Here is a 72,089-nt window from a genome sequence, read left to right as displayed (position 1 = left end):
TGCATCCCTAAGTAGGGATGAGAAATACTGTCCCTCATCAGGGCATGGGCTTGCTCACCAGAGATGTTTGCAGGTCATGTCGTACTCCCCTTCCTTTTGGGAAAGGAAAGAACCTCCCCTCTCCCCACACTGCTCACCACAAGGGCCACCATACTGTTCCCTGCTGAAACCTTTCTCCTGACCACGGGCTTTCCCCTGAAAAGAGCAGATTTCCCCGTAGGCCTAGAAGCCAGCTCTGGCCTTTGCTCTGCCACATGCCTCCCTCCTGGCTGCAGCAACACTCTGGGACAGGCCAAGCTCTCTTCATGAGCTGCAGCGAGACCAAGGCTCCCCATGGCTGATGTAACACACCATGAAAATCGGTCTCTCCATGCTAGTGGCTGGCATTTTTCAGTACAAAGAAGGACAGGACTCAGGGGTCTCTTCCTTGCTCAAGTTCTGCTACCAGCAAGCAGACAGAAAAACTGGGAGAAACTTGGGGACTGCAGGAGAAAATACAACTTTAGTAACCAAGAGCAAGCCACAGGAGTCAAACTGACTCTGATATTAAACACAGCCAGCTTTAACATAGTTTGGTGGATGGCATATTGCAGATTATTTTGCGAGACCCTGTCCCTAACTTTCAGCTCTACTTTCTTGCTTCTAGGCCTGTGGCCTGTCCACAGAGATGGTCACCAGGAGGACTCTTTATGCTGCTGGTCAGCAGTAGCCAAATAATTTTATTTGGTCGGTGTGTATTGTTTGTCTCCTTTCACACCCAGCCCTTTCTTCTGCTGTAGAGTCCAGACTTGTGTTTTGTTATATTTAAGCTTAGCAGCACTAGATGTTTCTAAACTCCCAAGCTATGGTACATCTCAAAAGCTTCTTTACCCTTCAGAATGTGAAAAACACACAGCACAGCCAGAGGTTTTGTGTAGAGGTTTTGTGTCTGGCAGTTGTTTTTGTTTGTTTCCATTTTTTGTTTGTTTGTTAGTTTTTATTTGGGGAGGAGGGATGAGAAGGGTGTTGTTTGTTGGTTTTCTACTGCATCTTACATTCCTCACCTGTAGCATAAGGCTAAATCTTCATCTTTCAAGACTGTTGGGAAATTATTGCTATCTGTAAACCACCTTGAGATTCTTAGGCAGAAGATGCTATGGAAGAGTGACACTGAAGTTGAAAGAGGGAAACTCTCTGGATGAAAGTTTGGCTTCACTTGACAACCTTACATTGATGATGAATTCATTTGCCTCACAGAAAAACTCTCAAATATTTTCCAGAGGAGAATGCACTGATGTGTGTGAGTATTCAAAAGAGAGGAATTCCCTTTCAAGTGCATACGTCTGTTTACTAGCTAGCACTCCTTTAATGTTAGTATTAAAGGCTTTGAAGAACAAGTGCCTACAGACTGTATAGGTTGAAAAGCTGTGACAAGGGACTCAGTGATTTCTGAAGGCAAGTGAACACAGGAGAAGAGATGAGCAAGGGAAGGATCTGATTAAGGACACATGAATCAAACGTGGCAGTTCATCATTCTAATTATGTTAACAGGACTAATGTGCTTCAGCCTGCCGGTTATATTTAAAACTAGCAAAGCACAGTGCTTGTTCCCGAGGCGTGCGCGCCCTTTCCCTCTGAGCTGCAGGATGTTTCTGTTCACACGGCGGCAGTCACACAAAGAGCAGCAGGAAGCAGCAACGGGGAAATGAAGAACGTCTGGCTAAGACATAATTGCAAACTTATTTCTAGTGGTTTCCAGCCTATCATGCCTATGAACTGAGCAGCACTTATGCTGTGTTTGCAGTATAAGGCTGGTCTGTTTTCCATTTGACCAGGAAACAGAACGCCTTCAGGCAGACAGAGCAGCAAAAAGCTCAGCAGAGAGGCCACCTTCCTGTGTATGAGTAACAAAAAAGTACCACTGAGGGCCAGGAGACGTGAGGGCTGGCGGGGGCCTGGGGAGCACAGCCCTTGGTCTCTCTTTATGTGTTGGATCTAGAATTAATTGTGGTCACATTCTTGTGCCTTGTGACATTGCAGCTAAGGCACTTTCTACCACTCAAAGCAACACGTTGCAGACATAAAAGATATTTCTAGGGCCACCTCTTCAGTGCTCTCCTTTCTACACCTGGCCTTTCTGAGTAGAAAGGCCAGGGTGCCATGACAGAATAAGCGTCTAAGTGTGAGGAGTCCCACACTTCTCCTTGCTCCTTGGTAAGATGAGAGACCCTTCAGCAGAATAGTCTGAGGAAGGACTGCAAGAGAAGTTGAGGGGGTTGCTTGTGTCCCTGTCACTCACAAAACAGGACCAACTCTGCAGTGGAAAGGAAGGATGCCTGCTATATCCTACCCAGGCTAGAAGTGGACAACAACTTACCTGCTCTGTCTTTGGGGTCTTTTGGTGGTGTTCTTTTCTTTTCCAACATTATCAGCATGGTTTGGAGCAGAGATGGGAAAACTGACCTCAAAGTATTAATTAGATTAATGAGTTTGCAATGGCAAAAAACACAACACGGGGAGATTTCAGCAACTGTCAGACTAACTGAATAATATCAGACCACAACAGAAGAACTTCACACTTGACACCCTATATAACTGTTTTGAGAGCAAATATACAAATGGAACTGAATTTCATCACCCATCTATGATTCAAGGTGTTTTCTGGAAAGAAAAAAAAAAAAAAAAAAAAAAAAAAAAACAGATCCAACAGGGAATGCCAAGAGATTATCTAGCCCACCTTTCAGTCCCAAAGATCAATGTACTACTAGCAGGTGTTTTCCCAGCCTTCTTTTAAACACCTCCAGCAGTGAGGACTCTTAAGGAAAGTGCTCTCTGCTAATCTCTTTAAAAGTACTTTATAGCTCCAGTGTTTTTCCCTAACTTATACTCCAAACAGTTCTTGCTGCAAATTGGCTATTATCCTTTCTAGTTGGACATGAAGAGCAGATCCCTCTTTGCAGCAAACCTGTCTTTGATAGCTGTGTTATCACCTTGATTTCCTCTATAACTTCCTCTGTTGTGTTACAACACAAAACCTTTCTCCCCACAGGTCCTGTATTCCAGACCCCTGATTATCCCTTTTGCTTTTCCTTGAACTTTCCAGCATTAGTCCACACCTTTCTAGAACTGTAATACCAAAAACTGGACACAACATTCAAGCAGTGCATTATCAGTATTGAACAAAGTAGATGAATTTACTAACCTTTGACTTCCAACATGATGCTTTCCTTTTTCACAACACGTAACATAGTCGACCTGTGCTAAGGCTGACAGCCACTGCAATTCACAGGTTTTTCCTCTAAAGAACCATTGACTAGAGGTTTTCTATTCCTCACTGGAGTGTTTTCATCTTCCCTAAGTTTGCTGTTTTGAATTTCCTCCCAACCTGTATCTTAAATTTCACAGACCATTTGAATTTTTTAGATGACTTTAAATTCTAATCCTACTTGAAGTCTACTGATAATACAATTTCTTTAGAGGAATCAAAGCAGAAAGCAGCTGAGAAGAGTTGAAGACAGTTATCATCATCTCTAATGGATTGACTAGTAATAAAATGATGGGTGAAATTCTGTATCAGTAAATGTAAAATATCACATATAGGGAGAGGGAAGACTCTTAATGACACACGTATGTGATTACAAGCTTTAAGTTAGCCATTATCTCCCAGGAAGAATCTTAGAGCCATCTTAGACAGTTCTATGTAAACATAAGATCAATACTCAGCAGCAGTCAGAAAAGCAAATGGAACATTAAGAACTATTAGCAAAGAAGTCGAGAGCCAGCAGAAAATACCATTCTGCCACCACATAGCTCTTTTGTGCAGCTTCATGTAATTGCTGTGCACAGTTCTCAAGAATATCAGGAAAGTGATCTTTACTACTGAAGCCTATTCCAGAGCTTGAAGTGCTGCAAAGGGTAGCATGGGTGTTCAGAGATGCAGAATGGCTTCTAGAAGAAGGAGAGAGAAATAGATTGGGATTCCTTGAAACTAGAAGACAAATGAGGGGGGAGAGTGATACAGAAACAGCCACAGAACAGAGGAACCAGTAATTATCAACTGTTTTGACGAACATGCAGTTTGAAAGACACGAAATGAATCTTACAAGTAAAAGCTGTAGAAAAAGAGAAGAAAGCTCTTTTCTCCCAGAGTGTAACTGAAGAACAGGCTGTTAAGGTCATATACTGTCATAACTGTAAGAACAGAACTAACAGAGATAAACACAAATACAATGTTTTTTCCACACATTGGAACATCATACAACAATATGAATTATTTATATGAAACCATAAAATTTTAACAAAATTCAGACCCTGAAGAACAGCAACACTGGAACAGAAAGAATAATGTGGTAGCATTCTCAGAACTTAGTTGGGTTCCCAGAAGATAACACTTTTGTCTGTGCAGAGTTCCAGGAATATCACTTCTTCATTTTTACCATGTAAATAGTGCTAATAAGCCAAGCATTACCTGCTAAGCTGATAGCAACAACTGTACCCAAATCCAAGATGGTTTTCCCTTCACATGGTCGTTTGTTCTCATAGCATCTGCCTTGCAAGAAGACAGGATGAAAATGCGCCATCTCATTTGGGTTTCTGTTCTTCGCTGCAAATGGGTCAGCATTACCTGTGTCAGCATGCCAATGTTATGTTTTCTTGTATATGACTGGCTTTCTTGATAATGTTTAGCTGTGCCTTAGTCTTTACTCCTGTTGCAGTTCACATAAGGGGAAAGAGAAAAAAACTTTATGATCACATTTAGGAGAGAAAGAGTTGCAATGACCAGCTTGGCAGGTGCTTTGCATTTGGAGCAAGCCTTTACTGTCTTACACTCCTCCCCCAACTTTAACATGTTGCAGTTGCAAGGTGAGATGTAGATGTACCTGATTAATACTATAATCTGATGTTTATATCAGAAGTAGATGCAGCGTCTCTGAAATCCCTGCATATATAAAGGAACGCATTAAAAGGAATACTACTTCTTTTATCTACCCTTATGAGAAAGAGTGCAATGGATAAAAGGTATTTTCCTTTTCTTTGTCACTGCTGTGGGACAGGAGGTTCCTCAGCTGATGAAAGAAGTCATCGTGATGTCAGCTGACCTACTTAGACAAGAGAAAGACATGAAACAGAATTTCAGCCAGCCACTCTTCCTGCCTTCCACTCATCTGTCACATTAAAGCAAAGGCTCCTAGAAGCAGAAATGGAAATTAAAATGGAACAAGTCAGAAGGGCTTTGCAGAGCCATGCTTGCAGTGATTTCTTTCATCATTTGCTGAGTCATGAAACACAGGGTAATACAGGGCTACTGCTTCTGGGATATTTGTGTCACATGCAATAAGAAAGGCATGGACCATGGCAAATATCTGCACCATTCAGATGCAGAGTTACTGACAATGTCCATTTCCTTCTAACATGTAATCTGGGCAATCCCACGACCTGTGGAGTGTGTTAAAATACCATTGTAAATACAGAAACATTGGTCTCCGTTGGAGTAGTTCACTATTCATATTAACCAAAAGATATCAATGTAAGTTTAAATTCACAAAGCACAAGTGCAGCTGAGATTTCATGATCATAGCAAGTTACCTAGAGATGAGGTCTGCAACAAGACACCATCAACACACCCTAGGGGTTGCTTTTTTACTGAACATGGACATTCGAATCCTCCAGTCTACTGCTCTTCTCATCCTGATGTGTTGTTACGAATTTTGCCCTTAATTGCATATAATATTGAGCTGTTTCTGCCAAAGAATGCCAGATATCAGGTAAATCTCTCATATCTCAGATCCATTTAAGGGAACTCCAAACAATTTCAGGCTCCACCATGCACACAAAGCAGGAGGAGCCAAGCAGCTGCAGAGAACATGTTCTGGACAGGCTGAGGACTTCAGAGTGCCCAAATCTTGATAATTGCTTTATTGTGTGTCCCTAGAGAAACAGCAAATTTTGAGACAACCTGAATTACCATGTGCATTTTCAGGATCTTAGAGCAGCTGACCTTTCAAACAGACAGGAGTTCACCATCCAAACGGTAGCTGAGCTGGCACAGTACTGTAATTCTTTGAAAAAAAGAGAGTAGCTAAAGAATAGTGAGGCTTGACTGGTTTCGCGTTCAGCTGATAATAAAGGATGCTGGATCATTAATCTTCTGGGTGTCACAAATTGTTGCTGCAGACTAGCCTGTCCTTTAAGGTCCTCAGGCCCAGCAGCCCTTTGGAGAGAAAATTCTTGTTGAGAATGGAACGAATCACAGGTCACATCATCAAGGGCTGTGGATGAAAGAGAGGCCTGCAAAAATGTAAAGAGCATAAAGATGTAACGACAGGGGACAGTCAAAGAGATGAAAGCCAATCTCTACGGGAAAACTTGGACCAAAAAGGACAGGTGTCTCCTCAGCAGCAGTGTGAGAGCCCTGGTGGGCATATCTGCAGGAGAGGCATCCGAAAGCAGAGACATAAGGAAGAGACCTTTGGCAGGTTGCTCCTTGAAGAAGCTGTGACACTATCTGATCTGGATACAGAGAAAAAGACTCCTCCATTAGACTTTGGAGATCTGTTTGCCCATTTTCACTAATGCTGAACTGTGCTTGTGAGTGATGACAGGGGTAGGACAAGGGAACCTAAGAGATAAAAGATGGCAGCAGTCAGTTTGTACAGAGGCTTGATTAGATTTGTGACATTTCCATTACTACAAGTGCCCAAAGTTCAGCACAAAACACATCTGCAGGTGGAGGGGGTTACTAGATACCACTGCTTTTTAGGTGAGGTTAGATTTCTGGTGTCCCAAGAACTAGATCTTAAAAACAGATTGCCATAACCTAATTCTGTTTTAAATAGTAATATACTAGGTGGTGATATACTCAACTGGAAATACAATTGGAAAACTTAAGTACGTATATATACATTTTGCATTTGTATTTACAGACAAATGTGTGTACTGCATGGCTTGAGAAGTAAATACCTTAGCTTGAAGCTAACTACATCATTAAAGTACTTTCTAAATGCAATTTTTCTCTAATCTACAGAAAATGAGTAGTGTTTTTATGGGTTATACTACATGCCAGGCACCATTACTTTCTGAAGATTACAGAGTTTTCAACATCTTTGTTTTAACAGCATCAAGAAAATGTCACTTTCTGCCAGTTTTAAACATACCTTAAGAAAATAGTATTTCAGCTTTCATGCAGATTTCACACTTCCGGTTTTATGCTGTTGTACCAGTGCTAACTCCAAAGGTGACTTAAATGTCACAGATACATGACTGAATTTATTTATTAAAAAAAAAAAAAAAAGAGGGAGAGGAGAGGAGAGGAGAGGAGAGGAGAGGAGAGGAGAGGAGAGGAGAGGAGAGGAGAGGAGAGGAGAGGAGAGGAGAGGAGAGGAGAGGAGAGGAGAGGAGAGGAGAGGAGAGGAGAGGAGAGGAGAGGAGAGGAGAGGAGAGGAGAGGAGAGGAGAGGAGAGGAGAGGAGAGGAGAGGAGAGGAGAGGAGAGGAGAGGAGAGGAGAGGAGAGGAGAGGAGAGGAGAGGAGAGGAGAGGAGAGGAGAGGAGAGGAGAGAAAAAACAACTGTGCAGTAATTTAAATTTCGGAGTCAAGCCTTGAAAGCCTAACTCCTTAGTAACTTCTAAGTCTCATCTGTAACCCTTTTGTTTCTAATACATATTGTTATATCTGTTGGGTATTTAGTGTCTCACTTTGCCATCAGAATTAATAACCTCAATGCAGAGACAAGATTATTATGCACTATGATGTATTACTGGAGGTTGCCCTTATGATCTCATTGGCTTAGATAACATCAACTCAAGATTTACTCAATGTTCTCTATACATTACATTGACGTTCAGGTCTTGGACCCCCGACACGAAATGTGCACGGACCTATTTGAGCAGGTCCAAAAGAGAGCCATGAGGATGATCAAGGGGCTGGAGCACCTCTCCAGTGATGACAGGCTGAGTTGGGGCTGTTCAGCCTGGAGAAGAGAAGGCTCTGGAGAGGCCATATAGTGTGACCTTCCAGTACCTAAAGGGGGCCTACAGGAAAGATGGGGAGGTCAGAGGGTGTGGTAATAGGACAACAGGGAATGGCTTTAAACTAAAAGAGGGTAGATATACATGTAGATTAGATATTAGGAAGAAATTCTCCACTCAGAAGGTGGTGAGGCACTAGCACAGGCTGCCCAGAGAAGCTGTGGATGCCCCATCCCTGGAGGTGTTCAAGGCCAGGCTGGATGGGGCTTTGGGCAACCTGGTCTGGTGGGAGGTGTCCCTGCCCATGGCAGGGGGCTGGAACTGGATGGTCTTGAAGCTCCCTTCAAACCAAGCCATGATATGATGATTCTATAAGATAATACTGAAAAGAAGATATGACTATGTTTCCTCTGTACACAGTATCTTGAAAACACAAAGAGGAAAAGGGAACACAAGGAAGAACTGCTCAAGTAAAGCAAGTGGAGCAACAACAAGCATGCATCCATTGTTGCTGGGTAAAGTATTGCCAAGGTCAAGCTAGCATATCATAATTGAAGGAAATTGCTGCCAGTAAAAAAGACACAAGTTCCCAAGAGAAGCAGGAAAGGCAGCTTTTGCACTCCCAAGCACTGGCTGTGAGCAGCCCAAGCCACACAGCCATTTCTGCTGAATGGATTGAGAGCTGCTCTACACAGACAAAGGGAGTTTCATTGTTGTGAGGGGTTGGCCATGCCCTTCTTCCCCCCAGTTCCTCAGCTGATGTTCCCTAAGCCCCAGAACGGGTTTTAATGGTGACTTGGCAGCAAACACTGAACTCGCCTCTGCATCGTGATCAATTGTAATGGCTGTCTGGGGATGGCAGAATCACAGAGGGATGTCAAATGATCCTAAGACGTTTTGAATTATTATAGTTCCCATTAGTCTCTCACAGATGCTGAAAGAACTAGATTCAAGCTAAACACGCAAATACACTTGGCACAGGATAATTAGGAAGGGCTCCTTCTTAAAAAGTATCCTACAGCTTCTGTCTTCTTCATGAAAAACAGCACAGCAAATGACAGGTATGAGACTTAACAAGTGAGTGTGATCACTAGTGTAGAGTACAGGCATGAGAATTAAGAGATTTCTTTTTTGCCCAGTCACAGATCTGCTCTATGACCACAGTCAGCACAACTATGCTGTTCTGTTTCATTTAATCTTTCCATAAAAGAGAGAACTGCAGGCACAGCCTGCTCCATGGTCAAGCTAATTTGCTTAGTATTTGTGTAGCTGAGAAAGCAGAAGGAATATCAAACTGCAGTTTATATATCATGTGAACCAATTCAGCAGTTCTACAATAAATCTGTCTTACTAAATGAATTTCTGTGCTGAAGCAATGTTGCTAGCAATTTGCAATTCCCCAGAATATATAATATATTTACATGGAAACTAAATACTTGCATTACATCATTGCCTAGAAGATACAAAATGCACATTTATTGCAGAAAATGCATGTAAAAAAATGAACAAATAGAACTAATAGTTGTGTGCAAACAAGGACTTTAAACATCTTGAAATATCAATTCTTTCACTGAAGCAGTTGGAGCTGCATAACCTTGAATCTAAATTCATGCATAGCAACAGAAGTAAATTTGATATTCAGCTGTAAGTATTTACATTCTGTGGTATTAGCTTTTTAAGGCATAACAGTCTCACTTCTACCACCCATCTGGGATAAAAGCAACATTTAGAGGAGAAAATTTGGGTTTTGATCCTCGTTGTCCTTGTACAGCAAGGCAAGAAAGAAATGGAGCACAGACAGTGTCTGAAGGACAGAAGTCAGATTTTACAGGGAAAGAGAAATGGAGGAGAAAGAAAGACTGCCTGTTCTCCTCCTGACACCCTGCATGCCCCGGTGTGTGGTGTGACCCCGCTGGCGGGCTGTCTCTGCAGAGAGGACAAAGACAGCTGCCCTCGTTTCTGGAGCAGCCCCTCTGCTACGCGGCGCTGCAGCAGCTTTCAGCCACCGGGCTGGCCCCTGGTCACCTGGAGGTCTGAGTACCACTCCTCCTGCGTACGTGAACAGCAGCTAAGAAAAGCAGTTCGTTGCTCTGAATTCTCCTGACTGCTGTCCTCACCTCCGATGGAAAATTTTCAAGGTTGCGCAGGCAGAAGGATGCTGTATCGCAGCCCCGCCTGGCACCGGAGAGGATTGCAGTAGCAGGGCAGAGTGAGCAAGTGTGGGAACTTGCCGAAAAGAAACACTGCTCAGGCCTTGGCATCCCCCATGGCCATGCCCTGCAGCACCAAAACACCACGGGGCACCTTCCATCTGTAGCCACCCCAGCAGTCCTCCCATCTACAAGAATCAGGGAGACTCTGTGTGGGTCTTCCCTTCCACCACCACCACTTTGTCTTATTTGGGTCACAGGCTCCATTTCTGCCAAGGAAGAAGGATGCTGTGGCCATGATTAACGTTGCCCTTCCAAGGACACATCACCAGACCTCTCCTCTCTCAGACAGGCTGCGTTAGGATCCAGCACCTTCCAGGGGAGCCCCATCATGAAGGATGGAGACTGCTGAGAGCTGGGAAGGCTTGCTGAGATTTCATAATTCATACTTGGGTTTTAAGAGCCACCAAGAACCCGCTGCACGAAACTCAGCAGAATACTCCCCTATGCATACCCACATACAGCAAATTGCACACAGAATATTCAGAACACGAGGTTGGCTTTTCATTTATTTCTTTTTAAACACTCTAGCATCAAATCTTATACCACGAAAACACTCTGGGCACATGATGATTTGTTTTGGAAGCCCAGGTTACCAATTCAGATGGAACAAGCTAATCATGATTTTGTCTCTATATTTAACTCATAAGCCAAAGTTAAATAGTCAAACCTACTTTTTACTCCTACTTGTGGACAAAAAAAAAAAAAAAAAAAAAAAAGGAAACTGGAGATTGAAAGCTCCTATAAATCTCTGCAAGCCCATATGGATTTTCTTGTTAAAAAGGATAAAAATATATTTTTTTTTCCTTGAGAAGATAGTGTCAAGAACAAGCCAATCATTAAAAACACGAGCAGCAGACTGGGGATCTCCCCAGCCGGCACCATGTGTCTTCCATGCGAGAGGAAAACTCCCTGTAAGGCAGACAGGGAGTTTGAATTATTAAAGCTGAAGGAATAATACTCAGACTGATCAGAGCAGGGCTCTCTCGAGGGCTGCTGGGGTTTTTCCACTGGCAGGCAGACTACATCGTACGTGAGCTGCATTTAAAGCATTAACCAGAGTATTTCCATATTGCTTTCTGAAGCAGAATCTCTATTTGCTGCAAGTATTCCCCCCCCTGCCCCCACCAAAAAAAACTCTCCACCCCCACCTCCACTGTTAGAGATGATCAAAAAATCAAATGAGAAAATAGGATTAGATTCTCCAGAGAATATAATGTAATTTCCCCATCACTTCACCAGTTCCACGGGAGGACTTTTTTTAATTATGAATAATTGCACCTACAGGTGCATAATGCAGCAAAATGAAAATCTATGAGCACAGGGTTTCCCAGGCAACCTCTTATCAATTGTCTGTTTCTAGGTGATACCATTCACTACCCTATAAAACCTTGAACAGGCTCAACTGTCGCAGACTAAAAGAAGGGGGGGGAGGCAAAGGGAATCACCCCAACAGGAGGTTCCTTTGTTGGAATATATGAAAGCTCTGTAATTGTTTTGATTCCTAGGAATAATTTGTGAGCTATCTGCGTGCAAATACTCATTGTAAAGCAGTACACTTAAGAAAAGAAAAAAAAAGAAAAAAGAAAAAAAAAAAAAAAGAAAGAATTTATTATCCTAAAGACCAGAAAATAAATGTTTAATCTCCTATAGAAAAGGTATCTTACATAAAATAAAATTTAGAAAAATCTGGCATCTCTGTGAAATATTTCTGACTTATTTTGTATTTCAGTTGTGTCACTCACATTTAGTATGACTTTCACCTCCTGAGATTTCACAAAAAGAAATGCCAATCACACTACAGACATACCGCAAGTCTTTTCTCTCTGTGTCAGTTGCTTTGTTCCTAAATTCTCCAAGATGAAGAGCACAGAGAGAGGCTGGGGGCTGCTCTCCCACATGCCAGCATTGCGTGGTGTTATGACAGTGGGCTTCAGTAACAACAGCTAGTGTGGGAGCTGAAAGCCTGTGTTTTGGGAGAGTATTTATGTGTCACAGGGTTGCCTGCCCATGCTGAGAAAACAAATCAAGAGCCTCCAATTACTAAACCCAAAGGCTTTCCAGGTAGCAAGAACACTGCATGCAATAAGCTTTCCCTCCTCACTGTCAAACAACTTGCAGCAGAATCTCTCCTGCGAGTTCTTTCAGCAGTCACATTCCCCCCTCATCTTTCTCTCCAGCTCAGTTCCCTTGCTATGCCCTTTCCTTACCCTTTCCTTTTCAGTCGACTTGCCTACACAAAAATTAAAAAATAAAAAATCCTTTGTACCAGTCAGTCAAGGCAGGGAAAGGGGATGAGCTGGTAACCTCACTCACAACACTGCAGCACAGAGACCACCAGCATATTCCAGGAGCTAACCCCCATCCTGCTGCACCTTCCACTCCAGTCCCTCAGTGACCAAGAGGAGGAACACTGATTTTTCTTTTTTCCCTTTCATATTCCCTTGAGATGACAATGAAAAACCACCCGATATTTTGGCACATACACATGGAAGGAAACAGACGCTCTCTTTGCTTCGTCGGCCACCTGGCAGGGCAGAGGCTGTCATCATGGACAAGCTGCATCCCAGATTCTTTCCTGGGGTAACTCAGATGGGAAACACACGGTCAGGAATCTGCAGATCACTAACAGTTAGCAAGGGGCTAAAGAAAAAGATTGAAGCTAATAAAATGAAAAGGTCAAAAGCTGATCCTAACTTTGAATACTAAACAGACAAGCGCTGCCTGGACACATTCAATTACACTCCCCTATTTTTGCTGCAGCTTCATTCCAAATTTAACAATTAAGTCACAAGGATAAAACATGGAACAGAAAGAAATTAACACCTAATTTCGGTAACAGCAATAACAGACATACACTGAGTAAAACAGAACACCATCCAATGGTAGTTTACAATAACTTAGTAAGAGAGAGCATTTGAGACTGGCAAAGTAAAACATAGTAACAGTTATTAAAAATTACAATAGGAGATTGCTTTCATTTTGAGCCAGTCCCAAATGACATGATACAATTTAGTCCAATTGTTTGGGATGGTTCTTTGTGTAGTGAGGTTTTGGGTGATTTTTTTTTTTGTTGTTGTTGTTGTTTTTTGGCTGTAAGTAAACTTCAGAACACTTATACAGTTAGTGGATGTTTTGCAAATAAATTAAAGCAGAAGACAAAGAAAATCTATTATGCCCCATCTACAAGAGCTGGAGGGAATTACCCAGCATTATTGTATCATAAAAATTATTCTGGAACATGTAATCCACTTGGCAAGGCCAGCCCAGGCTCTGATGGATTTCTACTCCAGAGCAGCGCACATGGGTGGGGAAGTGCACTCTGATGGTGTCAGTACTGCTTGTTCTGTGACAGGTTGTCCGGCCAGCAAATTTTGGAGGTAAAGCTCTAGGCACAAGAGAAAGAACGTGAGCTGGTGTGAGCTTAATCACTGCAATATCACAGGCATTACAGAGGAAAGTCAACTGTAACCAAAAAAAACACTGTCTTCATGAAGTCTTTTGGTGCCAGAAGAAACCCCTAACTCCGCTCTGGTTTTATTTACATTTTTTTGACAGTAGCTGTAGTCAAGCAGACAGGCTGGAGCTCCCTTGGGCTGAAGTCCTTCACTGTTGACTTCCCCAGGGTTGCTGGGTCATACAGAGGCTGGAATGAATGAAATCCAGAACTGAGGATGTCAAAAGTAGAAATCTTTTTCTTCATGAAAATGGGAGGATGGGGTGAAATTAAGATGCAGCTCATGATCTTGCCAATGTCGGCCTCCTCTTGTAAAATGTTTTATTAGCTTATAAAAAAAAAAAAAAAAAAAAAAAACTTACAAAATATTTTCTCATTAGGGCTGAGTACTCTTAAATCTTCTTCAAATAGTTTTTCTGTATATACAGATGGCCATAATCCTTTAAAAGCCCTCTATTAATTACACCAATTAGATGCGCAAAATGTAATAGATGATTGAGAACTTCTAATGAGGAGAGAACAGCAGACAGAAGCAGCAGTGCTGGACATACATAGCCCTTTACCCCAGTACCACCAGTTCAAAGCTGGCCAATATCAAAGGAGACAGAAGCACTCTCATCTGACAGCAATTACATGGGCTGTATGAAATTAGTGGGGAGTTGCACCCCAGACATGGTGAGAGTGCCCTTTCCACACCCCAAATCCAGCAGCTGCACAGTGTAGCATGAGGTTTCTGCTCCCAGTGGGGAAGGAGCCTGTGCTACCCCTTCATTGAAGCCTTGATCTCTGCCCAGCTGAAGGCCATCCTGTTGTAGGCCAAGAGCTCTGCTGTCTCCTGAAAGGCGATGTGTGGGGACAGCTATGCTGTTCTAACAGCCCCACATCCTCCTTGTGCTGGGGCCCCAGCCCTGGACACAACACTCCAGGTGGGGTCTCACAAGGGCAGAGCAGAGGGGGACAGTCACCTTCCTCCCCTGCTGCCCACCCCTCTGTTGATGCAGCCCAGGATGCAGTTGGCCTTCTGGGCTCCAAGCACACCCTGCTGGCTCAAGTCGAGCTTTTTGTCCACCAGAACCCCCAAGTCCTTCTCTGCAGGGCTGCTCTCAGTGAGTTCTTCTCCCAGTCTGTGCTCATGTCTGGGATTGCCCCAACCCAGGTGCAGCACCTTGCACTTGGCCTTGCTGAACCTCCTTAGCTTCACATGTGCCCACCCATCCAGCTTCTCCAGGTACCTCTGGATGGCATCCCTTCCCTCCAGCGTATCAACTGCATCAACTCAGCTTGGTGTCATCGGCAAACTTGCTGAGGGTGCACTGAATTCCACTGTCTGTCACTTTAGGAATGTGAACTTCCAAATTAGAAAAAGTAAATAAAACAACTGTCACGGTAATCCCTTCATTTCAGCAGTAGCAGGAGAAAGAAAAGAAAAAAAAAAAAAAAAAAAAAAAAAAAAACTTTATGGCTGATTTCTTAATAGTAGTTTCACTCAGTATTGCCTGAAGAGACCTAACCAAAAGCTGTTCCCCATGCACAACTCTAGAGTGCTGTTAATAGCAGTAATTAGCTGAACAACCAAACATCCTTTCCCTATAAAATAGGATCAGTTAAATTTTGAGAGCTTGGATTCCATTCAGAATACATCACCAACACAGTTAACAGGCTTCAGCATTTTATTACCTTGCAATAAAACCCAAAGCAGTACCAGTATTATTGAGATGTACTCGGCTAGGGTGTGAGAGAAGCAGAGGAGCTTTACAGAGGTTAGGAGCAGGAGCCTCAAAGTTTAAATATTGTTGTTGTATTTGTGTTTTTTTTTTTTTTTTTTTTTGCTAATGCTTCACAATAAAGCAAAAAGTGTGGCGTAATTAAATATATTTAAAATTAGCTTTCCATCAAGGGTAAATAAAATGAACCTAAAATATTATCATAATTACAGCTGATCTGCATTCATTTTAGATGTAAAATCTGCAAGGTTACTAAGTGGTAGCATTAAAAAGCTGTAAAACTAAAAGTTATTATGGAATTCAGTCACAGAAAACACAAATGAATATCTGTTATTCTGAAAATATAACGGGCTTTCCCTTAAGAGGGCATTTCAAGGTTATTAGAGTTTTCAAAAGGACTTAATATTATCAGCCTGTGGATTGAAAATGTTTACTTGAAGGGGAATGTGCTAGAAAGTGCAGTTCCATTGTTAATAAATAAAGATTTCTAGTTAAATAAATAGATGAGCTAGATAGCCACAGAGCCCTGCCAAAGGCTTCACTCACCAGCAAAGCCAGGACCCTGTCTGCTGAAGGTGGTGGAACCAGGTTAGCTGGGACACGAGTTTCCACCTCTCCTGTTTGGTGCAAGCCTGTACCTGTAAAATGAGAGTGTGGAAATAGAAAGTGTAATAAACACAGGCATCTCTGTGTGAGTGCTAGGGTCACCCTGCAGCGTCCCACCAGTGCTGGTTTATACAAGTGCTGTGGCAGTTTCTCAAGATTTCAGTATCATGGTGATGGGAGGTTTTTTACTCCTTCACAGCACCTCTGCCTTCCAGATACAGTCATTAGCAGCCTCTTGGTTTTCTCCACTCAGAAATCTGCTTTTAACAGCATGGTATGATACAACACAAGCAACAAAGAAAAGCCTCTTTTCGGATGGGGCAGTAAGAGCTGCTGAGCTGCTCACAGGGTGCATGTTTCCTGCTGTGAAAAAGCAAACTAAAATGGTGCAGTTTCATTTTTTTGCCTTGGAGTCACCTCCGTATCAGGAGGCAGCACCAGTACCCACAGTGATGGTGACACAGTGATGCTGGAGCAGCCAGGACATTTAGAAGGGTCCACCACGAAACTTAAAAGTTCATCAGATGACAAACTGAAGTCATTGTTATCTCTCAGTTTTTTGATTGCTGCCAGTTTGTAAGCAAGAAGTTCCTCTCAAAAGCTGGTCCACAGCAGAGAAGGTTAACAAACCCTCACAGGACAGATACAGCTTACACAGCAGGACTGCTTGTGCTGACACAGCTTATTACTACTGCCACAAATGAAATAACCCGTATTGACTTGTTTGTCAAAATGAGTTGCATTTGCAGTGGGTATTTACTCTCCTAGTATGAAAATGCTGATCATTTCAGTTTTCACCCCACAGCTAGACTTGAAAACATTCCTTGCATTGACCTGTGCCAGTGCCTTTCCCTCTCCCTTCTTGATTGTCTGCATTTTTAAGGTTGGTGGGCAGCCATACTTCTGTATGCAGTCCTTAACCATTCTATGCTTACTGCCCTTATTGGTGCTTTCTTAGGAAGTATTTTTTAGGGGCAGTGGTGAGGAAGGAGAGTGACTTTTTTATTTTTATTTAACAATACCCCCAGAAATCAAATTTGGATTGTAATTTTCCAGAAAAAGCTCCATATGAAATATGTTGGTAGTACCATTTCACACAGGCACAATTCCCAAAAGACCCGTAGGATCTTCTAGACAGGTTGCTGTGGAACATGGGGAATATTTCTTTCCCCACTGTCTGCCTAGTCCAAAATCTTGTCTTCACAGATTAAGGTCTCTGATCACTCACAAGATCAAGGATGACTATCCAGAAACTTCTCATATCATTTCATTGCTTCCAGTGTATTTCTGCTCCCTCTCAATCTGTGTTAAGGAGATTGCAAAGACAAGTAACTTTGCAGATACAGGAACAGCAAGCACCCCAAGGAAAATTGTATTTACTGGAGAAAGAGAATCAGAGTACAGAAAAACACACATGCAAAGCATTTGATACTGTCCTGCATAACATCCTTGTCTCTCAGTTGGAGAGACGAGGATTTGATGGATGGACCACTCGGTGGGTAAGGAATTGGTTGGGTGACCACACTCAGACAGTTGCTGTGAATAGCTCAATGTCCAAGTGTAGATCAGTTGCAAGTGGTGTTCCTCAGGGTTCAGTACTGGGACCAGTGCTGTATAACACTTTTGTCAGTAACACAGACAGTGGGATGGTGTGCACCCTCAGCACATTTGCCAATGACATCCAGCTGAGTGGTGCAGTCGACAAGCTGAAGGGAAGGGATGTCATCCAGGGGGACCTGGACAGGCTGAGAGGTGGGCCTGTGAGAACCTCATGAAGTTCAGCAGCCCAGGTATAAGGTCCTGAAGCTACACCAGGGCAATCCTAAGCACCAATACAGGCTGGGCAGAGAATGCACTGAGATCAGCCCTGAGGAGAAGGACCCAGGGCTGTTGGTGGATGAGACATGAGCCAGAAATATGAGCTTGCAGCCCAGAAAGCCAACCATAACCTGGGCTGCACCAAAAGCAGCATGGCCAGCAGGGAGAGGGAGGGGATTCTCCCCCTCTGCTCTACTCTTGTGAGACCCCACCTGGAGCACTAGGGACCTGTTAGAACAAGCCCAGAGGAGGTCCATGAGGACGATCAGAGGGCTGTAGCATCTCTCCTACAAGAGAGCTGGAGTTGTTCAGCCTGGAGAAGAGAAGGCTGCAGGGCAGCCTTGCAGTACCTAAAGCAGGGCTACAGGAAAGCTTGGGAGGGAGTCTTTGTCAGGGAGTGGAGTGCTGGGACAAGGGGGAATGGCTTTAAACTAAACAAGGGCAGGTTTAGATTAGATGTTAGGAGGAAATGCTTTACTCACAGGGTGGTGAGACACTGTCACAGGCTGCCCAGAGAAGCTGTGGATGCCCCATCCCTGGAGGTGTTCAAGGCCAGGCTGGATGGGGCTTTGGGCAGCCTGGTCTAGTGAGAGATCTCCCTGCACCTGGCGGGGAGGTTTGAAAAAGATGGTCTTTAGGATCCCTTCCAACCCAAACTATTCTGTGATTCTATGCCAAAGGGAAAAACAGAACTAATTCACTTATTTTAACACACAGGTGCTCTGCATTCCCTTGGAAGTTTCATAAGATAAGCTGAAAACAGCAACTGCCAGAGAGAAAAAGAGTGACAATGTCTCCTCAGCTTTTTAAATACAAAGACCAAGAGCAAGATTTGTGTTATACTTTGGAAATGCAAAATTTGGAAATGCAAATCCTACCTGTCTGATCAATTAGAAATGCAGTAATTCTAGACAAAACTGACAGATTTTAACAAATGCTTGTTAATTAAGCTTCATAAACACTATGAAGAGATGGTTCTTCTGAAAGTCCCAACCCCACACAGTTACCTGTGAAATAAACAATGTTTAAGGGTATATATCCTGTTATTTAAGGGTGAAGACTTTCTTGTTTTTTAAGAACATTTTTTTACCTCCTTATAGATAGAGGAAGCATAAGACAGGGCAAATACGATTACCAAAACAGAAATTTAGAATAAACATACAATAGTTCAGTGCTTTCTTTATTCCCTTCTGTAAACTGCCTCCAACCAGATTTTTAAACATTAGCTTTGAAAATGCTAATGTTTATTATATTTAACATTAAAATATCAGATGTCACCAACCTTCCCAAGGTCTTTACTGCCTGACGTTGGAAGATGTAATTGTTCACATACATGCTCTTCTCACTCCCAGTTAATTAAGATCCATAAGGAACGGTTCATTAGCTGAATGAAATCAACCAGCAAGAGTTTTGTTTTTTTTTTTTTTTTTTTTTTTTTTTTTACAAACATTTTGTTTCTGATAAGGATGTAAACAAAAAGCTACAACAATTAAAGAATATTCATTTCTATGTTCTGTGGTATAGGTTTTTCATCCTCTATTTGTGAAGCTGTAGTTCCTACATTTTAAGCCTTTCTCGACAGAACATCGCCACCTTGTGACTGTGGCTGCTTATGGGAGCGTCCAGAAACCAGATTAGAGGACCTTGACACGGGAAAAAATAGGCAGGAAAAAAAGCAAATGAGGAGGAAAGACTCTTTTTGTTATTTTCATTTGGAACAGTTTCCTAAGTAATTTGAAATGCAAAAAGATATTTACAAGTTGATTAAATAATTAACAATTAAGTAACAGTATTTACCATCTCAGATAAGAGAAGCCAAGCTTTTAGCTCACACTGTATCAGATCAGTTTAGTTCAGTAATATCAGACATAATTTGAATTCGATTAAAATGTAAAAGATTAAGACGGAAGAAATTCAGACAGTGTCAGCAAAACCTTCCCAGCAGTGAGATCTATTCACTGGAGATACAGACTCTTGATTCCTCTTGGGATTTTAAGTCTAGGCTATACATAAGCCTACCTTGCAGAGTTCCAGACCACAGTTACTAGATTAAAGCAACTCCGTCTAGTCCAATGGATATTTTTTTTCTCAGACTCTTTTTTTTTTTTCTCCAAGATATCTAATAGTCAAGACAGAGATCTCATTTTCAGGTAAGGTCCCCACAATAGACCACACACTATTGCAACTATTATCGAAGTGTTTCTTTCTTCAAGACCATACTACCACTCCAGCTGCACTCTGTTCACTGACTTCAAAGTAATTTTATGAGACAGGAATCTAAAATAAAGACTAACTCAATACAATCTTTTTTTTCCTAAATTCTCCAAAATTAAGGATCACTACTATCTTGTGCTGAATGTGCACAAGACAATGCACATGGCAAAAATGTGTAAAATCATGTTGGAAAAAGTGGTCACGCCTGGAGTTTTCAGCTTGACCAGAGAGTGAACACAGCTGCACCCAACACTGAGCAGTCTCGCAGGTCTCTGCCAAAAGCAAGGGAGTATCCATGCCAACACATTACCACTCGGTCAGTTGCGCCTGGGAATAATGGCCTTTACAGCAGCAATTTTAGGGAAGTTTTAGGGGAGCATACTGGTAAAGTGCTTTCCCTTTTAAAATGCTTGCTAAGGCATTTTCTCCCTGGTTCTTTCATTGCTCAGTACATTGGAAGGACCATATTTATGCTTTTCCTGCCAGTAAAGTGCCGTTCCTGGCCCTGTTCCGAAGTTTCATGAAAGCTTTTTCTCACAGCTGCCAAGGGGAATCCTTTCAGGGGTATTGCACGTACATCACTGTGATTAAAAATAGAAGCAGCAGAAGTTATCAAGAGACTAAGCAGGGTAAGAAATAAAGGTGCCGTTTGGAGGCTCTACGGAGAAAGTTGCATTGAAAATCCTGCATTGAACCAACACCTGTTTTGCTATAGATGTCAGTTAAAACAGTGTCAAATCCAAGTTATGATAGCCAGTCTTATTCTCATCTTTCTTAATTTATTAAAGATGAGATAAATTCAAAACTGAGCCTCTTTTTTACTGCTTCCAAGAATACAGTCTTCACTGTGAATTAGGCTCAGAACAGTAACTCACCTTTGTATACTTTGAATTATGTCACTGACAACCTATATTAGCAATGATCAACAGAAGTAAAATGTACGCATCTCATACTGTGTTTTTTTAGAGCAAGCTGGCAAGACAAAATAGCATGCATCATTAATCATTAAAAACAATCTTGATAGTATTGAATGGTACTTGGTTCCAAACCTACATATAAAGATACTGCTAATAGAAAAGATTTTCCAAAAATGTTAATCATTGGAAATTGAAAAGATTTTGTTTAATGGTCAGCTACAGACTCATTTCATTTTAAAGATAAGATTAGGTGTTAGTCTTCTCCTGTGATCATGCTGTATATTTCAGCAGTTAAGCAAAATATGGGCTTTGTTCACTAAACCAAACTGCCCAGTGATGTTCTAATCCACTTAGTACAGCAAATTATTTCATTTGACTTCCCTTGCACTGAGCACTAGCTTTAAAGTCATATTTACAAAATTAATGAACATAAATGAATCTAAATGTCATGTCTTCTCTGAAAGAAATCCCATTCAATGGCCTTATTAATTTGAAATTAACTTCTATTGTTTATTAGTTTTGTTTAGCTTCAAATTTTTCCAGTTTCTCTTGTGCAACAGAAATGTAAGTCTTCTTCTCATAAACATATGTAACATTAAATATATATGTATTAAAGCTGAGACTGATACTCTTCTAAGCTCTACAGAAAGTGACTTAATGCATGATGCAGAAAGAAGCATTTTCCCCCAGTCTTAATAAAAATAAGAAAAAAAAAATAATGCTCCTTAGTTCTCTATGTTTTTTAGAAAATGGTTCGTGTGACAGAAGTTGATAAAAAGCTATTACTTGATTGGCCCAAATATTTCAAAACCCAATAATAATTTATCTTGGAACACATAGGGTTTTATGCCTGGAGTAGCACATACCTGGATATTTTGTGCATTAAAAATAAATCAGCTGTTAAACCTCCACTTTATGTATATCCTGGATCTCTAAGCATATCACAAATCTCATTATGTTGTTCGAGGCAATGTCACCCTGCACATCTAGCAGCATCTGGGAAAGTGCAAGAATGCAAGCACAAAGTCCTCAAGTCTCTTTCATTTGATTACAGGCTAACAGACAGACATTCAGGTTAGTAGTCACTCCAGGGACCCTGGCAGCATTCTTCCTCCCTCTTTACAAACGGCAGCAGAGCCCAGAAGCAGAACAGACAAAACCAAGCTTCACAAAGAAATACAACCAGCTGTGCACTTTGGAGTTGTTACTCAAGAACAGACCACAGGAAAAGGGGACAAACCCTGCTTCAGGACAGCACAGGACATTACTCACTTCAACGTTTAAAAAGTTTCCACACTGTCAAACCAAAAGGAATTTCTTCATGAGGCATGTCTCCATCTCCACGTCCTTTAAATAGACCTTAATATAACAGGATAGCATCTACCTAACCTGGAGACACGTAACAGCAGAAATGCTCTTAATTTGCAGCACACTGCATTCCAGGTTTTTTCTAGCATATCTGTTGAGTTCTCGCTAAACATCATATCACACACAAGTTAAAGTCTAGTGGCAAGAGACTCAAGTTGCTAAGAAATATTACTATTACATCAGACTGCAGGTCAAAACATTGGTAACATCACAGCTGTCTGTGCTAGCATTGTATTTTAATATGCATGCACTATGAGAGTTTGCAATTAGAAGAGCAATTCGAGCTATATGAGATTAAACATGACATGTATGAATTAAGAAATGAGCACAACTATACACACTGGGTTATAACTTAGCAGTTTCAGCTCCCAGTTCAGGAGTTTCCACAAAAAAAAATAAAATAAAATAAAATAAAATAAAATAAAATAAAATAAAATAAAATAAAATAAAATAAAATAAAATAAAATAAAATAAAATAAAATAAAATAAAATAAAATAAAATAAAATAAAATAAAATAAAATAAAAACATGTATAGTACAAATTAATTCCAGAATAAGTCAATCCTTTATGGCTTCCTGATCACAATACCATCAGCAACATTCACCATACTTCTTTACAATATCCCATTATACTGTGGCTTCATATCACTTCCATGGTACAAACAGAGTTCTTGTCCAATTCTAGTCCATGCCTATGATCAATGTGAATTATGAAAGAACTATTATTGCTTCATACCTATAAATCCTTAAAATTGTTTACTGGCCTGGGGATGTTGGGTCTTGCGTGTTGATAGATAAACATGGAGCACAAGTACAGAAAAACAGGGAAACTAGAAAATAAATTTGGATTAAACCAATCATGTTTTATACGGTAAGAGAAAGGAAGAAGAAAAGTTTCATTTAGAAACAACCCAAAATATCATTCAATCCAAAATACAACGATTTCTCTACAGCCCCCTTAACCTTCTTGACTCTTTTCTGTGATCAGCTTCCAAATAAAGCTACCATTTTCAACTAAAAGAATAAAGATTCAGTTTTCAAAGGATTTCCAAAATTTCTGACTCAAAAACTTCACTAAATACAAGCTGACTCAGCAATACTTGTATTTGCTTCAAAACTATTAGGTTTACTTTTAGACATTAACATTTTGCATACTTACATTCAAAACAAAACCTTAAAATACATGTAGCAATTTTTTTATTAATAACGACTTGGTAGTTTTAATGCATACTTTGATGATTCACCAGCAGCCACTTTATGGTATTCTTAAATATCAGTAACCTGTAAATCAGGGGAACAGTGATGTGACATAGGCTGGGAGCAGATCGTGTGCTATGCAGAGCACCCAGCAGTAACCACGTCCCCTTTTCCCTCTGCAAACCTGGTTCAGAGCTGCCTGAGCAATTACTGTGTCTGCAGAGCGTGCCCTGCAGAAGCACAGATCTGCCTCCCACTGTGCCTTGTGCTGCCCAATACCTAGCACAGGATGAAGGGGCATATTTTATTATCTCTTGCCTGGAACTTAAAAAAAAAAAAAAAAAAAAAAAAAAAAAAAATTACTGAAAATTGACTCCAGTTTCCAAACCATAGTCCTGAGGAAAAGAGGCTATTACTGGCATTGAGAGGAAACCCAACTACAGAGAATGCCTGGTGGTCTCTAACAGCATGATAAGCCTCCAGGTCCCACGTAGGCTTATGCACATCTTCTGTGCTAGGTCAGATTTAATGGGCTACGTTGTGAAGCAGGTCAAACTACACAATTTAATGGCCATTTCTGTCTTTAAAGATTGCATAAAGTCTGGGAACATCCTAAGCAGAACACACTGGCAGTCTCCAATCAGAAAGAGCAGAGAAGAACCAAGAGGTATTTGAGTCTCAGCTGAAATCCAGAGAAAGAAAGAGGGTCAGTCAGAGGTAATAGTGGATGACTGCCTCTCCTTTCCCTACCTCAACAACATTTTTTTTACCTGCTTTAAAAGCTCTGCCTCCTCACCTTCCTCAAGATGTGCATGACCAGGAATGATTTAATTGCCTTTTGAAGTTTTTGGATTATGGTAAAAGCATGCAATACCTGTCACAGGAAGAACAAATAAAGCAAAAAGCTAGAAGCAGCCCTCAGCACATTCCCAAAAGCAGAGTTTTGGCATGGCAATAGAATCTCTGGCAATAAAAAAGTCACTTCTTTGCAAAAGTAAAAAGCAATGCACAAGATTTATACCCAAATGTTCAAATAAAGTATGTGGAAGACACAAAACAATCCTGGCATAACACAGACAGCACCTAGCTAGTTGGACTGACTTCTAGAAGTCAGTCACCGGTTGCATCTTGGCATATATTTTCTTCCCCTGGCACAAGCCGGGGGAATGTGTAAAGTCCACCAGATACTCTCTAAGCTTTCACCACACCTCTCTAGGAAGGCCTGTTTTTTTCTCTTGCTGTGATGGCCTTCCTCCCACCTCACACTGCAGGTAGGCCTAGAATCACCACCAGGGCAGCCAGGTTAGGCATTTGGATTTTTCCCTCTGGTTTTGGCACCTCCAGAGGTGATGCATCAGCCAGAATGGCCACTGCCTCAGTATGTTACTAATTACCTGCCATTCAGACAACCAGGATTCCCCTGCTGGGCATGGAAGAGGCCCAGCTCCAGCAGAGTTCACAGTCAACCGTTTTAATGAACACAGAAAAACAGAAAGCACTGTGAAGCCCCCCTACCTCTCCAGCACAGGGCTGGGGCTTATCTCCATGCTGTACTTGCTTTCACCCAGCATTTAATTAAGTATAGGTGATGGGCAGCCTTCTGGTGGAGCCTCCAAGTTCAAAGATACCGTCTTGCACTACACAGCAACTTTCCCCTCCCTCCTGCCAGCAAACACAAAGCAGACCTGCACTTTTCAGGTCCCCTTAAACAAGGCCTAGGTGGGTGCCAGGAGCCCCACAGGCCACTGAGACAGTGTTCAGGACACTGCAGAACCTCTTGCTGAAGAGCAATCTCAGGACAGATAAATACAAAAGCTTTTATCTATTGTTTCATTACACAGTGCTTCATACAGCCTCCACTCTGACAGCATTAAGACGACTAATAATAATAATAATAATAATAATAATAAGGCTGGATGTTACAGAAAGATACTAATCCACAAAATCTGCAGTTTGTGCCAGGTGCAGAGTACATTGAGCAATGGGAACACTTAGTGGCTTAGCACTCGGTGTAGCTTTTCTCTCCCTTCAGCACATCAGCCAATTTCAGACCGAGGAAGAAAAAAGCACACTCTAACTCCTAAAAAGAAAAAAAGAAAAAAAGAAAAAAAAAAATCTCTAATGCACAGGGAGCCTTCAATGCAGTCCTCTTCCTAATGCTGTGTTAAGGTTTGTTCCCATGCACACAGAGGGAAACAGTTGCACCCCAAGGCAACACGACTAGCACCTTAATTTTTCACAGCCAACTATATATCCAGATAAGCTGTGTCCTGGTTTACAGTGAACACAGCTCATGTTTATAAGATGGCTACCAATGGCACCTTCTAATTTCAATACGAAAGCTGACACATTTCAGTAAAAATGTGGTGAAAAGAGTTACCACACTCAAGCTCCACTTCAAGGTGAAGATTCTCCTCAGTACATTCCTAAAGTCAGATCCAGACAAAATTCCAAGCTATCTAAGATACAGAAGTGATGGAGACAAATCCCATATTAGTATAAATAGTACTAACAGCACAGCCCATTTCAGAGTAAAAGCCAAAAAACTTCATGCAATAAACATTTGTTTCTTTCCCATCCCAATCCAAGGAACAAGAAAGCCCCTGAAAAGCTAGTCAGAAAGACATCCATTGCTTCCTCTCCATCCCACTATGTTCTGATGTCTTTTCCCTTCACTACACTTTTTTTTTTTTCTGTAGCTGCAAAGAAAAACTTGACTACTGTCTATCATGGAATACTGTCCATGCAAGGAAACCTTGCAAAGACATCTAAGTCCTTTCTTGATCAGTCCTTTCTGATCTTTTAAAACACAGTTCATGAGAACATTCTGTGCTTAGAAACCAAAATTTGCAATAATTTCATAAAAGGTACACCATCATGTATCCTCTTGCTCCCATTAAATAACACTCAACACAACAGAGGGGTTATAAGCATTCCTGACAAGATTACAGTGAAGAACCCATATTTTCATCCCAAGTTCAAAAATAGTTCATATGGTAAATTGCAGAAAATGAGTTCAGATGATTTGTTGCTATTTTTTCAGCAAATTCATCACAATGTACTCTCACTTGTGGTTAATAATAATAATAATAATAATAATAAATGATGTAGTTACTACTTACTGCAAAATTTGGGGGAAGAACCAAAGTTTGGTCAGGTACCAAACACAGCTAGTTTGTTTTTATTTTTCCTGCTGACATTTTGTATGCAACCATTTAAAACTTATTTATTTTGTCTTAGCCAGCCACATCTGAGTTCTCTGCTAAGTAAATGTATTCTTTTTCCCTTCTTGATCTGGGGACTGTCCTGTTTGTTTCTCATTCCCTGCATAAAAACATCTGTCATAAAATAAGCAGAACACTGAGAGAGCCAGTTTTCCTATGTCTGATTTCAAGAGAGAAGTGTTGCAGTGCTGCAGAAAAACAGCCTTTGACTTTCAAAGAACTTGCTGCCTGAAATAAGCAGTAAATTTGAGCAGAACCTGCAGGGCAGAGACTCCTTATTGGTGCATATTGCTTTTGAAAGGATTAAGCTTTGACTAGCAGAGAGAAGTAGCAATATGCCAAGATATTGTTGTCCAAATACAGCTAGGGCTCTTGTAGGCTATCTACACCATTATTATATAAATTAGAGTGCTAAAGTAGTGATAAATCTATCTCCAGAGGAATAAAACAGGACACACGGATGGATTTCATACAGCACTACTTGATGCTACTGAGTGTTTCGTTTTGGATTAAAGATTCAAATACTTATAAACTCCTTTTCTTTCTCTACTTTTTTTTTTTTTTTTTTTTTTTTAACTTTTTCTTTACTGTGTAAAGCTGACAATTCTTTCAAAACTTTAAATATCTTTTTCCTCACCTACTTTCAGATCCAGTGAGCCACTTATATCTCTGGTAGCCTTTTTAGTGACTGCACCAGGTCCTGCAGTAGAGAATTTTAGGTCTTGCCTAAATTTGTAATGACACTGCACTAAAGTTTAAGTCCCAAAAGTATCCAGTGACATCGGTCTGGAGCCTTTAGAGTTGCACATTTTACTTTTTTTGTTGTCCTTTTTGTAATGTTACTACTAATAATACCATGCAAAGTCTCAAGCAAATACAAAGCTATAGAACTTACTCGGCTCCGTGAGTGAGAGAAAATGCTTCCCAAGTTTACAACTCAAGTGGAGTACAAAAGTGCTCCAGACAAATTCTCTCGGACAAAGAAATAGCCCAGAGCAGGGCTCAAAGAGTTATGCAGAAGGCTGCTGATGTCTGCACTTCAGCTGGGCAAGGAGTTTGATTTTCCATGTGCTGCGTGACCAAGAGCTGATCTAGGTCAAATAAACAAATGTTAAACTGCTTTTATACACAGCATTGCAGTAAGAAGCACTTCACAAGCATTCTCTAGAAAACTCTCAACAAGTAAGGCAGATAAATACCTCTCTAGACAGCTGGGAAGCTATAAGCAAGTTAAACAAGATTGTGGAGAGGAGTCGCGCCAGAGCTGGGACCTGGATCCTGAACCCTGTCCTGAGCTGTTCTTTTGGCTTAAGAAACCATCCTGATATTAGGTGTTTCTTGCAGTTAAGTTGTGTTCCACAGCAGTAATGTTGACACAAGAACAGTATTATTTAACGGCTTTAGCACATCCTTATTGCACTCACCTCTTACCATCTGCTTTCCACAACTCAGAAAAAAAAAACTTAAAGATAACTTTTAAGACATGTCTTTTAATATCTACCTACAGAAGTCATTCCCTTTAGGGAAGTGAAAATTCACAGATGAGTATATATATATATAAAGCAACAGCCTTATAAGTAATATAAGCAGATATGAAGCAACAAGTTACTGCATAAATTCCTTGCCATAATTCATTGCTTTTCCTGGGGAGAGGCCATTTCATTTGCATGTGCTGATAAATCTAGGTTTTGTTTTAAAATAAAATCCTCAGCAGACAAGAGATGATATGCTAGCCAACTGCACCACCTAGCTTCACCCTGAAGGATCTCCATAGCCCTATTTTTCATGACATTGGTGTTTATATTCCTTCAAAGTAAATTCCAGTATAACTACTATCTGTCCAGTATCTAATCACCAATTTTACAAACAATTTGTCATCTGTGACATTTTCAAAGGTGAAGAAACCACTCATGGAAAAAAATAAATAAATAAATGCAGTGTTGGTGTTCATAGGAGAGTAAAAGATATGTTATTTACCCTCACATTCTTTTATCCTACGCAGACTGATGTGACCTTTCAGATGGAGGTTGTTTCCTTTAATTCTCATCTCCACGTTTACCAGAGCCTCACAACATCTGTTGTTAGTTTTAATCACTAAGGAGTGAAAGAAGCATCATAAATTAAAACAAACAGAACATGTGAGCTCCACCACTTGTTACTTGTTCTGTGCCTGCAAAGTTAAGGCTCCCTCAAACTGAGCTCCACCAATATTTTCTTTTCTAAGAGTATTAAAACAGGGTGCCTGCGTTTAAAATAAAAGCTGATACTTTCCCACTAAGTATCAATCCCAATAAAAGCACGATTTTCACAGTTTTTCAGCTTGAGTATTGGGAAAAGAAAAAGAAAAGAAGAAAAAAAAGAAAAGAAGAAAAAAAAAAGAAAAAAGAAAAAAAGAAAAAAGAAAAAAAAAGAAAAAGAAAAAAAAAGCCTCCATGTATCTCCTCTGGGTAAATGAATCACGACCCAAGTCTTTCATTATTTTCTGAAATTATCCTTCTTCGATGGTTTAAAAGTAAAAGAAGCAGAACACAGTAACCAAGCTATGGTTCAACATCACACTAAAGAGCAATATAGATATGGCTACAGTGCTCTCACATCCAAGCTGGGCCCTGGTCCACCATAGCATGCTTGCACAGTGCCTCTACAGACATAAGACAAAGAAATTCACACATAAAAAATCTGCTGTTTGCCATATATACATTAGCTTAAACAGCCCAGTCCAACTAATGAAGGTAACAAGAAGAATAAGGTTAGAGCACCGGTCTGTGGGTCTCTTGGAAGCTTCCCAGCTTGTTTGTAAGACTTTATAAAGTGTTCTGTGCCCCTTTTGTTTTTCTCTTGTCAAGTGCTTTAGGCTTGTCCTAGAACAAAAGAAAGGAGTATTCCTCTTTCATATAAATGCTGCAGATAGCACACAGTAATTCACTTGCACCTCAACTAGTATAGTATTAGGGCATTTAAAACATAGCAGTGTCTAAGCTGATGAAAGCAGCAGCTGCTGAAATAACTTTGAAGTCCACTTTAAAAATAAATTTGATCTTGATGTTTAACTCCCTCTCCTACTAAAAGCAATTCTGGACCTCAATTTCTGTTGATTTATTTGAGTTATTTCCCTGAATCAAATCTGAGACACATAGTCACTCACTTCTTAAAATGGAAATTCAGGAAAAAAAAATCCCACTAAATTTATAGTTCAGCCTTGGGGCAGCATTATACAATCTACCAGTGAGGCTTATGATAAGGGTAGTTTGCTGTTTTGTTGTTGTTGTTTGTTTTGTTTTTTACATGTGAAAGTGGTAATGATTATAAAGCAGACTACACAATTTCTCTTGAAAATGCAATTTATTATTAAGATGAAAGATCACGTCATCAAGAGGTTTTTGTACAACTGAAGCCAAGCAGTTACATTTACCCAAACTCCACTAAATCAAGTGATAAACAATAACTGGTGTTCATGCTAGTGAAATTTAACCAAGTCTACAAAAGTTTCTGAACTATTGTGAACTACATGTACCAACTATTTCACAGGCATGTGCTACCCCTGGAAAAAAAAAAAAAGTAAAAAAAAAAAAAAAAAAAAGAAGAAAAAAAAGAAAAAAAGCAAAAAAAAAAAAAAGAGCAGCACAATGCAGAATTACCTTTTTTTTAAAAAAAAAAAAAAAAAAAAGATTATTTAAATAATGTGTTACAAAGACAGTGTCAACATACCACATTGAGATTAGTCTTTGGCATGAGCGAACTGGTGCATGAATATCACACTAAATCTCACTGGGGACTGAATTTATTGCCTAAGAAGATAGATCTCCGGTTGGAAGACTTCAAATGCTGCACATTTGAAAAGCTGCTGCACATTTCTTCATGCCTATAGATAAGAAGGCTCAGGAAAGCTAGAGATTTTCAGACAGCTTCTTCTGTAAAATTTGTAAGAATTTATGTGAAGCCACTACCTTTTCCTAAATAGCTTAGTTAAAATCAGCGAAGTGCATCAAAACCTGCTGCAGAAGACAGCATTGCTTCTGCAAAGAAAGAACAAAGTGAAAGAAAACTGTTAAAAAGTAAGGTTTGTGTTCATATTTTGACAGTTACAAAGAGGACACACTGTAAGCTAAAAGGTCACAGAAATTATGTACCTTTTCCACACACTGTGCTTTTAAGAAGATTATCGGGATGTTTCACAGGAGCTGAAGATATTAAATTTATTTTACGTGTCACACAATTTTCCTCTCAGTTTCTACCCATGTCCAGAACATCCTCATATAGAAGCAATTTTGACAATTGTGTTTTGTTCCTTAATCTTATTTGATTTCTGGTAGGTTTCGCCAGATATTCTCTACATATAGAACAAAGTGTTACATTCTTTAAGAGCCCTGGGCTACAACCTTTGCTCATACACCAACAGCACCAAATGCAATATGCGCACTCACATGGGCAGAGTCACAAGGTCGAGTTGTTAATCTCAAAGCCACACAGCAAGAGGCAAAAAATAATAATTATTTCATACATATGAGCTGGAGGTGGCTTTAAAACTCCGTATGGGTGTGACACATAAAAATACAACCTCCTTTCTGAATTACCTGGGACAGTAATGTACCAATGTTTTTTTCATATTTTCAGGGCTCTAACTTTATATCCTGTAACACAATGTAAGGTGTTGCCTCAGCCTGCTTTCCTGAGAACTGATTTGTCTTTAAAAATCAGACTTTTGCTTTCACTTTAGGTGACAAACAACACCAAATTCCTTTCAAGAACTGTAAAAAGAATCACATCAAATAAACCTTTTAACCTAAAGAAGCATCACCTACTTCCTGTAATGTGGTGCCCATCAGAAGATACAGTAAAGATCACAGCAAGAGAACAGCAATGATGGCTTGAAAGCAAAATGGCATAGTCCAGGGGGAAGGAACAAGTGCAGCTGACTGTGAGCAAAAAGATGTAGGGCAATAGGAGACAAACTGACAATATTCAGCTAGAGAAACCCAAAAGTGAATACATCCTGAAAGTGGCAGCTTTGGAACAATCACTACAGCTCCATATGAAAGAGAGGAAGAGAGAGAGTGAAGCTGCAGAAACGACTGTAATTCACTTTAAAGACAAAGTCCCTAGGGGAAACTACGAATGGATCCAACTACAAGCCAGAGAAATTGGCCTGCCAGGTATGAGCTGTGATTTAATTTTGACAGCAGCCAGGATCAAGCATTGAAAAAGCAAGTTGAAAATAAATAAATAATCCTACAGTGGAAATTTAACACACAAGCATTGTCAGAAATGGTCTTTGTAGATTTTGTGGCAATGGAGCAGAAATGGTAACCATTCAAGAGTATCAAAAAGCTACAAAAAAGTAAATATTTAAAGAAATAATTGCTGCAAATGCACAAGTTTAGGCTTCCAAATATTTAACAAATAAAAATATTTTAGAGAAAGGAGCTAAATTCTGTCTGTAGCTAAACAGCTCACCACCTTTACCTTGTTTTCAGAAATATTTTATTGAGGAGGTGCTGTGCCTCATAATTTTCTTACATGAGCCACTGCTAAAGCTCTGACCTACTGTCTCAAGGAACTGTTAAGCAATGCCTTAATCAAAACTTCTTAAATAAGCTTTGCTCATGTATGAGCAGGGTTTGCAAACTTGTGGCTGTCATCCATAACCCTGTTTCTTTCCCCTTCCTCCTCACTCTAATAGTTACAGTGAATGGTCTACTTTGGAAGCACTTGATATTCTCTGTTTCAGAGTACATGTATGTCAAATCCTGGCTGACAAGCACCAAGCTAGCATTTTTACTACTGCCCTAGTAGTGCCCTTTACATCACTGATAGTGATGGGCCATTTTTCCCATTTGTCATAATAGGTGCAAGGCTTCAGTAAACTGCCCGTTGTTGCCACCCTGGTTTATTTTAGGAGATTCACTTCTTTGCCCTGTTTTCTGCTTTAGTTTTCACTGCACACATTCTCACATTCAGTCAATACCAGATAGACTGGGTGTCTCTAAGAATCCGCAGTACAGAGCTTGTCACACTGGAGGCCTTCCACAAACTGATGATCCTGCTAGCAAGCCACATGACAACCAAGATAATATCTTCAGAGACCAGAAATATATGAAGAGCAGAGTGAAAACAAAGAAGTGTCTATACACAGGCTGATGAAACTGGAATGTGCTTGATACCTCAAAATAGCACTTTTCCAAAACGCTCCATGGGGCTGTTTGCAGATATAACATGTAAAGAAAAAATAATAATAATAGTCAAAGTTCATTGTTGCACAGTGAAATAACTGCACAGACATTTTGCATGGATCGCACTGAAGTTTTGTTTATCCATACACCATTATTTCCACTGGATGAAACCTAGCAAAATTTGCATGGATGACGATAGAGAAAATAAAAGTAGTTTACCCAAGAAAACAAGGCCACTTTCCTCTACGTTTCAGAAGTGGAATCATTTAATGTAGATATTCAGCAAGATTCACTCATAAATAATTTAAGCTGACTTCTTGACAATTACAATTCAGAAATGTCTGACTATGGTACTACTAAGAAATGGCTGAACAATTCAGATGACAATGGGACTGAAAATGCACAAATGTAATATATTTCCTTTGTATTTTTTATTCAGACATATGTCAGCAAATGACTTTGCACAGCAAAACATGCATCGTATTTTCTCAGTATTCCTTTGTTTGAAATGACCTCTTCTAGTAGTTTACTTCAAAAAAAAAAATTAAAATATTTAAATCTACTAAAGATTTAACTAGTCTGAACATTTAAAGCTACCACATGATGCTCCTTACAGGTTTAACATAGGCAAATTGCTGTGTTGCCATTTACAGAAATAGCATTTATATTCAGTTTTACAGACCATATGTTATTATTGCTGAATTTCAAAAGTTCCAATGATGAGCTGCAACTACTGCTTGGTTGTCTCTTGTAAAGGCAGTCTCAGAAGTCACTGATTCACTGACATGCTGTGGCATTGAGCTTATAATTACAGAGATCAGAAGTAAACTTTATTTAGAATCACACTTCAAAAACTAATGTACATATTTCCACATAGAGGACTTTTCAATGCCTCGGTAGCTTCAAGACAAGTCTCTTAGATTTGCTTTCTTATCTCTGATATGTCTTTCCTGAGTTGAGATTTTATTCAGACACTAACAACACTCACAAATACATATAAGGTTATGTGCAACTTCACAGGAAAAGGAGAGAAAGAAGAAAATATAAATGAGCAAGATAGAGAACAATTAGGGAAGAAAATAAAAATTAAAATAAAGAGGTTTTCATACTAATAGAACCAAAAATATCACATTAAGTAAAAATCCTCACCATGAGTATGGAGTTATGAGAGTTTTGTCATTACTAAAATTATTAAAGATATGGAAAAAGCAAAGCCCTGTAAATCTTAGTTTAAAACATTTGCTTACCAGTAAAACGAAACCAACTGTGTTAAGTTTGATCATCATGAAAACATTGACAAATCATGGAAGGAAAGTAGTTCCAAGTGTGCTTTTAAGACCACCTCTCAATATGTAGTTAGCTCCTGTGTACCCTCCTAGAGCTTGAATTACTTTTACGTAAAATGTTTGATTCTACGGACATTGCTGCCAGCTACAGTCAGAGCAATGAATTCAATGAACATGTTTTGAAATGCTCATTTCAAAACGCTGTCACATTGTGCTGTGATAAAACTGTGTGGCATCCACCACCATACTCTCACACTCACTTTCCTCGCCAGGACAAGTGCAGAAAAACATGATGGAAAAAAACTCTTGAGGTAAGTACAGAGAGAACACTCACCGATCACCATCACAGGTAAGACATACTCAGTTTGAAGATTAATGTAATTTATTGTCAAATGATAACAGTGTAGAGCAGTGAAGAAAAAAATAATAAAAAAATAATGAAAACACCTTCCTCCCAGCCCTCCTCCTTCCCAGGTTCAACATCATTCCTGACTTCCCCAACTCTTCACTCTTACTCTCTTCACCCCAAGCAGCTCAAGGGAATGGGGGCTGCAGTCAGTCCCTGACGCTTCGTCTCCTCCGCTACCTCACGGTCCCTCTCTGCCCCTGCTCCCTGTGGGGTCCTTCCCAGGGATGCCGTCCTTCCCCAACTGAGCCTGCGGGGGCTGCCCACAGGCAGCAGCTCTCCAAGCACTGCTCCCACACGGCTCTGGGTCCCCCACGGGTGGGCGGCAGCTCCCCCCAGACCCCCTGCTCCTGCGTGGGCTCCTCTCCACCGGCTGGGGCCTGCTCCTGCGGGGGCTCTCCATGGGCCGCAGCCTCCTCCAGGCCACATCCACCTGCTCCACCGGGGGCTCCTCCACCCATGGGGGGGCTGCAGCGTGGAGATCTGCTCCATGTGGGACCCATGGGCTGCAGGGGGACAGCCTGCTCCACCAGGGGCCTCTCCCTGCACAGCCCACAGGGGAACTGCTGCTGTCTGCAAGCAGCACCTCCTGCTGCACTCACCTGGGGGGCTGCAGAGCTGCTTCTCTCACGTTCTCACTGCTCTCTCCTCTGTCTGCTGCTGCATGGTGTTTTGTTTTTATCCCTTCTTAAATATGTAAACATATTGACACTACCACTGTCACTGATGGGCTCAGCTTTAGTCCCTTTTGGAGCTGGCTGGAACTGGCTTATCTGTCTCTTCTACAGAGGACACCTTTACAGCCTCACCTGGCTACCCAACCATTCCACATAAACCTATACACACATGCAGGGTAAAAATAAATAAATAAATAAAATCATCGGACATCCCAAAAGTTTTAGTTGATATAGGTTATCAACAAAGTTTTGCTGGAAAAAGTACAAGGATATTTCCATTACTAAAGAATACTTACCTTATTATTTCTTCTTCCCCTTCTCTTAAAAGCCAAGCATGATTTTTTTGTTTGTTTGAATGAAAAAATTGCTGTCCATTCTAGAATTTAAGTTCTCTCTTTCTCTAAACAGTAATTATTAAAAGAGAGGATACTATCAGTCACGTTTAAAGCTCGAAAAGAGCTATGAATTCCTATTCTTACACATGAAGAAACTTGAAAGAAGTTTCCCACGTGTACCCTTGAAACCTATACGCTGCAGCAGGGAGTCCAATGCACATGGGAGAATGTGAGGCAGAAAGAACAAATGAAGAGGTACCATCACTTGCTGGTAAACAAGGTTTAGGCCGGGATAGCAATGTTTTAAGGAAGCTACCATATTGCTGCCAAGCCCTGGGATATAGTAACATATACAACAATCTTTAGAAATGAACAATTTTTCTCCAAATAATGGTACAGGAATAAATACAGATGAGTAGTATAATTAGCTACATCATAAAGACAGCAAGTCCAATAATTAACTAAGACTGGGCTAGACCTAGTATCTGGGCTCCTGAGGACTGACTTACACAACCACAGCTGTCAGACAGGCAAGAAGCAGGAGGCAGCCTCTTCTCTGGACAAGACTTTGCTGGTGCAGCCAAAGACCTCAAGGAACGCCAAACTCCCTAGCCACGCTTTTTTTTTCTTTTTTTTTTTTTTTATTGTCAAGCCAGAGAAGCACCACTTGGGCTTGTTAACTGATCACACACCACCCCTGCTGCCCATGTGCTCCACTTCTATCCCTGGTGTGCATGGGGCCCTGAACAAGACAATACTACCTGTCCTTCTTTTGTGTGCACAGGCCCAAAAGTACTGGAGAAAGCAATACTAGCCTCACACCTCCATTGCATCCATGGTCTCCCACAACACCATATTAGACAATACCAGCTTTACAAAAGCTCAGTCTTGGAAACACAAAACCAATTGTTTATGCATGGCAGTCCCTACACAGTATGCAAGTGAGTACACTGGGTATTCTGAACTCTGTATGAATATTTTTATTAGACACTGAGAACATAAGAACAGGCTCAGAAGCAGAAAAAGCTCTCAGCTTATTTTAGAGTGACTACAAACATCGTGCTGACAGTGAACAGACTGAATTTATACCAGCCTTATAAAACAGTAAGTTAACTTTTAAGGAGAAGCTCAAAATGAAGAAAGCTTTTTTTTTTTTTTTTTTTTTGAAAGACAGCAAAATCACCTTGTAATAATAATGCCCACATTAGTGCCCTCTTAAGACTTCCACTTGGCACCAGGCCATTGGAAGATTATTTCAGCTTGCCAAAGTGCAAATACCTTTAGAAAGTCTAAAACAATTGAAACTGGAAGTACACAAAGGTAGAGAACAATTGAAACTGGAAGTGCGCATTGGACCAATCTACTCTCAAAGAAGTTTCACACTCCTTTTATTTCTGTATTTAAACAAACTGACATTCACCAGCTGCCCAGTTGTTTGTCTGAATACTGCTCTCTCACACTGCGCATATAGAATTTGAACCAATACACAGAATCTTAAAGTGTATTAGGAGACAACAACTCTCAATTCATTCACTTTAAGGAAACTGCAAAACTAATTAATATTACACTGTTTTCTCTTCCACTTTGTACTGTGTTGAGAAAGTTTCAAATGTAAACTGTGCATTTAAACTACTTGCTGTGCTACTTAAAGCCCACTAACTTAACATGGTCAATTGTTTCAAACTTGGTTCCAAATTAAACCTTTTTTCTAAATTTTCACCACATACAAAATAACCTCATTAAAAAATACAATTCTGTCAAAACCAGGCTGGTGAGTAACATTATTGTTACAATACAGAAATAAAGAAAACAACATAATTTCTTCTTTTTTTTTTTTCTCCCCGCCACTGCTAGCAGCACAGCATTACTAACAACTTCAGGAGCTTCTTGCACCACCTTCTTCCTCTTCTTTATGTTGTAGGCACAGTGCTGGTTTTACCACTTTTAAGTGATGTTTTGACAACCACAGCTGAAAAAAGCAAGAAGAAAAGAACATTTATTACTAACTGTAGCTGTTAATCAATAAACTGCAAAACTAAACACCGTAAGGATATATTGCATATAGATAGCTTTTCCTCTATCATAAAAAGCAAATAATACATGAAATCACCTACCTCTACTATATTACTTTACATCCTCAACTCAGTTGAGTTTTTTCTGCCAAAGGAATACGATCCCAAAGTTGTAGCAACTGCTCTCCAACTTGTGGTTCCAGCTCCTAGAAACAAGCAGGAAATGTGAGAAGTTATTTCTACTGCTACTATTAAACATACAATTTATATCTGACAATTTAGTTTCTGTAACTAGTAAATTTGGAGTATGAAGGAATAATGTACTTCTACAGAAGACTTTCCACGTGAAGTATATAGTTTTGTTGAAAGCATAAATACAATACATATTAAAGCAACGAGTCAGTTTCTACAACTTGACCTATTACTTCAAAGGTGTAGTGCAAAATTCTGCCAAGTAATGCTTCTTCTACCACATGAACTTTCTCTTGTTCCACAACAAAGCTTCCATTAGTTCAACAGTACCGCATTAGCGGAATATGCAGAGTGCCTCAATGAACTGTGATTCAGATTAACAAATACATCAAGACAGCTGATAGATGTCAAGCCTAAAGGAAGTAAAAATAAAACCAACATAGTTCCATCAAGTAATGGAGATGCTATGAGACAGTAATATTACCTGGCCATCTCTGCTTATTTGTACTTTCTTATTGTCATTCCAAGGGTTGAGCAAATGGTGTGCAAACTGAAAAGGAATGCTTTCTTTTCGGATCCACTCCACCTTAAATATACCTCCTAAACCGGCAGATCCCCAGTCTTGACTTTTTTCACTCCCTATCTCAGAAGACATTCTGGCAAATCCCTGGAGCAAGAATTGAAATGTGAAAGGAAAAACACAGTTAGATTAGATCTATTTGCTTTGGAATTAAGTAATGATTGGACTGGAGACTAAACTTTCAAATTACTTTGAGTGATTCTCACTCTCTCCCAAGAAGCTGGATATTTAAAAAAGTTTACATCTGGAAATTAAAAGTATCTTTCATTTTTTCCTTTTCAAATATGCCTTCTAGAATTTGACCATTGAGAACGCCTCTCAATCACTCATGACTACCGCTAAAAGGCTCTAAACTTTTTACAAAGTTTAAAGTATGTTGTAAAAGCATTTAAGTGTAAGGGATCAAGATGAGTGTTCTACTACAAAACAGTCAGTTATTATTTGCTAGCTGTAGGTATTTCTTACAGAAAATATATTCCTTCATTCTCATTCCCTCTGTTCTACTGACTCTATGTGAAATTTTAACATAGCTGTTCATCAAAGAAAGAAGTCACAGTGTGTTTGGTTTTCTTATTCAAAAAATTGGAAAGAAATTCCAGAAAGACAAGTATACAGATAGGAAATTAGAGAAATTCTAAACCCAAAATTTCTTCTCAGTTCTTTAAGCAGGCCACCCCTACTTGCCTCCTACGAGCCCCTCCCCCCCCAAAAAAAGAAAAAAAAATTACAAGCGCTCCTAATGCAATCATTCAGGCAAATTTGTGTCAGCTATGACATATATAGGGCACTGCTCTTCTTGGACTCCTGAGTTCCCAGCACACACTACTGCTTTAAGACGCTGTATTGGACTTAACATGCCAAGGTTTTGGTAACAGCTGGGAGACTGCAGGGGTGACCTCTGTGAGCAGAGCCCAGCAGCTACCTCATGTCAGAGCAGAGCCAGCTCCAGCTGCTCCAAAAGGGACCTGCTGCTGGCCAGAGCTGAGCCAGGGAGTGATGCTGGGTGGGCCTCTGGGAGAGCAGAGGTAAGAAAGGGGAAAAAATGCTATGGAACAACAGCTGGGAGAGCAAGGAGTAAAACATCCCTGCAGACCCCATGTGAGTGCAGCAGGAGAGCAGGAGGTGCTGCAGGCAGGCAGCAGCAGTTCCCCTGCAGCCTGTGCAGGGAGAGGCCCCTGGTGGAGCAGGCTGTCCCCCTGCAGCCCATGGGTCCCACGTGGAGCAGATCTCCACGCTGCAGCCCCCCCATGGGTGGAGGAGCCCCCGGTGGAGCAGGTGGATGTGGCCTGGAGGAGGCTGTGGCGCCCATGGAGAGCCCCCGGGCCTAAGAACTGACCACAACCTCCATTTGTCATTTGCCTGCTCTGCTTCAGGAGAAGAGACAATAGGATAGATGGGGTTGAAGGGATCGTGCTTTTAGTTCAAGCTGTTCTAGTCTGTTATTAGGAAGCAACAAATTACATGAATCTCCCTTAGGCTGTCTGTTTTGCCTATGATGGTAACTGGCAAATGAGCTCCTATCCTTATGTCAGTCCATGAGCTCTTTTTCCACCATAATTTCTCCTTGTCTTTTTGAGGAGGGGGAATGAGAGAGCAGTATGGTGGAGCTTGTCTGTCTACTGGTGTTAAACCACCACAGTCCTAGATAGCTCAAGACAAACTTAAATGGAAATTAATAGAAGGAATGGAGGTTTAAAAAAAAGAAGTGGAAAGCAAAGACAGACTTGGTGCAAGAGAACAGTAATAGTAATGGAAGTCTCACATTTTCATGAACATTCATTGTATTGTCAAAACTGGAGGGCAAGGCAACATCAACTACTCACACTCCAGATTTCAGCATGTATTTCCTAGCCTGTTTCCTTCTCCAAGAGCCCCAGTACAACAGACCATTTTCGTAACCAACCGGCATGCCAAAAATTTCTTTCCAGTAGCACATCTGCATTTGCCAAATTATCACATGGTATTATCAATACAGATGTATTTTGACTAGGTCATTATGTTTTTACATTTAGCTGACTTATAAGTAGATTTATATAAAAAAGATAAACTTCCTTTACCCATAACAACTGAGTTCACCCTCCTCTACAACAGTAAACATGCAACTTTGTGCCACCAGGTCAGATCTTTAACTTCAAATTGGACAACTTTTGATGACGAATATCTTGCTAAGCTAGAATTTTTAAAGTAAAGCATTATAGTACATTTTACATAGGTCACACTGATCACACCCTCTGACCTAAACATTTGACAAGTCAAGACAAAGCTCTGCAAGTATCATAGTATGACTTCCCCCCCTCACAGATTTTAGAAAATACTGTTCAAGCAAAACAGCTATTATTCAAGTTAGTCAGAGACATCTATGAGTTTCCTAAATTTAGAAAGCTGCCATTGGATTTTAGCTGCTTAGCCATTTACTAACATTTACAGTGTTAGTTTTGGCATGCAAAGAAAAAGGTAGCAAGCCCTTGCCTTTTTTTTGTGTGTGTGTCTGCTTTTAACAGATTAATGTAGGCCGTAAGCATTCTGACAGATGTTTGAAGGCAATTCACTACTAGCCTTTGAGCAAAAGGTTGAGTTACCTGAAAAGTCTTTTTTATTCTAAGTAAAAGGTCAGAAGTCCTTTTTGAAGCAAAAACCTCTGCACCAAACGTATTCATCTACTAAACCATCAATCAGAGCTAACATTTAGCATTAACTACAGACTCACCTGAAAGTGTCCAGATCCTTGAACAGAAAATATTAAGTAAACCATGCTGCTGTCCCAGAAAGCTCTATTTAGTTTTCGTTCATTGTTTGGCATTGTAGACCATATACCTTTCTGCTGAGAAATATCAAGGTTTTGCAAGTTGCTACTTTTCATTATGAAGTACCTAACTGGCATATTTGATCTTGGTGAAGGAGATTGGGAAGCCTGGAAAAAATAAATTTAAATTAACAAAGTAAGTCAGGTTCTATGGTTTTACTTTTAAAGCATTTTAGTACATGAAGATAAAACTTTCAACTGCATTCCTGCCCTCCATTCCCATATTCTGCTAGAAGAACAGAACTTCTGTGGTGGTTCTGCCTGGGTTGTTTTTTAAATGAATTTCAGGTCTGTTTTTTACATTTTTGAAGCATTTTCCAAAGCAATCACTCATGAGGAAAAGCAATCAAGTATGGCAGAATATGCCTAAATTGTCCAGTGATTAAATAAACTTCTTTGAAGTTTGACACATCTTCAGGTGAAACTAACCTGCAGTCTAGAAGAATTAACTTTAAGTACACTACTTGTAATTCTGCCTTCAGGAAACACTCTTTTACACTGGCTGAATTTAAAAATTGAAAGACCTAAGACAAATTATTAAATCTTCCAATAAGTCACTGCCTATGGGAACAGCAGGTTTTCTTCTTAGTTATTGGTTTAATATTACTTTGGCTTATTAAGTACACAGGGAGAATTACACCAGTGACTTCAATAAAAATGCATGCTTTGTTAAAATAATTGTCATTAGATAAGTAAGGCAGGTAACACAAAAAAAAAAGAGAATCAGTATCTCAGCATATGCTATTATGAAAACAGAGGTGCGAAAACACAAGAAGCAAATTCAAAAGTGTACTAATTCTTTCAGATCTGTATTATAAACAGTAATTCAGAGTAGAAATGAGAACACCTTATCTGCCTATTATATGTAGTTTTTAAAAAATCATTTTTATTTAGATAGCTTTACTTCAGCTTTTATATTTTGGATAGCTTTTAACTCAGCACTGTACAAAGAAGAACATTTTTTGCTTACTAAACTAGCATAATGAGGATATTTAGTCTAGGTTTTAGGTTCTAAAAGTTAATGTTACACAGCTGTTAAAAAATGAAAATCTAAGTTCTACAATGTTGTTGAAAAGTATCGGGGAATTTATTTTTGAAGTTCTGCTGGTACCAGAGGGGGATAATTTATGAGAACTCTACCTTTCCAGATGTTGTTGAAGAAGGACTAGCACATGGGCTAGGATAGCTACTACTGTCTGTAGACCTCGCTGATGATTGATCTGACCTGTCATCTGATGTTCGTTTGGAGTGCGAAGTAGTTTTTTTGTTGTATTTCTTTGGCTGGAACACTGGAGGCATAGATTTCATTAAAATTCTAAAAAGTAAAGGAAGGTACAGGATGTTTTAAGATACAAGAGTTTGATACAGAAAAATTTACATGTACATATCAGTGTTTTCCATGAATATGCAATTACTGTAATTCCAAACAATATCAAACACTTTAATAATAATTAATATATATATTTATGCATTTGTTTTGCATGCTAGGGTCAAACCTTCTCTTCTGATACTTCTTCCCAGAGAACACAGTTCATGAACGACATTCCTGAATGTCCTCTCAAACAGCATGCATACATACCAAATACTTACCAGTGAAATCAGCTACAGTATACTACAGGAAAGTGCCAGTTCTTCCATCTATACTGCCATTTTTTTCTTCCTTTATGTGACTAGCAGAAATTCAAGTGATGCTTTTACAGATTAAAAAAAATATTGCTTATGTTCTCTAGAAGATCTCAATAGCTTACTTTTCAGCATTAGAGGAGTCATCAGGCAATTCAGTTTCTGCCGAGCTATTTCTACTGCTGGTTGACCTCCATGCAGATGCTAAAGGAAGTTCTTCAGAAGACATAGGCCTTGGCCTCTGACCAATTCCTGAAGGCTGCTGCAAACCTGCAGCCTGTTCTTCAGTACTTAAAACAGTTATGATTGCTTTTATTATCGTTTCATCAATTTGAGACCACGGTTTAGAAGGAGCTCGCATACGACGCAGAAATAAGCTATGCCACTTCTGTCTGAGTTGCAACAGCAAACAAGCAACCTGCAATGAATTTCAATTCTGTTAAAGACTAACGAAAGTTAAATCAGACAAGTACATTCAGACTTATTAGTCAGCATCTGGCATTCTAGAACAAGTAGAGTCCAAGCCAAAGGGCAAGACTAAACTGTAGGGGAAGCCGGAGAAAAACAAACATTTAAAGAAAGCTGCTAAGTGCTTTAAGGTCATTATTAGAACCTTTTATTTCAACTAGCTCTGCACCAAATTCAAGTTATTATACAGTAAACTTACAGGACTTATTTTTCACTTTAAGTCATGAAATGCTTTATGCCTTTTCTCTCCACCCAGTCTGAATGTATGCATGCTTCATATAAGAGGGAGAAGAGCTTAGTTCTAGGGGACATCACTTTCTTATGCAAACTTTAGCTCAAAGGAGGTTAACTGAGCTTAGAAGACTCTAATCCAACTTCCATGTTATCAAAGTTTTGAACATCTCTACAAGAGACAGCATTATTGTTGGATCTGATTACTCAGTGTTTCATAAACAACTCTGCTTCCTAAAACAGCCAGAGCTTCTCTACACATTACTTACCTCAGAGTCCAGTTTGAGATGAAGCCATTCATCTAGCTTCAGTAACGCTGAATTAGAATTTGCTTCATCCTCCAGCTCACTATCACTGTTCTCATTGGATACCCCATTCCCTGGATTAAATATATGTATATAGGAATGTTAATGTACCTTATATATTTTCTACTTACAAAAAATACTCACTATTGTATTACCTGAAATAAACCTACCTTCCTTCTAAGTTTTACTCCACTTGATACTATTTCACCTACTTTTCAAAGAAACATTTTATGATCACTCATTTCATGCAAATACATCGCCGTAACAAGTCTGTTGGGCTACTTTTGTTTCAGTAGCAGAACTCCAGCATCCAGACCTGCTGAGGGTCCTGCTATATAAGCAGCTGTATTGACATAATTTGACTCAACCCACATAATGATTCGTTGATGTTGATAATGGTTACCACACAAACCTTTGCTGGAAGCTGTTTGCAAAACTGCACATCACTCTATGCATTACTTTCTAGTGAAACAGCAGATTAAAGACCCAAATAAAAAAAATAGTTATATAGATATTACGAATTATTATTATTCCTTGGGGAAAAACATTGCAGTTCAATCAGGATAAATATCTTTTTTTTAAATAAAAAAAAAAAAAACAGGTAACAGTTAAAGAGCAAGACAAGAAAACTTCTAACAAACTCTTATTTTGATTCAAACTAGTATTTATAGAGAACAGACAGCAGGACAGATTATTTCTGCTTCTATCCCTACAGCATTCCACTTAAATTTAAAAAAAAAAAAAATAATGAAACTTCTTTGTATTCCCAATTACTTCTAGCTACTAGGATAGCCAATTGTTTTTAAAAGTTATCAGTAGAATAAAATTGATAATGTTTAAAATGCATGTTTCAGCTAGAAGCCATATATATTTTGCCATACCAATAGTTTCTAAATTGTTTGAGTTTGAATAATCTGGTTTACACTGTCAGAGAAAGTGATCTGTAGGAGAAAAAACGTATATACTATACTTTTCAGTACTAATACTGCCATTACACATTTCATAATATTAGTTGCATTTTTTATTTCATTACTAACTATAATTTGTGATTCTTCAGAACTATGTGAGTATAATTTATGGATATGAACCATTAATATTCATATACATTAATTTAAGTGATGTAATATTGGTTGCATCTTCCTTGGGGAGAAAATATAAAAGTTGCTACTGGTTGCTCTAGAAATATTACGTAAAAAGTTCTAAGTTATTCTGAAAATTTGACACCTATCTTCAAACTAAGTACTAGCACATCAAAGCACCCTCTGTGGAAATTACAGCCTTTCCCAACACCTCATACAATTTTGTTCCAGTCAAAAAATGCTTAACATCACCTTAAGGATAAGCCTCGTGTTGGTCCTGCCTTCAGAGTGACCAGACTTCTACGATTGGCCTTGCCACCTAGACTTTAAGTACTGTAGGGGGACCTTGAGGAGCAAATAGCAAAGGAACTGCTAGCAACTCCTACAAATCTATGTTGAAGTACTACAGATGTAGTTCAGAGCAGCTTTCAGTCACTTTTAAAGCTTGTTATACAACTTGATTTAGGGAAAAAGTAGGATATACTAAATGAGAATCTCTGTTTGGCTGTGTCCATTATCCTAGTGTTTACAGAGAGGTTAATTCCATACTATACCAGGTCTACAGTCACCCAGTTACTGTCGTAAAAACACCTATCCTGATTAGGATAGTTCATGCCTCAAGGAGACAGTAGTCATTCTGACCTACCCTCAGTGTTTCTTCTAAATTTATTTCAGAGATTTTTTGGCAGATTCTCAAGTTATATTCTACAGAATCTACCCTTCTTTTTAATTTCAAGAACTGCAAAACTGAAAGTAGTTTAGAATTAATTATAAATTCTGCTATTACAAATTAGTTAAAACAGAATTATAATCTTATTCATCAAGTTGTAAGTCAGAAGGGATTTCCTCAACTTTAAAATAAGGTCATTTCAGTCCAGACAACATTCAGTGGTATAGCCTTTTCTCCCTCATTTAAGTTCTCTAATATTTGAAGGCTTGTGACAATCTTCTATAAATCTAGTTCTCTACTTCTCCTAACACAATAAGATGCTGAAGTGCTCTTAGATTAGTATAAAATACAAGTACTTATTCAAATACTTTCTGGGACTTCAACAATTCCTTTGCTCACAACCCCTTTTTCTGGTTAACACCTTTTTCTGGTTCTGTCCTGTAAGGACACAGGTATTTTGTATGGTATGTTTTCACAAACAGATAAAACAGTAAGAGGAGAAGGGAACCTCTGTTATTCTTCAATTGCCTTATGCCAGGGAAGCCTGAAACTTCTGCCTTAATGCACAGACAGTATCCAAATCACCCAGCTATGGCTCACATTATAAACATAGGGAAAAAGAAAACAATACTTGATAAAGTAATTTTTCAGGAATGATGGCTGTTGATGGAACGTAGGTATAACATGGAACTGGAGTTTTCCTAGCATGATCAATTAACAGCTGCTAAAAAAAACAACTCTTTACAGAGAATAGCTCTTACTGTAGATTAAGAATGTAGATCACAATCTCTGCAACAAATTTCATAATCCTTATGTATAGCAGAATATTAGAATACAAGGTAGGGATGGTGATCATTTCTGACAGTACAATGAAGAATGAAGTTCCTTATCTTCTATTTTTTCATTACTTATTATACCAACAGTAAAAAGTTGCATTTAATGAAATCAAAATGTAGCACTTCATAAACGTTTGTTTTGTTTTTGTTTTTTTTTAGAAGAAGAACATTAAGCTAGAACATTTCTTGTGCATAACTAAGCCATTATTTACAGAGCCAGTAAGCTATTCTGGAACAGCTATAGGAACCACAGCTCTGTAGCTTAAAGAATTAGCCAATACATGTACTAAATACCCTTGTGAAATGAGCCTTCCATATCACATTCTAATATGTATTAAATTGAAACATTACAAATCTGAAATCCGATATACCTCGAAGAGATGAAGGCTCCTGCAAAGCGTTACGTGGTAACCTAGCTGGTCCACAGAAGAGTGCCACAGTGACAGACGTTACAACTGAACAACATCTGATATTTGCTATCCTGTGAGCTCTTGTCATTTCATCATATATAAGCCAGTCTGTGGGGAGTGCCTGAACAGCTGCAGCTTGCCCATTCGCTGGTGGAATCTGCACAGAAGCAATCAAGACTAGGCTGTTTTACCCTCTGTTTGTAATTGAAATAAGTTTTAACATTTCTCATTTGATAGATATATATATATGTAAAAATACAAACAGATATACACACACACGAAATTCAATTTTACTTAGAAAGAACATCCACCTTTAAAGCCAAATATTTTGCTTCAAGCATCTAAAAACTCAAGTTTCAGAGCAGAACTGCTTACTACTATGAGCAGAGATCACTGTCTTTTACACGAGTTCATAACTAGGGCTTTAGTCTTTTTTTTTCATATTGTCTTGTTCCACCTAGAAGGATTATTCCTTCTGAATTAATTTTGGATGAAATATTGTAAAACTGAACCAACTCTAATTCTTTGTTTCATCAACAAGCAGGAAAAATATTTCCTAAAATTCTAGTGTCTACTAACTGGCACACGCATGCTACTTTTAAAAGTACAGCTATGAAAGGACATTTCTAAAACTTTCATAAATTTGATAGAATATCTTTGAATCTGTACTTGACAAAAGAGTATAAGGGATTTTACCTTTTTATACTGAGTCTGGTTAAGAACAGAGGTAGGATGAAAACGCACTTTCTTCTCTTTTGGTCCTGTCAAAACCAGGTTTCCCCTGTCCACATGTACTAGATTGGGATACATCCCAGCCACCAATGCAGCTTTAACTACAGCCCAGTTTTCAGAGTTAGTGTTAACATCTCTGATATCAGCTCCTCCTCGGGCTCTGACAAAACCTGAACGAGGAAGAAGACAGATGTAATACACACATTCATAGTTTTGTTTCTCACTGCATTTTTCTTGCTGCATTTTTCACACTGCCAAACTTAACAGCACCAAGCAGAAACTATTCGACCAAAATCCTTCTTGATAAGGTGCTTTGTACTAACTCAAAAAGCAATTAGTTCTTAAAGCACAGAGACATCTAATACAGAAATAAATTAACATAACATACAAATTCAAGAAAACATCTCTCATATGAAAGTCATATTTCATGTGAAAGCCAGCATAATGCAGAACTACAAGAGTACTTTCAGTAAGATTAGCATCTGCTTCTGTTTTTCAGCAACACCTCCTCTCTCTGGTATCTCCACCATGACCAGAATGGATGTATACTGGTCTGTTTCAAATTAGCAAAGGACACCTGTGAATGTTATTCTTGTTATAATCCATATGCATTTACTCTATTTTGGAGTCAGAGGCTGCATTAAAAAAAATTCTGAGCTACTCACCTGAAGCTCTAAGCTGACCAAGCAATTGTGTTCTCATTCCTATGATGATTTCCATGGTGGCCTGAGAAAGAAAGTTCTTTTCACAGAAGGTTCTCTCCCAGCCATCACTTCGTGCCTTCTGCCATGCCTGTAAAGAGTATTTTTACATTTGCCTTTAGATTTGGTTAGCTAAAAACAACAAAAAAAATTACTTTTCAAGTACATTTACATAGAAAAACAAAGACAAAACAATTCTCAAACTGAAATGCATCAAATCAGATTTTTTTTTCTAGTTAATGTAAAGAGAATTTAGTAGGTAAGTTAATTTAGATAATTGGGTATCTCCAAGTTATTTTATATCCTGTTACAATAACAGGAAGTCTCATTTTGTTAGAACCATTAGAATTTAGACAGATTAAAAATATAAATTAAAAAGCTGAAAATGTTTCCTCACGAAGTTATTAGTGAGTTTAACAATCAGGACAGCCACTAGGCAAAAAAAAAAAATTAAGAAGTTTATTATCTAACTACTTACTCACAATCTATCACTCTACATTCAACTTTATAGGCACATTATTTACTTCAGTACATGATCTATGGTGATTAGTGTTCTTTCTGAAGAAGAAATAATACCTGGAAAGCCCTGAGAAGTGCCATATGGTCACTAAACGTTCCTGCAGTTAAACGTTTTCTGCACAGCAAGGCTGCACGCTTCTGAGAGGCCAGTGTAGGTAGGACAAAAGGGTCTCGATATGCAAGAGTACAAGCAATAGTAAGAATGGGATCCAGGCACTTCAAAACAACAGCACACAGCACCATTTTACCAAGGTGTGGCTCTACTGGTAATTCAGCAAGATGATAACCAAGTTCAGTGAGGTCTTCCCAAGGATCCATAGCATCTATTGTCTGTTTGAAGAGAAAAAAACAGAGGGTGAAAGGGGAAGCAGACAAAATTAATTTCCAATAAAAGCAGAAAGAAGGTGCATACAGGACATTAACTAGACTTGTTACAAATACTAAGAATACAAGTCAAACTCCGTGTGAAGTTTGAGATGAATTTAAGCATTCTTTTCCTTCAATATTAAAACATCCATCCACACATACAAAAACAGAAACAAAACCACAGTAAACATGAAACTCAGTAAGATATACTGCTACACCACAAACATAGAAACAAACACAATTCCATCTAAATCTATACTTCTGCTGACCTTAAGCATTTGCACAGCATTTCTCACAATTAAAGCCGGTGGAGGATCAGGAGCTTTCATAAGGAAGTCAACAATTGGACAATTAATTGGAGCCAGCAGTTTTGTGTGTAAACAAAGCTCCTACAAGTTAGAAACATAAAAAAAGAAAATTTAGATTGTATGAAACCAACTCTTGTAATTGGTAGTATAGTTTGATAATACGTGTTTTAAAGTTATAAATTAAAACTGAACAAGCACCTGAAGTGGCATTCGTAGAAGTTCTGGAGTCTGAAATTCCAACATATTCTGAAATCTGAGCCTGCTGAAGAGACGGAAGCAGACTCCAGGCCGACAGCGCCCAGCCCTTGAAAATAAAATATGGGAAGTTGTTAATAATTACATCTTTAAAAAAAAATAAATCACAAAAATCACACACATCCATAAACAACACAAACTTAGAACAGGAATTGTCTGTAGAAGCAGTTCTAATAAAAAGATAATTCTGTTAATCCTAATTCTCACATATAAAGTGAGAGTCTTTCAGAAAGTAGACTATTTTTGAGTATGGAAATTTGTTAATATAATTTTATGCCAACATTGAAAGACTTGGGGAGACAAAAACAAGGCCTAAACAAAGTGATGAGTGTTGGTTTTTGTTGTTGTTTGTGGTTTTGTTGTTGTTGTGGTTTTGTTTTGTTTTTATACTAATCTAAGATCAATCCAAATATTACTGTTTTAGCTATAAAGAATATAAGTGGCAAACTTCATTTCTTCTTCTCTTAAACCTCCTTACAACCCCCAAGAGCTGGAAGTTTTTCCAGGAGTAAAAGGTAGAACCAAGACCAAACTACTTAAAAATGAGGGGACAAAGAAAGCAAATTCTTACATGCACACTAAGATTCCTGAAAGCTAATGCCAATATTATAGCAGCAAACACTGGTATTTGTTGCTACACTTAGCCGTCACCCAGTGTCGACAAGAATGACAGTCCTGTAAAGTCAGAAATAGTTTGGAAAAAGTAAGTAAGAAATCACTGTTCAATGTCTCTTCTAACATAGGGATGAAGGGGCATCAAGCAAAAACTGGTAGGCAGCCCTTTGCCCAGAGATAATATAGGTAAGTTGTGAAATACCTAACAGGATACAGTGGGTGCTGGTAGTGAACAGTTTCATGGGGGGGAAAAAAAAAAAAAAAATCAAAAAACAAGCCTATTGTAAGTTCTGGGAAATTCCTAAGTCACATTTTTCTAGGACTTGGGGAAGTTACTCCAAGGAACTACATGCTGACCGTTACTTTTCTTCAGAGACTTACTGGCCATAGTCAAACTTTATACTGGACTAACCTAGTAATGTTACCCAGTGTGGCTCCCCTTCAATTGTGTACTTTATCCTTACCATACAGGATGGTGGATGTTTGCACAGTAAAAACCAGCATGAAACATTTATTACCTGCCTTTTCTCTGGATGGCACTAGCTTTTGAAATCCACACAGTTTTTAGCATTGTAACACAACTCAGTGCATCAAAAGATTTCTACAAAAGAAAAGGAAAATAAAATAGAGATTTAACAGAGTACATAAAATAAAAATTATTAATGATTTCAATCATCAATAGAAGATCTGTAAAAAATAATATTAAGTACCAACATTTTTGGCACAAAGTCATGTTCTAAAGGACTTACTCAGAAGTGAGGTTATGCTACCTTGTTTGCAGTATCTTTGCACTACACAGTTTTCTAAATCAGAAGTTTTCTACTCAATGGTGTTAATCAATAAGTGCTATGAGTTGTGTTTTGCAGTATCACAAAGCAAAAATATGTTATTATACGCAATAAAGTTTTACTCTTGGAAATGATGTCCCACTTTCCCTGCATTTGGTGCAAAAATACAAAACAACTGTAGTACCATCAGAACTTGATAAATTTGGTGTGTATATCTCCCATGAAATTACTCTAAGTTCTCATGTTTCTCACAGAAGTAATTAGTATAGGGGGCATTCAACATATCAAAAAACTGTCTGAAAACTTTGCACTAGATTAGAACTGGCCTAGACAGAATAACATGACAGAGGGAACTCCCAGTGTTGTTTAACTCTCAGGAAGATGGGGTTCTAAGCTGATAGACTTTGAAAATCAAACAGAAGCGCTAAGTTTTTTTCACATACAGTAGCCTGCAGTAACTTTTCCAGCGTTTTTAATCATTTGTTTACAGTACTTGTCATAAAGAAAAAGGATGCCAGAACTTCACAATGAGTTTTGTTACTTGACATATGCTAGCTCTCAAAAATTAATTTCTCCAAAATTTATGGTATATTAGTATTTTTAAATAATCTTAAAAATTTTACTTCCCAAAGAAAGTTTAAGTCAATCATACCTCTTTCATCTTGCCCGAGTCAATAACAAATACAACATCATTAACTGTGATGCTGGTTTCTGCAATATTAGTAGAAAGAATCTGCAAGTAAGAAAAAGACTATAGTAACTGTAAAAGACTACGTAGATCAATATAATATATGAAGAAGTCATCTGATACTTGCTATTTTGCGAATACCAGAAGGTGGACTTCTAAGCACTTTCTTCTGATCCAAAGTCTGCATATTTGAATGAAGCATGAAAACTTGATATCTAATAAATGACAAGGAGTACTTTTTAAGGATCTTTAAAAGAAACAATAAAAATCTCAATAGAACCATTGAAATAAAACATTTTACCTGTGAGCATTGTCAGCAAATCTCTTGTCATCAAAAAGAATACGGTCCCTCAAGCTAACTATCTCATCATAGCCAGGAAGAAATATTAGAATTGCTCCTACAAAAAGAGTTGATTTATAGAGTTAAAGAACAAATTCACTTCAAATATATGAAAATACACTTCAGTAACATACATACAACTACCCAGAAGGTTTTTGGTATTACTGAAAAAAAAGAGCACAAATAATCAGAAGCTGAATCCACAGCAGTTATATAGGACTGTGTATATATACTTACCACTATCTGAAGTGTGACAGATGTTATAAAGTATGTGCATGATCAGGTCCAGATCCACCTTTTCATCATCAAAACTGTGATGATAAGCTTTCAACAATTCTCTGTCCTCTGCTCCAAGGTCATTACCACTTGACTGAACAAGGGAACTTTCATCCAGATTTCCAAATTCTACTGATGCACTAAAACATACAAGTATAGGCCAGGGTCAAGGTTGTTTACTTCAAGTTTGCATTCAGCCATCAATTCAAATTTAGATCCAGACTAAGATGGCTACCTGTGTCCAATGTTTAAAGTGCAGAAGAACAGCATGTCCACAATACTATCACTGTTGACTGACTTACGTGCTAACCCTGCAGAGCATGCAATTCTCATTTTTAGCATTAGAGTTACTGTACTTCGTTGAAACATGACCCAAAACAACTGGAGGTTACATAGTTTGTTTTATGTGCTAAAGGGAAAACATTTAGAAGAACATGTCTTCCAAAAACTTCCCTACCATGAAATTTAGGTAGTAAGGACACTAAGAAACTACACAGACAAATTATAACAACACAGGTCTACAGAACTGTAACTATTTCCTGTGAGTTAAACATCAAACAGTTTTTAATGTACTGGCCTACATGTTACCTGCATACAATGTTTCTTTAAACATGGGTATATCATGTATCAACAATGCACAGAAAAAGAAAGGATGCCGTTTGCACCATTTTCATTTAAGATGCTTATTTTGAAAGCATAGTATAGCATCAATACCTCCTCCATATTTATGTAACTTACTATAATCACATCAAGCCTAGATACTGACATTCCTGTTGTGTTACAACATGACAGTAAAGGCTAATGATATAAGAAAGTTCCTATACCACTAGAACTATATTTATCCCAGGAGTTGTGCAAACATAATCACTAAAAAAAGTTTCTGTTCAGCATCATAAGCAACATATTTTCAGAATGCTTCTACTCTCAAACAAATCCCTCTAGGCCAAATTCTAGAGTACCCGAAACTGTTCTGATTAAAATGTGGCAAAACATAAACAAACATCCATATACCAAGTTAAACAACTGTTTTTGCAAAGTAGTTATAGCTTACCTGTAGGATTCCAACAGGTCAACAACCTCCGTCTGCCCAAAGTGCTTAGCCCAGTCCAGAGCCATCCTTAAAGAGTTGCATAATGGTCTTTATTATTTTCTCTTCACAAGATACATATGAGTAGCACCTTAAGTGAGAAGACAACTGACATGCTGCACTGCACTGTTCTATCATTTCTGCATTACCACTTAAGCAGTGTCATTACTGCTGGATTAGCAACTTGTAAAAACACGTATAATAAATAGTTTCACAATTTGTATATAGCTGCAATTCTTTACCAAGTAAAAATGGTATCTCTACACAGAAGTACCTGCAAAGGGAAAGGAGTGGGAAGAATGGTTTGTGTTTTTTAAAGGAGTGTCACAATGTGCACAGCTAAACTAAGCCTTTTTATAGCAACCTTTTACCTGGTCCTTTAAATAATCCTGAGAAGTCACACCCCAAGTGTTTTTCTCCATAATGCGTAAAACTACTGGGTTCTGATCCCTTGTGGAAGTCATCCTCCTCACAATGCAGTTCATTCTGTTTTCCTTTTAAACTGCATTCCTTCCCAAGTTCTTCAAAGATCAGCCATCTGGAATCCCTATTCTTATCCTTCTACACTACAGTGATTCATAGTAGTTCCCAGCTACTCAAAGATAGATTTATAGCCACCAAAATCTAATTTTTTATTTATTTATTTTAAGAGATTAACAGGGATTTTCCTACCCAACAGAACATACTTGCAGCTGTAACACTGCAAAGATCTTTGCACCTGCAGGAGAATTTTTTTTTTTAATCCAGTATAGTTAACTCTCTTATAATTTGAACCACCAAACATTTGGGGTCTAATTCAATCAACCAAGTGAGGAAATATTCCTAACTTTTCCTAGCAGTAGGTCAAATCAGGTTCATTGAAATCAGGAGTATAGTACATCCTGTATTCAAGGCCATTTGATTGACAATTTAATTTAGAATTTACAGAAAAAAATGTAATAGAACAGAAATTAGAAATTGTTTAGACTGTCAAAACTCATTACCACTTATGTTATTATACCACAATATTCTGATAAATTAGTAAATTAAGAGTTCTGTTATGTTTTCTAAGTTTTACCATTTTTATATTGAGATACAAGTTGATTTTTTTTTTTTTTTCAGTTTATCTGTTTGTTTTTACCAGCCATTGGATGATTTGCAGTGGATACTTGCTCCCATGCTGATCAGTTGTTCTACTTGACTCAGGAAGCCTCTCCCTGCTGCAATCATTAGTGCAGTTGCACTGGTTTCACTGTGCCTATAATCAACTGAGAAGTAAAAAATTAGCAAAAAATTACACATTTTTTCTTCTAAGCAAAATATGAATATGACTTTCAAAACCCAGCCCAACAAGAGTTTATTTATTCACTTCATCCTATCAGTCAATTCATGTAAATTTAGAATGTTTCTAAAACAATAATAACATATATATCAATACTTCAAAATGAGCATGATAACAAATAAGTGCACAACTGATTAACTCTGCTAGACACATTCATTTTTTTTGAATACGCATCAGTATTCAAAAATAACATTTGAGAATTGAGATAACAAAATCACAGAAAATCAAGTCATTTCATGGTTGTTTTTTTCTTGTGAAACAAAATAATCAGAAGCAACTTACCACTAACGTTTTCAGTTAAAATGAAATGGAACACCTGAGCAAAGGAATCAATATCCTTATGCAACCAGATGTCAGAAAGACAAGAATCCATTTCCTTTATTAGCCATGGTTCAAGACAATTTGCATCTTTTTCAGTCTGAAAAAAAAGAAAAAAAAAAAAACAGAATTAAAATGATGAATCCCTTTAAAAAGTTCTTTTGTCTTTATACTCACATATGAATTACTAAGTATTCTGTCATTATTTTTTTTGAGAATCAACAAGAAATATAGTATTCAGTGATCAGTAGAAGTATTTGAAGTATCATATGCAAGTACTGAAAACACTATCACTCTATTTACTCTATCTAAAAAAATATATAAAATCATCATAATGGAAAAGCATACTTTGGCTATCTTCTAGAATAGCTCATCCTAATAAAAAGAAAAAACAAGTAACAATGTCCTTCTAGAATCTCTTCATGAATAATATCACAGAATGGTTTGGGTTGGAAGGGACCTTAAAGACCATCCAGTTCCAGTCCCTCTAACTCTCAGTAGACAAGGCTCCCCAAAGCCCCACCATCCAGCCTGGCCTTAAATACCTCCAGGGATGGGGCAGCCACAGCTTCTCTGGGCAACCTGTGCCAGGGCCTCACCACCCTCAGACTGAGGCATTTCCTTCCTGCTAACATCCAATCTATGTCTACTCTCTTTTAGTTTAAAGCTGTGACCACTTGTCCCGCCACTACACTTCCTGACAGAGAGCCCCTTCCCAGCTTTCCTGTAGGCCCCCTTTAGGTACTGGAAGGCCACTAGAAGGAACCCCTTGAGCCTTCACTAAGATAAAGAACCCCAACTACACCACCCTGTTTTCATGAGAGGTGCTCTAGTCCTTGGATCATCCTCATGGCCCTGTCTGGACCTCTCTAATACATCCATTTCCCTCTGGGTGCCCCAGAGCTGAGCACAGTGCTCCAGGTGGGGTTTCACAAGAGCAGAGCAGAGAGGCAGAATCACCTCCCTTGCCCTGCTGGCCATGCTGCTTTTGATGCACCCCAGGGGTATGGTGGCTTCTTGGGCTGCAAGTGCACATTGCCAGCTCACGTTGAGCTTCTCATCCACCAGCATCCCCAGGTTCTTCTCCTCAGGGCTGTTCTCAACCCATTCTCTGCCCAGCCTTGGGAATTGCCCCAACTCAGATGCAGGACCTTGCACTTGGTCTTGTTGAACTTCGTGAGGTTCACACAGGCCCTCGCAAGCCTGTCCAGATCCCACTGAACAGCATCCCTTCCCTCCAATGTTAACTGCACCACACAACATAGTGTCATCAGCAAACTTGCATTCAATCCCACTGTCCATGTCACCAACAAAGATATTAAATAATACTTGTTCTTAATTCACTGACAGGTCCATACATCAGATCCATGTCTCTCCATTTCAGAGACAAGGATGTCATGTGGGACAGTCTCCAATGCTTTGCACAAACCCAGGCAGATGACATCACATACTCCTCCCCTTATTCACTAAATGTTTCAACCTCATTGAAGGACACCAGATTTACCAGGCAACGTCTGCCCTTAGGGAAGCCATTCTGGCTGTAACCAATCGCATCTGTTTTCCATGTCCCATAACATAGTTTCCAGTAGGATCTGCTCCATGATCTTGCCAGGTACAGCAGTGAGACTGACAGGCCTGCAGCTTCCCAGGCCTTCCTTCTTTCCCTTTTAAAAAGTGAGAGTTATGTTTCCCCTTTTCAAGTTACCGGAAACTCTACCAGACTGCCATGACTTTTCAAAGAGTAATGTCTTAGCGATTTCATCTCCCAGTTTCCTCATGACCCTTGTATGCCACATATCAGATCCCATGGACTTGAGCACACTCAGGTTCCTTAGGTGGTTTCAGACACAATCTTCTCCTACAATGAATGGTACTTGATTCTCCCACTACCTTTATAAACCAGTTTTTAAATGGATAACTATACTACAAATTTAAAACATCTCTTCCAGCAAATGGAAAAACTTACCAGTTGATTAAATACTGTGTCACCCCCATCATCCATCAGATTATACTCTTCAGATAGATTTGGAACAGATCTTTGTCTCTGAGATTCTGGCTTGCTACTATCTTCTTGAGCAGAATACCACTCAGTAAGAGTGCTTTGCTGTTTTACTTCTAGAAGGTATAAGATATTTCCAAAAGAGGTTTTACAATCATTTTAATCATCCATGGGTTTTGGTTATAAAATATAGTTACATCAAGTCATAAAGTTTTACCTACTGCATTCTCTTTTATTCAGTCGAGAATGCTGGTACCAGTTCAATATAAGTTCTGTGATTAAGGGCACCCAAAGTGTACTATTTTAAATGTCTGCTCTAAGAATAAGGTAAAAAAAAAAAATCATTTGGGTGTTACGGGTAAGCCATCAGTATTCCAACTCAACTGCATTCAACAGAGTTTCAATGGAGTTCTCTATCTACACAATTACGTCCAATTTTTCTTCAGAACAGAAAAAATAGAGAAAAGTGAAATATCTCCTACATGTAACAACTACTTTTTGCATGCAAAAAGAAAAAATAGTAAAGGATACTCTTCTAAGTGAACTTTGCTATCCATTGGGATTGAAGCTGAGCAACACAAAGTTCAGATTGTTTGTTGCAGATTCATATTTTGTTTTGTTTTTTTCTAGACACTGGAATCATTACTTTAAGTTGTTAGGAAAACTTTTCTCAAAAAATATATCTACTTAATATAATTGTCTTAAAATTCGTTAAGTTCAAGTAAGATAATGTCTCTGGGTTAATATTTATTAAGTATACCCATGCATGAAGAAAGCAGTGAAAATATGAACCATTTCTCTGGAAGATATAATGGCAGTCATTAAAAAGTGCAGGACTTTTTAAATTTGTACCCCAAAAAATCAACATACTGTCTTTTGCTTCTGTATTCAACATGCAATTCTGTATCATAATATTTAGGAAAAATAAAACATCTAAAAACTGAAAGCCAGAAGTATACAACTATTGAAAGGAAGTTAGAGGGTTTTTTTAATCAGTAACAAACATTAGGAGGTTAAAGATAGTAACTGTTATCTAATCCTGCCTTACTTAACATCCCAGCTTTGGAACTTTAACACATCAGATCATCCTATTTAATAGTTGAAACACTCAATTAGCCTCATTGCCCACTCTCACAATTAAGATGTATACCAACCTCGCTGTTTCTCCTTTTTGTACTTTGACATCTCTTTGTTTGTATATCCAGTGCTTCGTAAAATGTCCTCTAAAAACATCTCTTTAACTTCAAAAGGCCTTCCTTGTACTGAAAATACAGATAATTCATAAAGTATTAAGTACTTTCTAGTTTCATCGACAATCTTAATCAAACAAGTGTTTTTGTAAACATTAAAAGTCAATTAAAAATTATAAGGTCCTGGTTTAAGGAATTATTACTTTTCTTGACAAATTCTGTAAGACTATCTTCACCAAGAGTTTGCTTTCTTAAGATTACTGAGCCACAAAACAAGATTTAAAATGGGAATGTCAGCTGGGTACATTGTTTTTCATTAACCTCTTTGATGCTATCAAAGCATTGAGATATATGCATTTGACAGCTTATTCATTGCAATTTTATCAAATCGAGAAAAAAAAAATAACCTTTTTCCATCTAGTGTTGAAGAATTCACTGTGTAAGACTGCCACCTGAATTACAGACATAGCAGTAATGTAACTTTAGCGCAAGATCCCACAAGAAGATTGTCATTTTGTATTGAAATTTTTTTTCCCCCCAAGAAATGTGAGATGTACTTCTTCCCTCAATTTCTTTAATCACTTCAGCCTTTTTTTTTGCTGAGTAAGTTGTAACAAGTGAGATATTCCAAACGGTCTTCATCTCCTAATAATCTACCCTGATTTCTTTTTCAATATCACTATGTTCTAGACCGTTCTAACAGACATGAAAGGATACTTTTTCAAAGGAAAAAATTCTCTAGATTTTAATTTCTGGTCCCTTAGCAGACATCTGCCATAGTCAAGTTTCAGTTACCCAAAACTTCTCTCTTCTTCAGAAAGAACCAGCTTGAACGTATCTTTAAAAGCTGTCAGGGAGAAGGCTTCTAACACTGATCACAAACTGTGTGGCTGTGGGTTCCTGTTGTATGCAAAGTGCTGGTAGCCGTGGTCAGGGTTTTATAGTCTACATCACTGAAGGAGGATCAAATCTTTTTTTTTTTTTTTTTTTTTAAAGACCTGAACAGATACATTATCTAAACAACTGCCTTCTTCTTTTAAATTCTCAAAAATGCAAAAAGCTAAGAATCTTAAATTGTGATTAGCCTGTGTAGACTAGTAGTATGTAGTCAAAGTATAACCACTGAGGTAAACGAAAGAGAGGTATCTGTTTTCTGCATAAATATATTGATATAAATTAACAGGATGCTGCAAGAAGAGTAAACTGGAAAACCACACAACATAATTGAGGTTTCTTCCGAAAAACATTTTGATGATAGTGAAATCACGTTTAATTTCTAGATTCCTGCCTCCAGGAAGTTGCACCCTGGAAGTCAGTACATTAAGAACTTCTCCTTTGCTTCAACTGAACATTACAACAGGGCACTCCTGCACTTACCATACCTCCTGTGATAAAATACTTCATTCTGAAATGGCTGCAAAAAGTTTTTAAAAATGGCAAAACAAAATAAAAGGACAAACATTATTCTAACTTTCACTCAGTGTTCATGTTCCCTTGCTCAGAATGCTCTGCTATGGTTTATTAAGAACTATAAATTCTAGGCAGGTATACTCAAGTTTCAGTTTACAAAAATACTTACTGTGTATTACGGGGCAACTTCCAAAATACCTAATAAAGAGATTCGCATCTAGAGCAGCACTAGAAATGATTAGTTTTAAATTACTCTGTTTCTGCAATACATCTCTCAGTTTTATTAACAAGAAGTCACTGAATCTATCCCTCTCATGTACTTCATCCTAAAACAAAAGAAAAAGAAACCAACAGATAAACACCACAGATCTAAGATTATAACCTTTCACAAATATGAACTTCTTGAATGAAAATATATAATTCATTTATACATTAATGATACATTAAAATGTAGTATTCTAAATAGTTTATCTAAGGATTTTTTTTACAAAGTATCCAGAAGTCGAAAACTTTTCCAAAGTTTCACAACAGTATCAGAACAGATTGTGCTGTATAATGTATAAGCCACAGACAGCTTGACTTCAGAAGCTGAAGTGAACTTCTGAAACTCTTATATTTTAATGAATCTCATCTCCAAGATCCTGACAAGAACCACTGTTCCTACGTCTTATTTTAATACACTCTCACTTCAGAATTTATGAGCATTTGAAGAAATATATACCACACAACCAGAAAAATTGATTAAGTCATGTAGAAAACTTAACACGAATTAAGGTATACAGCTGATTAATCTAATAATTGTCAGTTTTTCTTCCTATTTTCTTCCACATTATTAATTTATCTTCCACATTATTAATTTATCAAGCAGGAACCCAAACACAACATTTTGAAGCTGAAGTCAAAATTATATAAAACATTCTCATACTTCCATTAAACAGGCAAGTACATAGAATTATTTTTATTTTTTCCTGTTTTCAGAAATAGGGAAAAATCTTGCAAGATGATTCACTTGCTGGTTCACTGAGTTCTAAATCTCCATAATGGAAAAAATCATAATCGAAAAAACACTTTGGTAATTTGCTGAAAGTTATACTACTCCTTATTTTGAAAACATTTGTACTAACAAACAGACTACAGAAATAACTACTGCAAAAAGTAGTATATAATACAAGAAATTCTAACAGTATCATATTGAATCATATCCACATAAGCCTAAAGCTTTTATGCTTTCTGACAGAGGAAGTTAGGAAAAAAATAGAGCTCTGTATGCCACAACTGCTTCATCATACCTTAATTAATCGTTGGCATGAACTTACAATAAGATAGTTTTACAAAAGAAAAAAAATATACATAACACACACACACGTTAAATAGGCTCAGTAAACTAGAAAAAAAGTCATGTTAGAATTAAGAAAACTAGGATCTCGTCTTCTATTATCAATACGTGTTGTTTCATCTCACATGAAAAACGGGACTCTTACCACAATAACATGTGTCACTGTTGATAGAGCACTGTCTCCTGTCATTAGTGTGCGAAGTAGTATGCCATTAGTGCAAAATGTTAACAGTGTCTTTGGAGAAACCCTATTGAACAGTTCATAAAGATACTTCAGTCTTTTACACCATTTAAATGCATGCTATCTTTTCATTACTGAAAATTAAAGTATTGAACAGCTACTCACCAAAAGTACGGTCTTCTCACAAAAAATTCATAGTTTAAAACTATGCCTATTCCCAGAGAACGCCTACAGAATGTTGGTGTTTATATTCCAAAACTTCAGACAGTGGATTCATTAGCAAAGTGAGGATCACATTTAAATAAATATATGAACAAATGAAAAAACCTTTAGAATCTCTGTTGTCTAGTTAGTAGACAATTGTAGTCTAGCAGAAAATTGTGTGGATTGCTTTACAAAAACAAGTTCCAATTTTTCAACATGCTTGTACTGAACTATTTGCATTTGACTATACTTGACTGAATCAGGTGAAATCCTTTCAAATGAATCATTTTTTCTCTTAAAGAGTTTCAAGATCTGGAAAAACTACTATTCTAGTACCTATGACAGAGTTAGTTTTGCAAGTAAGACAGCAGTTGCCACTGCTTTCTCCAGTACTGCCAGCTTAAGTTCTAAAAAAGTCCTTGCTATCATACCCTAGAGTTCTTTTTTCGACAGCATATAAACTCACTACTTATCATATACTTTCTAAGTTTCATCCTGCTTTTCAAAAATCCTCCTACATCATACTAAGTTCAAGGATTCAATATTCCAAAATGTATTCCTCTCCAGCAGCCTTTTCTAGAAATCATCATTGCTATCTAACAGTAAAACGAAAACAATAAAACACATGTGTTACCATAAACAGCCCCCTTTTTTTTTTTTTTTACCCAACGTTGGAAATAATGCCTTCTCTCTCTTTTGTCCTTTCTTTTGAGAATCCTATTTATTCTTTTTAAGGAACTGCTTCCAACTGCTCTTTAGATCCAACTTTGTTCTTCTTACTCAACCATTGTAGTATTTCCATACAATAATCATTAACTTTCTTCCCTCAGAGGGTGGTGAGGCACTGGCACAGGCTGCCCAGAGAAGCTGTGGATGCCCCATTCCTGGAGGTGTTCAAGACGAGGTTAGATGAGGCCCTGAGCAACCTGATCTAGTAGGTAGTGTGCCTGCCAGCCTGTGGCAGAGAGGTTGGAACTAGGTGATCTTTCAAGTCCCTTCCAACCCAAGCCATTCTATGATTCTGTGACCTCATTTGCAATTCATCTTTTCTAGATCTTTATCTCTCTTAATAAGCTTTTAAGCTTTTGTACACATACTCAAATTCTTCTTTAACTTGGCTCTGTTGTTCAACTGTACTTATTTTTATTAGCTATCTTCATTTCTATGAACAACATAGCCAGTCATACCCTTTGCCATCTTCTCATTCATTTCCCAACTACGAGAATCTCATCCATCTACACAAGTTGGGGAGTCTAGACATCCTGCACAATCTCCAGAATTTCATCCATTCCTGGTCTGCTTTGGGAAAATATTTCTCACACAACCTAGAAATCTCTACTCCTGTATCACTTAACACCTTAAAAAAGAAGAGTTGAAACATTAAATTTATTCCAGACTAGACTGGTAAATAGCTTCATCATTAATATTTTGTTATTTTATTTTCCTTTTTAAATCCCCTATAAACTGTCACTATAAAGCCCTCCTTAAAGCACACTGGCCCTCCTACCTACCATTAAAGCTTGCAGAACTTTTGGACCTACACGCATTACAAGACAAAATGTGGGGAGTAAAAAGTAGAGGAAAATGTAGACTTGCTCTGAAAATAATAGAAGTTTCCTTCTCCCCCCAGAAACGACGTGAATGCACCTGCAAAACATGTGAGAAAATCTACTACATGTAACTACAGACTACAGGAGGAAAACTGTCTTCTGTAAATACTCCACTGCCTGGAATTGCACATCCTACCTACATTTTATACACTTGGCTGTTTACTAGGTTTTATCCCCAATATACTATAGTTTCAATGTACACGAGATTCAAGATACCATCACAAGATCAATTGCCTCAAAGAAATACTGTTAGTACCTGCTTTCTAATCGGATCTGATAACCAACTGTCTGGCCAATCTTTTCTCTTCTTTCTGCCGCCACTCGTTCAGCCACAGCAATAGCTGCCAAACGTCTTGGCTGAGTGCAAAATATACGACAGGGAATTCCATTTTTGTAACAGTCATCAAGAAGGAACTGAGGAATCTATAAGAAGTGTTTTCAAGTTACTTGTTAGTTTGATGAAGTTACAGGGTGTTTTTAACCACACTGAACGAACTTAACCACATCTCAGTACTAGCGGCGTTGCAAGAGCATTCACAACAGAATTACTACTTGAAATGTACTTGGAACATCAGGAAGACAGGAAAAAATTATTAGCTTAGAAATGTAATCTGCTTCACAAAAAAAAAAAAAAGCTGAACCTATAAAAATACCTGTAAACGACTTTTCTTTTCATCATAACAATATTCTACTCTTGATACTAAAACCAGAACTAGCTGTAGAAGAAAAAGAACTAAACAAAATAATAACATAAATAATTGGTAAGAATGGAGCTATTTTAATGAAAACTAGTAACTATCAGAAAATTACGTAGACCAATTTACACTTTTAATAAGTACCTGCGGAATTAGTATTTCAAAAGCACAAAAGTGAATTTAGACAAAGACTTTACTATATAGGAAAATAAAAGCCTGAGAAGTCAAAGAAACCCTTACTACTTACATGTTACAAAAATTGTGTTAGTTTTGTAAAAACAGTTTTTTTAAGAGAAATAAATATACATACTTGAGTAGTTTTTCCTGATCCAGTCTCTCCCACAATTAGAACAACTTTATTTTCCTTGATTATTTTGACAATTTCCTCCTGTTTTTCAAAAACTGGTAGTGACTGCCTGAAATAATCAAACTCCGATTCCCCTCTTTTCACAGGAACCTGAGGGATACCACTGTTCAGCCGTCCACTTGCCTTGTTGATTTCTCTGTTTTCTGTGGAGAGAATTTAACAGTTTAGGTATGTATGCGAAGAAACAGATACCAAAGAAGGTCATTAAGATATTGTTCATTTTTGTACGATGGTGAAGCATTCCTGACCTGGTATGCATCCCTACAGATAAAGCAATGCACCCATCATGTATTTATAAGAAATGTTTATAGTTCCATATTCTGTTATGGTGCTTGAAATAAATATCGTTTAAAGGAGTTACTAATTCCACAAATGTTTTAAACAAAAGCAGACTTTTCCAGTACTTTACTCAAAGTCAAAAAATGTCATGAAAAAACAAAAAGAAATAGAAACTAAACTTGAGAAAAACAGCCTGGTGTTTTTTTCATGTTTACACATTCACACCTCCACAGTTTGCCTAGAAATATTCACTGCATAGTTAAATAAAGAGAAATAAGTTATTCCAAACTGAAAAATATTACTTCATAGAATTGGCCTGGGTTGAAAAGGACCTTAAAGATCATCTAGCTTCAACCCTTCTGCTCTGGGCAGAGTTGCCAACCACTACAGCAGCCTGCCCAGAGCCACATCCAGCCTGGCCTTGAAAAATTACTTCTGAGAAGTAACTCGGCAGTGATTCATATCCACTCTTTCATTCTGCCTGTTCTTCTATTACTTCCTATCAGTAAATTCTATATAACTTTATGTTCTAGTCTGCAAGATTGATCTTAAGTAACAGAAGTCAACTACACTGCATCTAGAACCCTAAACCCAAATATGACATTACCATGGATTAGAAAGAAATGCGTAAGTATTCAAAGAAACTGCATACATTCAGAAGTAATTACTTCAAATTCAGCATTGTAAATGCTGTTCTAAAATCCCCTTTTTTTTTCCTAGAAGAATAAAAAGCCTTCTGTAAATCCAATGGCATGTACTAAAGATGTTTAACAGATTACAAGAAGCATCGTCTTACCAAGAGAGACATAGGCTAACAGATTACAGTCAAAAACTGTAGAACTAAAACATCATTTAAAGAAAACTAGAAAAGAAACCACTTGGAGCATGAACCATCATAAATCTGAAATACCCAATGAAATAGGCTGTTTTCCTATTCTACCCATATTGGTAGAAGTGCAGCACACCTTTGCACATCTTTGAGCACAGAAATATAATGAAACTCTTGCATACAACTGTTAAAGCAATAACCTTATTCAAAGGATTGTTTTTAAAAAATAATAATAATAATAAAACATATCAGAAGCATGCCTTCCAGCGGACTCTTTGATGTTCTGGGAATCAAAAAGTCTGGACATTAAGCTCTTTGGAAACAAGTTTACAGCTAGAAGACGAGACAAAATTAAACTTGTGTTATCAAGAACATGAATACCTACAAGAAGAACAACCTCACTTTCTCACAGGCTATTCTTATGCAGTGGACTTGGTAGCATTTCTCTCTTCAGTTCAACTTCACAGAACTTGTAAGAATTTGTTTTGAAGTGGCTAAAAGATTCAAAATTAATTCTGCACAAGGGAAACATCAGAATGTGCGTGGCACGATTGCCTAAGTAATACTTCATGAAACCAGCCTGAAGCCACGCTGTATTAAGAACTGAAGATCGAGTCAATTAATAGCTTTATCTAGGGTGAGGTCTCTCCATTGGAATGCAAGAGGAGACTGAAATCAGTGTGGTTTTATGTGGCTGGGTTGTGTTGTGGTGTCGTGTTCGTGTGGTATTTTTCTCCCCTAAGCCATACTGATGCACAAGTCCACATCAGATACACTGTACTTACCAGCTTCCACAGCAAATGCATTTCCTCGCTCAGTCTTTGGCAGAAGTTCTGTTCGTTCTTTGCTTGTGACAGGAAATCTCTGAATCAACCTCTGAATGGCATGTTTTGTCGTTGGAACCAAACAACAAGTCATTACTGCATGAATTACTTCTGATCCATCTTTCTTCCTTACAGTCAGGTATCGATTTGATCCTTTTCTGGGAGAGGAAAAAAAATATGAATAAGTAACTTATCTACCTCTATGCAATGATATTTCACTGTAATTCTTCCAAGACTGCTGTCAGATTAGTTTTGAATAAAAGGTTATAACTAGAAATTTCCTTTGCCAAGTAACACATAATCAAAGTGAGAGAAGCATCTTCAGTATCCAACACCAAAGCCTCCCACTGTTACCTTAAGGTAATAATGCAGAGACATTGCAGGCTTTGCATGCCTATGCCCAGCACACCACAATTAGGTCTCCATAATGTAATGCTGGTCCGCTACATTTTTTATTTATTTATTTTTTTAAAGTTGATCGTTACATTTGCTTCCCAAAAGATAGTGAATTCCGCCAATCACCGTATCAATCAATACTGAGAGGTATTACACAAAAATCATTTCTAGATAGGAAAGAGATTTAGAAGTTAAAAATTAACAAATAGAAGTAACACAAAAGCAAGAAGAAAAACAGCAGCTGGGAGAGTGGGGTGAGACAATGTGAGAGAAACAGCCCTGCAGACCCCAGGTGAGTGCAGCAGGAGGGCAGGAGGTGCTGCAGGTGCCAGAACAGAAGTTCCCCTGCGGCCTGTTCAGGGAGAGGCCCCTGGTGGAGCAGGCTGTCCCCCTGCAGCCCATGGGTCCCACGTGGAGCAGATCTCCACGCTGCAGCCCCCCCATGGGTGGAGGAGCCCCCGGTGGAGCAGGTGGATGTGGCCTGGAGGAGGCTGCGGCCCATGGAGAGCCCCTGCAGGAGCAGGTTTCCAGCAAGAACTGCAGCACGTGATGCACCCATGCTGGAAAAGTCTGTTCCTAAAGGACTGCACCCTCTGGTATGAAAAAACTGCAGCCCTTCTCATGGCCTGTGTTGTAGCAGCTCATCAAGTATTTGTACAGCATGGGAGGGACCCCACACTGGGAAAGAAAAGCGTCAGGAAGATGGAGCAGCAGAGATGAAGAATCATGGACTGACCACAGCCCCCACTCCTCATCCTCCTGCACTCAGAGAGAGTGAGGCAGAAGGAGGCACATGGCAGGGAAAGGATTTTTAGTTTTATTTCTCACTGCCTTACTCTGTTATTAATTGACAATAAAATCATCTTCCCCAAGTTGAGTTGATTTTACCTGTGACAATAATCAGTGAGTGATCTCCCTGTCCCTATCTCAACCCACAGATTTTTTCATTGTATTTTCTCCCCCTCCTGATGAGGTGGGAAAGTGAGAGACAGGTGAAGTGGGAACCTGGCTGCTATCTACGGTCAACCCACCACAACCGTCCACAGGAAAACGTAGTTGCTATGAAGAGTTTATAATTCAGTTTCTTTAAGTATTCAACATGTGCTTCCTTAATGTAAAGAAAAAAAAATAATAAGGACGCACAGCATTGACCTGTGGTTCCCAAGAAACAGTTTTCCTTATTTATGCACTCATTGCCACAGGCACAGTAATGAATATTAATATTAAAATTATACTCTATTTAGAAATACAGTGATGGAAGTTGATAACAATCAAGCTGTTAAAGACAGGTAACTAAAAATTATTGCAAGTGTCATTATGGAGCTAATCTGGGGACACCAAGTCTAAGAATACTTGAATTTATTTTAAAAGGAGATTTATGTTTCCATAATGTGCAATGTATTATCATAGTCAAAAAAAAAAAAAAAAAAAAAAAAAGGTTTAGCCTTTCTAAGAGAATACTCTTTTTTTTTTTTTTCTTTCCCCATCTGATTAAATTTCAACTATTTTCCAAGTTTCAAGTCACCCTGAATGCTCCAAAAAACACTGCAAACAGTATACCATACTTGGAAGTCACTCAGAAACACTTAGGTAGCTCTATGAGGAATCAGTGGGGATTCAAGCAGGGTTTACTGTTTGGAATAGGTACAGTATAACTCCAGTGTCTTCCTGCTGACTGTTTCGGCACTTGTGCTAAAGCTTTCTAACACTTCACATTCCCAAAATATGATGCAAAGATACACAAGTTCAACCCAATTTATTGGCCCAGGTATCTGCAGCAAAAATCAGCTGTGCTACCCCAAGACCAGAACCAGTGTAGAGCAGCGTAACTTCACCTGAAAAGCATTCAAGCAATTCAATAAACTCTCCTGAAATCAAGCTACTCACTCATAACAAGTTGACCTGAACAGCACCCACTGAAATAAGGCAGGTAAGCACAGTTCAGAGAATTAGCAGGTTACACTCCTTTAGCAAGGATCACAAAGTACCACCAGAAATGAGTAACAGCAAATACTGCTGCAGTTTTACAACACTCTACACACACACACCCACACACAGGTTACATGCGGGATCCTAAATTTCTGGGTTTGTCCTTCAACTTTCCCTTTTCTCCTTGTTTTTTTCACTTTAGCTCGCCCAGGAATCAGGTTCTCAGTTTTTATGCGAGCTTATCAGGTCAATAAACACGGATTCCTTCTTTGAAGGATCAGAGAAGGAGGGGGGGGGGGGCGGGGAATTGTGAATACCCATGTATGAATCCTGTTCTCTTGCACTTCTTAGAAGCGCTCTTCTGGCGTTTTACCTGTAGCTATCAGATTGTGTGCAAACCTCTCGGGCAGACAGCAGGGCAGGGAACTCTTTCCAGGGCCTGGAGCACTCGCTGCAGCAGTTAATTAATGGACAAGCCACCGAGCGTGCCAGGGGTTTTGTGCACCCGGCCGCTCGTCCCCGCACCCCGCGGGCTGCTTACCCTCTGCTCTTCGATACCAGCCCGAGCGACTGGCACAGCCGGTGCACGAAGGCCCGCTCGGTGTTCGTCAAGGAAGAAGGGAACTCCATCTCTAAGACAAAAAAAATAAAAAATAAACAAGAAGAAGGAGCGAGGCGGCGTTGCTCCGGCCGTGCCCAGCCCCCCCCCGGTCCCTCTCCGCGCACCTTTCTCGTCCCCGTATCGGAACCGCTCCAGGGCCGCGCTGACGGCGATCTCCACCTCCTCGTCCACGCGGATATCCTTCAGCGCCCGGCCGCGCCCGCGGCCCGACGAGGAGCCCCCCTGCGGGCCGCCGGGCTGCCGGGGGAAGCCGCCACCGGCACCGGCACCGGCACCGGCAGCGCAGGGCCGGGCCATGGCTGCGAGCACCGCGGGGAGCCCGGGGGAGCCCTGCGGGACCGGCACCGGCACCGGGCACGGAGCGGGCGGGGGCAGCGTCGTGACGGCAGCGCGCGGGGAGGGGCGGCCGCCGGCTCCTCCCGCCGAGGGGCGGCCGTTGGCGGCCGTTAACGGCCGTTAACGGCAGGGGGGAGGGCCTGCCAACGTGCGCTGGCAGGGGATACGCGGCTTATCCCGTAACTCCATCTAACTTACTCCACAGGTACCGGCAGCACGCTGTTGGTGCTGCTGGTGAGTATTTAGTTAGTAGAAGCACAAATAATCATTATAAATATAAAACTGTATTGTAAAATGAAGAAAAATGTTTTGCTTTGTTTTGTTGCAGCATTAGGCTGCTGAATTGTATGTCCTTGCAATAGCCTACAATTGGCAGTGGCCAAAAAAAAGAAGCACTGATATCCGTCCAGTCATAAATTATGTAATTTAGCTGAGTGATATTAAATACAAATGGGTAAGATCATCACAGTCCTCACTCTCCTCACCGTAAAGTACTACTTGCTCTAGATTTTGTAAAATTTAAATAATATTTCAAGATGGAACTCCAAGGGAAGTTGTTTTGTCCTTTTGCTGTATGGGAAATTTGTCCATTCCTTAAATATTCTTTAGACCAGTAAGTAACCCCTTGGGTGAAACAAGCCTACACAGAGGCTAAGTTAAAAAAAAAAAAAAAAAGGCTTTTAGACATGGCACAGGATTCACTTTTGACGGCTGCTACTTTGTAGTCATCATTTAGTCAGGAGAATACTTGGACCCAGAGCAAACTATTCCTCAAGTGTGAACTTAAGTGGACAACTGGGCCAATAGATAGCAAATAAACAGTGTAGAGTGTAGGTGCCTGAAAAATACCTCTTAAAGAGAGCTCTACCAAAGCTGTATGCAAAGCTCGCTTCAGTGTAATTCTGCTCTGAGAATTAAGCTGTGTACCTTAGGAAGATAAAGATCCCATGCCTTGGTATCAGCAGTCACGTTGTGTGCTGGGCCCGGCTGGGATGGAGCTCGCCGTCCTGCAGCAGCCCATGCAGCACTGTGCCCCGCACCTGCGGCCCCAGGCCCCAGTTGTTTTGTCTGCAGTGGGGCAGAGCTGGCACAGCACCAGGGCTGGCCCCCAGCCCCACAGAGCCAGCAGGATGGGGTGGGCAGCCCCGGGGGGGAAATGCACCAAGGCAGCTGGCCCAAAATGCCCGAAGGGACTTTTGGGGAAGGGGCTCTTGTTAGGAAAGCGCCCGTCCTCCCAAGCAACTTGCGACATGTTGAGACCCTCCTTCCTGAGACATGGCTGAACACTGCTTGTTGGGAAATAGAGAATAACTGTTTTCTCCTTTTACTTCTGTGCAGACTTTGCTTGTTTTTCTCTATAATTAAGCTGTCCTTACCTCAATATGTGAGCCCTTTTTCATCATCCTGTTTTCTCCCCCTGCTCTTTTCAGTAGGGGGAATAGGGGGAGTGAGAGAGCGGTGTGGTTGAGTTTAGCTAGCCATCAGCTTGATAACCACCACCACATGACTGACCATAGCAGACTTGAAAGAGTCACATTAGACTTTCATAATTATGAACACAGATCTGTTACTAGTTCCCATGTCTTAATAGCATCATCTTGCTTTCCTACAGAAAAAGCATGTGATTCTGCAAAATTATTCTTCAGACGCTGTTCTGATACCAAATTTGCAATCTTGTGTACACAACAGCTCACAAGGATAGTAATTCGCTATTATGATAGGTTTTGTATGGAAAGTTAAGAATATGATGGGGCCCAAGTGCATCCAGCAAAACAAATTTCTTAATGCATAGCTTGCTTCTTCCATTGCTGTGTTGACTCTCCAATGCTATTTTTTGTGAAAAATTAGGAAGATGCTATTTTAGTCAAGTAAAAAGACATGTTTCAAAACACAGAGAGTACACACATTGGGAAAGAAAGAATCATTGTTATATATTTCTGCTGGAAAATTAAGCTGCATTTTAAGGAGTGCAGCCTGAACTCACAGCTAGCATAACTCTTGCTAGAATTACACCAGAGGTTAGTTTGTCTCCAGGTGTTTAAGACAGGAACTCATAAAATATTAGTGAAATAAGGGGAAGCTTGGCTCACTAAACTAGCAGTGTTTGAATTTAACACATTGTAAAGATGAGTGGGGTGGAGGCACACTGAGCATGATATAAACTATCTGCTTGTTACAGCTTTTCACTATCAATATGCCAAAAAAAAAAAAAAATCAGGCATCTAATATATCATTCTCAGACTACAGATACACATTGGAGGAGTAAGGATTTAGGTAAAAATATCTACTGAACACAGAGTAATTCAACACTACAGTGAAGTAGGAGAAACATTTTCATGATAAGTAGCTGCTACCCATATGCTGCGTGCTCCAACAAGTCCTAGTCCTGCTAACTGGCTGTTTGAAATATGCGCTGAGTGTATGAAAACAAAGAGTGAAAACAAAATTGTGCCTTAAGCCCCAGTGTTCTGCGGGCTGGACTCCAGATTATGAAAACACACTTCCAAACCCACAAAGGGTGATTCTAGACCACCTCGAGGCTGCCCTGCAGCTCTGACTCTCCAGGTGCAAGCCACAACCCTGGTCAGGCTGCGCAGCACACGCTCACTGGAGGACTTGACACCCAAACACGGCCATATCAGTGCGTCATGGGGCAGGCCCAGGAACTGCCCAGGGCCAGAAGGTGGAAGCTGATAACGAAATGCACTGTGCCTGCTGTTGCTGAAGAGCCTGCTTTTTCACAGCAATAGAGCTGTGGCATGCTCCCTCTGTTCTCTGCTCTGTGAGGAGGAGCACACTCTTGCCT

General features: G+C 39.1%; 1 protein-coding gene across 2 annotated transcripts; it reads right to left on the bottom strand.

The window, feature by feature from the left end:
• Nucleotides 1-37,371: 37,371 nt before the first annotated feature.
• On the bottom strand, nucleotides 37,372-69,328 carry YTHDC2 (YTH N6-methyladenosine RNA binding protein C2). 2 transcript variants are annotated; one of them, XM_082783882.1, is made up of 30 exons: nucleotides 69,052-69,328; nucleotides 68,867-68,957; nucleotides 65,962-66,158; nucleotides 64,012-64,211; nucleotides 63,263-63,429; nucleotides 61,157-61,259; nucleotides 59,845-60,001; nucleotides 58,230-58,337; nucleotides 57,043-57,191; nucleotides 55,041-55,176; nucleotides 54,558-54,684; nucleotides 53,402-53,467; nucleotides 52,312-52,490; nucleotides 52,036-52,132; nucleotides 51,862-51,949; nucleotides 51,699-51,779; nucleotides 50,777-50,859; nucleotides 49,587-49,692; nucleotides 49,350-49,469; nucleotides 48,772-49,044; nucleotides 48,160-48,286; nucleotides 47,459-47,664; nucleotides 46,724-46,919; nucleotides 43,732-43,841; nucleotides 42,889-43,181; nucleotides 42,281-42,455; nucleotides 41,045-41,248; nucleotides 38,242-38,424; nucleotides 37,668-37,771; nucleotides 37,372-37,522 (listed from the first exon to the last, which is right to left on the bottom strand). In XM_082783882.1, exons 1-29 carry the CDS (start codon nucleotides 69,242-69,244, stop codon nucleotides 37,691-37,693), a joined length of 4,296 nt encoding a protein of 1,431 aa, XP_082640008.1. In that variant the 5' UTR covers nucleotides 69,245-69,328; the 3' UTR covers nucleotides 37,372-37,522; nucleotides 37,668-37,690. The 2 variants fall into 2 exon arrangements, with proteins under 2 accessions (XP_082640008.1, XP_082640009.1); XM_082783883.1 differs by lacking the exons at nucleotides 37,372-37,522; nucleotides 37,668-37,771 and adding an exon at nucleotides 40,161-40,273 and having other exon boundaries at nucleotides 38,256-38,424.
• Nucleotides 69,329-72,089: the final 2,761 nt, after the last annotated feature.

Source organism: Aythya marila (assembly GCF_965140915.1).
Source record: "Aythya marila genome assembly, chromosome: Z".
Taxonomy (NCBI): domain Eukaryota; kingdom Metazoa; phylum Chordata; class Aves; order Anseriformes; family Anatidae; genus Aythya; species Aythya marila.
Note: the sequence above shows the minus strand (reverse complement) of the source record. Positions and strands in the feature narration are given on the sequence as shown.

What these genes read in the sequence shown, in the direction of transcription:
- YTHDC2 (XM_082783882.1), bottom strand. Translation starts at nt 69,244, where the DNA reads ATGGCCCGGCCCTGCGCTGCCGGTGCCGGTGCCGGTGCCGGTGGCGGC. An exon ending in TTCTACGAATGCCACTTCAG is followed by an intron (nt 49,470 to 49,586) that starts GTGCTTGTTCAG and finishes TCTAACTTGTAG; the next exon opens with GAGCTTTGTTTACACACAAA. An exon ending in CTTCAACAACATCTGGAAAG is followed by an intron (nt 41,249 to 42,280) that starts GTAGAGTTCTCA and finishes TATTTTTTCCAG; the next exon opens with GCTTCCCAATCTCCTTCACC.